The sequence below is a fragment of the Melitaea cinxia genome, chromosome Z, assembly GCF_905220565.1.
Source record: "Melitaea cinxia chromosome Z, ilMelCinx1.1, whole genome shotgun sequence".
NCBI lineage: Eukaryota > Metazoa > Arthropoda > Insecta > Lepidoptera > Nymphalidae > Melitaea > Melitaea cinxia.
In genome coordinates this window covers 3,651,152-3,723,240 of record NC_059424.1, presented here as the reverse complement: position 1 = coordinate 3,723,240, position 72,089 = coordinate 3,651,152, and the positions used below count along the sequence as shown (strand labels likewise).

The following is a 72,089-nucleotide window of genomic DNA, read 5'->3' as shown; positions in this document are numbered from 1 at the left end:
TAAATAAATTTGGATGTATACACCGTACATATACCAAAATAATATTTTTTACAATTTTTTGTCTATCTGTCTGTTTGTTAAAAAAAAAGAAATAGAGATAGAAATTTATTTATTTTAAAACTCTGCGCACTAAACAATAACTTTTTGTTAAATTCCACGCGGATGAAGTCGCGGGCACAGCTAGTTAATTATATTATGCTTTTCTAAAACTATACAAAATTCCACCCGAAATCACTTAACTATTTAATATAAACCTGTTTCTAACATTGTTTATCAGTTAACCCTTGAAAGTGAAAAATAATGAATCCCGCGTTCGAAAACCAATGCAACAAGCATGTATACAACTTTATATTTATTATTATTCTTTGTATTTTGAAAAATTACTAGGTTACGGAATTATTATATGTACAGAATTATTACTCTTTGGTAGAATCAAGAATGTAATTACTGGACTATAATGTATGTATATTCGTTCCTTCTTTAAACTATGTTCCTACCAAATGTCAACAAACGTTTCAGTAGTGTTATAGTTTTCGAATACCTAGTGAAAGCATACGAAATTGTGAGTTACATCTTATTTTCATAGTAATATTTTAGTACTTGACAGTCCGATACCGCAACTGCAGTGGAGCGCGTGCGCGGCGCTAATCGCGTGTCAAACCGTGAAATCGCGTATGATGCGTTCCGCCTTGTTAGCTATACCCCTCCCTCCCCCCACTCCCCTTCTCCTCTTTGCCGTGACGGATAACCTTGCCCAATTTCTAGGCACCGTGAAAACGCTCCATACAATACGATATTCGACACTCGTATCCATTTGACACTCCTACGTTTTGTGAGTGATATTTGAGCGATTTTTTTTCACATTGTAGTGTAAAGTAGCTTGACATGCACGGAAATTGTTTGTCTACTATTGTTGAATTTTATTTTTAAGTTTTATCTTCTATTTCGATTATAAAATCTATATTTGATGATATGCTGTGTTCTACTATGGTGATGATAATTAAGAAACAAATGCCTCAACTCATTGGCAACTATTAGGAAATTATAATGAAATGTTTTTTATTTTCGTACAAAACCAAGTTTACTAAGTTACTAATATGTCCTTCTAAAACAATTTCAGTAAAATCAAAGTAGTAGATGTAGAACAAGCAAGTGTAGATGCAATAATGATCAATCCATGTACTAAATAAAATTTCGTGAAAATCGTCCTCCATCAAATAAAAATGAGTTGGTTTTATTATCCTACCATTTTAAATATACCGCGAGCGCTATATATAAAAAATAACAAAAAAAAAATGGATAATCTAAAAGTACATACTCCAAGTAATAGTCTATAGATAATTATTTATTGTACTTACTCCTTATAAAAATACAATTTATAACTTACGATTAATTTACGTATAGTTAACAATTGAGTTACCAGCTTAAAGACACTAAAAAAAAAAAAAAAAAAAAAAAACTGAAAAGAGTGACGATTGAAATTTTCGCACATTATCAAAATTTATGTTGAAATGTCCCATCATCACATCAATTCACCACTAAATGTTATTCAATTAATTGGAACCAAATACCTATTGCACGACTCATAAATCGGAGCATTAGAGTGTTCGAAGTTATTATGTTTACCTCTTTTCTTTAAATAATTTTGTCATTTTACACTTTACAATTTACGGTAACGGGATAATTTGTGTATCATTGTGTAGATAATTTAATGGAGAAATATAGTCATCAATAAAGTCCAAGAAACCTTTGCGTCAAAAAATTAAATGTTTGTTGTAAAAAAACTGAAGAATTCCAGAAGAAGGTTTCCAATCTCCATATTCAATAGGATTCTATGTTAATACTTTCCTGACATAAAAAAAACTTACTTCGTCAAGTGGCTGTCCCGTTGTTTTGCAATCATCCAAAAAGTTGAATTCTAATATTTATTTAATCGATTCTTTTTCCTATTCAAAAAAAAAAAAAAAAAAAAAATGATATTCAATTTTATAGTTTAATGTGTATTCTGTATAAAAGTCTGTATTTTATAGTAAAGTCGTTACTTTTGCATGTCTTGTAATAAAAATATAGAGGTTGTAGTGTAAGCGCTTCTCGTACTTTTTATTTTATTTATTTATTTGTACAAAAATCCACAGCTACATTTTATGTTTCGTAAACCAATAAAGAGTATCCAAACAAAAACCAATTTCGGATTTTACTATATTTAAATTACACAGTTAAAGTAGACAAAGTTGAGTTGAGGTATAAAACACAGATACAATAAAAAAGAGAAATATATAAAATGTAAAATACCCATGGTCAATAATGTGTAGATTGTGAGTGTGTATGCCTGTGTATTTGTATGTAAGTGGGTGTGGGTATGGATAAATGACTGTGTAGATTATTCATACGTGCTAGCAAGTTGCTCTATTACAGCCCTTTTAAAGGAACTTCTAGAAGTGGAAGAAAGGTCAATCTTAATTTTGTGACAATAATTTTATATATATTGCGACAAAGCCAGTACTGCGGTCACCAACCCGCCTGCCCAGCGTGGTGACTATGGGCAAAACACATGAGTTTACGTTATTTTTGGCGTAAACTTGTGGAGGCCTATGTCCAGCAGTGGACTGTACAGGCTGTAATGATGATGATGATGATGATGACGAATTTTATAATCCTCCTTGGAGGCTTATAAAAGTCAATCAAACCTTTTTATATTATAGACAAAGACCAGTAAAATAGGAAACAGATTAAAAAAATAACTTCAAAAACGATTAAAGATTAAGCCACCTGATAGATAATATTTTGGCATCGATACTGTATTAATTAATTACACTTGTCCCCGCAAAATTGAATTATTATTACGTATACAATATGCTATTGTGTGGGGGATGTATATTGTGATGCACCCCACTTTTCTATCCCGTCCGTATCCCTCGCTGCATACCAAACGCACGTGTTTTATTTGAATTTCTTGGGTAGAGATAGCATAATGAATTGTTTTTGTTGACAATAAATAGGTCTGATTGATGTGTTTGAAAGTATTTTCTTTGAGGTGCGGTCATCGAAACTGTAGTTATTCAGCTGTGAACGATGTTATGAGAATAATATAGATTTTTCTTAATCATTATTATTATTGATGATATTTTTTTTTAATAAATTTAATTTAGATGTAAGTCTTATAGGCATACAGCTAAAAAATACTTGTGACAAAATGTAATGAAACGAGAAACGTAGGCGATAAACATTTTAAAGAAATTCAGTACATTATTAAGGAAATTTATTATATTTTTGCAGTTGTAAAATTGTTATTTTTGTAACTTGAACCATAAGAATGTAAATAGGGTTAGTAACAAAAATTCCATTTTAAAATAAATACAGTACAGCTAATAGTAATTTAATAGAAATATCTTGACAATGTTTATTAAAATACTAGCAGCCCGGACAAACTTCGTTCTGTCAAAAGTTAATATATATTATTTTAAGTATTTAAACCTTCCGTGAGCCTAAAGGAACATAACAAAAAATAAATTAGCAGAATTGGTTGAGCTATTATCGAGTTATGAGCTGCTAAGCTCATAACTCCAAATGGCTCACATTCATTTTTATTTATTTACAGGATTATAAAAATCAAGACTTGTCCTTACAACGTGCTTCCGATTTATGCGAGAAAATCCTTTAAGCTTCCTTAATATTGTGTGACATTTTTCTTGACTACTTATTGAAGTAGAAAAAGTAATAACATAGTATAAAATATTGCTTTTTATATTTAACGTTATATGAATATTAAGAACTAGAAAATGCTGCTGGCTAGTACTCAAGACCAATTTAAATTAACATTGAGCTACTCAAAAATCACCAGCATTCGATTAAAAAAGAATATCGCCTTTTCTAAAATTGTAATTTATTTTATATTATTTTAAATTTTACTTAACATTAGAACATTAAATTCCAATAACTATAAATTTATATAAATTCCAATAGCTATACAATATGTTCCTGAAATTATTTCTATTTAGTTCAATAATTATTATTTATATTATTATTTTATGTTCCTTATCAGCTTCAATACAATTTTTACAATATTAAAAAAATTAAAACTCAAATACAAGGTTGATTCCCTACTTCAAATTTTTAGGGCTTCTTGGGGACAGAATAAAGCAACTTTATTAAAAAGTTTGTAACAAATCGAAGTTCGGAGAAAAAAGTTCTAGCTATTTAAAAACAGCGATTTTCTAAAATTTGATTGGTTTTAAATAGCTTTAATATTATAACTTGTAGTAGTAACTTCAAGCAAGCAGTGCGAATTGAATTTGCGGAATCTTCGAAGCGAAGATACGACGAAGACGACGAATGCCGCCCAGTCAAAACGTATATACGTGTACGTGTATCTCGAACCGTATTTTTATTGTAATGTTTAGGGTTCCGTAACTCAAAAGCAGAAAAAACGGAACCCTTTCAGGATCACTTTGTTGTTCGTCTATCTGTCAAGACTCTTTTTCTCAGGAATGCGTGGAGAATACTAAAACAAATTAAACTTCTAAGCCAACGCAATCAAAAGATACAGCCGTTTATGTTGCAAATTTTCGACACTAGCAACGAAATCAAAACCTAACTATGTAACTACTTCCCGTAAACTCAGAATTTACATACATCATAATTTAAATACATCATATAGTAAAAATATTTTTTATAATTTTGTTATCATATCTATCTATACATATAATAAAATGGTAGGAAAGTGAAAACTGTACATTGAATATTTTTTTAAAAGGATACTTGGGGTGTGATCTACAATCGATAACGAAGCCAAAAATATAGTTTTTCGAATTTTTGTCTGTTTGTCTGTATGTATGTCCGGGATAAACTCAAAAAGTACTGCATGGATCTACTTCAAATTTGGCACGAATATTATTAAGAAGTCGGGTCAACATATAGGCTACATATTATCATGCTATCACCTACCGGGAACGAGCAGTGAACCTCTATTTCCTCAACGTATTCTGTAACAACGTGTTACCTAACGACGCATATTTGAATGTTGTTGTTATTATGTTAATAACCATGCTATATAAGCTAGCTACACACTATAAAAATCACGCAATATAAGTAACTAAGCCGATAAACATAATAATTTGAATACAAGTAGACAAGACAATTTTAAAGCACCGCCATCTATGAGATTATCGCCGAGTTGCACGAAAAGAAATTAAAATTTAAGTAGTGATTAAACTAATTTAATCGCAAGAATTGTATGAAATTCTTGTGATTAAATTAGTTTAATCTCTACTTAAATTTTAATTTTGTTTCGTGCAACTCGGCGTATAGATATGAAACGTAAAGAAGAAACGGGTAAATGAATGTTATTTTAAAAGGTTTATGCGTAGGTATTTTTAGTGCTGTATAGCGTTCACACAGACGACGACAGCAGACGACGCAGATACCAAACATTACATATAAAAATATTTTTATATGTAATGTTTGGTATCTTTGTAAGTTACTATATTTTTGGATTATTCTCTAGTTAGTCGAATATTTCGGGGAAAGCTGTAAAATATTAAAAAGCCTTTATATATTTTCTATTGCTAAACTGTAGAAAAAGGATTAGCAAAAAGAGGCAAATTAGCCAAATATATTAAAAAAATAATAATAACATATTCTTGACGTAAAATAGATGTTCGTAGAATATGTATTTAGTTTTACTACACAGTTTTCTTTTATCTTTGTTTGAGGGGAAGAGAAAAAAACGATGCCGCGGTTTGCTGTTACAATTAACTTGTATTTAATCGTCTGTTCTTAGCCAACAACGTTTTACAAGACCCCGATTAAAAAAAGAACAAATAATCACAGGCTTAAATAGATCGAGATTAATATCTACAAATCTATGTTTCGAATTTTTATGGTAATTGAACTATTATGAGACTTTAGAAGTATGAAGTAGCACATTAATCTAAATAAATTAAAATTAATGTACGTAAGTTCACATCCTCTGAATGACAGCAATAAATAAAATAATTTTTACGTGTGTTATTGCCCGGACAGGGTTATAAAAAACGAAAAAAAAAAATTGATACATTGATAAATTTGGCAGTACAAAGTTCGTCTGCACAATTACTACTATATTATATAGTTACTACTATATACTAATGTTATACTTACTTTTAAGAATTTTTTAGAGTTAGTTAGAAAAGTGATAAACAATATTAAAAAAACATTATAATTTAAGGCAATGTCGAATTCAAAACAAATAGCAACGGAGCCGAATTTTCATTTTTATCTCTGTTTTATACCGTTCTCGAGAAACTAGTAGCACGCCCACCAAAATGATTTTCGGGTGCAAGGGGGGAAAATGGGGGTCGTATTTCACAATTAAATTTTTCTGGCGCGATCTCAGTGTGTACGCCGAGCTACGCCGCACGCTTGGGGTGAGAGCAAGAGGTTCCCAAACTTTCGAAAATTACGTACGGAAATCAAATATAATGCTATTTTTAACGTTTCAATTACATATATAAAAATTATTTGTTACTATTTTTATGCGACTGTAATTATAATTCTAAAATTGGCTTATTACATTATAATTATATAAATTTATTTTATTTACAATATTGTAACTGTGATAGATTAGAGCTTGTCGGGCATGTAACAGTATTAATGTTGATATCGACTTATTTCATGGCAGTATTATTCTTGTTTAGCATTATACAGATTTTTTTAGTTTCTATATATGGTGGCTTGTAATTAGCCTTTTTTGATTTTTATTCTGTATTTTTTATAGTTATAATAAGCTGTAAGCTATCCTAATAAAATAAAATAAATTAACCGTAGATGATTATAAATTGGAAGACAAATTTAGAGAATCCTTTTTCTGACAATAAGTATGCATATATTCTTACTTAGTTATATAGTTATAAAAGCACAAATAAAAATATAAAAGATTGGGGAGAACTGTTCGTCGGTTTAATATCGCAACGGCGACGACACGGCGTCACGTGCGCGCAAAGATACACTAACACAAACGAACACGTTTGTGTGAGTGACCTGAATCCCATGAAGACATCGACATGTTATATCCCTCCTTCATTATAAAATAGACATATATACATGTAATTGTGTATGTGAGTGTTGTAAAAAAATCGTTATGTACCTACAATCATTAATCTAGCTACATTTAAATTAAAACTTTACTTTGTTTTCCTTTATTCGAAAAGTTTGTTGTCAAATACAGTAGTTAGACCTGGCATTTGAATTATTAAAAGTAGGTAGTTCATATTCACAGGCTTCTACCGTGTACGATTTACCGTTTTAGATTTTTTTTTAACTATTTCGAATGCATGGTGTCACACTTTGAAGCTACTGTAATATCGCTAAATTATTTAATTTCTATAATCAACTACTCGTTAGTTAGTATACGGCATAATGTTGTCTTTAAATAGGTGTGATACGATTCAGAGGACTTGTTTCACTATTCACTAATTTCTAAATAATATTTTCGGTCGGAAACTTTTTAATCGAATGTCTTTAACCAAAAAAGGAGAGTTATATTATTTCTAACTTTGAAGACTCAGATCAATGAGCACGGATACGTTTTCACTTTTAATTAAAAAAGTAATGTTTGTTTGTTTAATTTTAGGGGTTTTTTTATACAACCTATTATGTACAAATTTCTTTTGTGCAAGTCTAAAAGTAGGGAATCATGAAACAAAAATACTTTTAAGAAGTTATTAATTGGTTTGAAAAATTAAAAAAATAAAAGCAAGTATGAACTATTATTATATAAAATGGAAAAATACTCAAGGTTATTTTTTATTATAGCGTTGGTATTTAATTTCTTTTTTAATCGATTTCCAAAAAAGGAGGAGGTTCTCAATTCGACTGTATTTTTTTAAATTTTTTTTTAATGTATCTTACATCAGAACTTTTGACCGGGTGGACCGATTTCGACAAATTTTTTTTAATCGAAAGGTGGTGTGTGTCAATTGCTCCCATTTAAATTTATTTGAGATCTAACAACTACTTTTCGAGTTATATCTAATAATGCGTTTTTACTTGACGCTTTTTTCGTCGACCTACGTTGTATTATACCATATAAATTTTTACTAGATGTACCGATTTTGATAATTCTTTTTTTGTTGGAAAGGAGATATCCCTAGTTTGGTACCTTGATAAGGAAACCACAATTTGATGATGGGATCCCCGAGAAATCGAGGGACACTCTCGAAAATCCGCATAACTTTTTACTGACTGTACCGATTTCGATAATTTTTAATTTAATCGAAAGCTGATGTTTATCATGTGGTCACATTTAAATTTTTTTGAGATCTGCTTACTACTTTTTGAGTAATCTGTGATAACGCGTAGTTACTTGACTATTTTTTCGTCGACCTACGTTGTATTACTTGTCGATGTAATTTAAGTCAGTTTTTTTTCGTTTGCCTGCAAGCACAATTATTATGAAATATGAAGCTTGAAGCTTAGATTATCTTTATTATTGAAATCATGGCAATTAAATTTATTAATATAAGTCCGCCCATTGTACTTCACAGTCTGTAATTTTTTTTTAAATGTGTTTATTTTTTAAAATGTAGTTGTGGTGTACAATAAAGTATAAATAAATAAATAAATAAAAATAATATAATTAAGTTTTGTATTATATCTGTATTAATTCCAATCTGCTGTGTGGTTACGGCAATAAGAATATAGGCACCCCCTCTCTTCCCGTGGGTGTCGTAAGAGGGGAGTAAGGAGTAAATAACACAGTTCCCTGCCACCTTGGAACTTAAAAAGCCAACCGATGGCGGGGTAACCATCCAACTGCTGGCTTTAAAATACACAGACCGAAGATGGGCAGCAGCTTCTTTGGTGCGACAACGCCAGCACGGCGGTCACCAATCCACCCGCCCGCCCAGTGTGGTGACTATGGGCAAAACACATGAGTTCACGCTGTTTTTGGCGAGAACTTGTGGAGGCATATGTCCAGCAGTGGACGGCGATAGGCTGAAGTGATGAAGCTCCAATCCTTCTTCTACATGGTTGTTACAGGCTCAATGCTTTGTATCTGTCCGTGGAAGCGCGAAAGTGTTACAGAGATGTACCTACGTAGTTATTAAAAAAATATCTCAATTTAAAAAAAAAGATTAAGATTTTTTTTTTAAAATTAGGATAAACAACATTTTTAAAAATGTTCTATATTATGTAATATATTAAATTTTTTTTCGTATTTTTCAGATTAATTTCCATATAAGTATAAGTTACTAACCTATTATGTTTTAAGGATGTTTTACTACTAAGAATATTATTAAGCATTATCTGGGGGCACGGTAGTGCCCCCGCCAAGACGAGCCAAAAAAAAAAAAAAAAAACGAAAAGCACTACCTATCTTTTCTCGAAGCGCTTCGTCGTTTTTTTGAACCCTCATAACTTGGGTTTGGATTATACCAGATAAACCAAATTATCGGGATAGGATTCAATAGTAAACTAAATAAACACATAAAGTTTCAATTGCATAGCTCTTATACTTTAGATTTTATTGATATCTAAAAAACCCCGATTTCGTCACTCACTGATGATCATCAAAATTCTTAGAGTACTTCCTGAAGTCCCAGAAAGCTAAAATTTGGTATGTAAGCTAGTATTAGTACACAAACAACATAAAAATTCTAAAACTTGGAACCTTTACCCCCCAACCCCTTAAACTAGGGGGTGGAAGTTTGTATGAGACTTCCGCAAATTTTTAAGCTAGAGGTCTGAAAATTGATATAGGGACTCCTTGTTACTCCTTGTTATAAATAATAATAAAAAAATACATAAAAAATAAAAATCGGTTATTAGTTTATGTCGAAAATTTACATTTTGTAATTTTGGTATTTAAGTTTTGGCGGAGGTTACCGTTTGCATATCAGTTCAACATAAAATCAAAAACAGCGTGCTTAAGCAGAATATGGTGAAGATTGGATAATATTTACGGTATAAAATGTGTCGGAGGTAAAATGCAGCTATAATATTGTCATAAGCAACTTACAAAAAGAAGTGAAATCCCACCAAAAACATTTTCATGTAAAATGTTGCCAAGACGAGATCATATGGCTCGCACTATCAAAAAGTTATCAGATATCATGTAGAGCCAAGCTTCTAACCCTACACGCCCTAACTCTACAAGCCCTAACTTCACAAATTCTACACCTTAGTCAAAATATGTGGCTTGGCCGTTTCGTTACTATCGGCTGCCGATGTTGTAGATGACGACTTTCCTGTCTCATTTATATATACATATATATATAATTTCTCTTCTTTTTTTTATTTTTTGTATAACAGAAAAGTAAAAAACAGTGAATAAAAATTTTCACCTTACGCCCACGTGACGGTAGCGAAACGGCCAAGCCACATATTTTGACTAAGGTGTAGAATTTGTGAAGTTAGGGCGTGTAGGGTTAGAAGCTTGGCTCTACAAGATATCTGATAACTTTTTGATAGTGCGAGCCATATGATCTCGTCTTGGCAACATTTTACATGAAAATGTTTTTGGTGGGATTTTTATTACACTTCAAACTTATAAGATTTTGAATTGACTAATATACAAACCGATCAATATCAAATCGATTTTACTCGTATTCGTGTAATTATAACATTGCCCCCCTTTTAACAATAAGTATATTTGTAAAAAGGATCAAATAATTTTAATAGTTTTATCAAATCCGATCAACAGTGTTTTTATCTGAAACATAACTTATACGAATAACCATTTGATTTCTATTAATCTGGTTTTTAAAAACGAAATAAATACTAATTAATATTAACTAAGTTTAAACTTTAAACATAAATATAAATGGTTTAAATTTGCTCGACCTCACGATAAAGGGGTAAAATAATTTATTGCTGTTACAAAAATTGGGGACACTTTTATGTAACAGGTGCCTTCACGCTGTGCGGTTCGTATTAATAAAAAAAGATAATAGAAAATAAAGAAACTTCAGCAAATTAATCGTAAATACGTGTTTGATAATTAATTAGAGTTTTTATGATTTTTAATCGGATACGTATAAAATTTATTTGTAGTAAAATGCGGGTACGACGATGTATAAAACTTTTGTGTTTTGAAGGAAGGTACGAATATTTTTTTTTACACTACTACAATAATATGTAGGTATATAAATTCTATGAAATTAAATTAATAATTAAATAATATTCATTCTTTTTGCAATACGTTAGTATGTTGGTCTTAGAAAGTATTTTTACTCTGAAGATTATAGGCTGTAAGCCGCTCTATCACGATTAATAGCAACAAAGGAGTCAACCTATAGGTACAATTAGGGATGAGAAGTCTGACTAAACAAACGGAAATAATTTCGAAAATTCGTAATATTACAAAAATAAATTCTTTCTAAAAACTGTATTGAAAAGTTTTCTGGTACAATAATGTACATTATCTGTATTAGAATTGTTGGGAATTAAAGATAACAAACGCTATTCGGGTTTTCGGCAAGTGTCGTACGTCCGTACGGTTCGCCCGATGTGCTCGCATTGTACATGAATTTTGACAGGCGATTAATAACCCTAGCGAGCAAGTGCGTCGAACGTGACCGGGAATCTATCATCAATAACACGTATAACTGTCACTAGCATTGTTACCACCCCTGACTTGACCCGTTGAAGTGACGTCGCGGATTTTAACCGGTATAATCCTTTTTAACCGACCTTTTCAAATTAGCAGCATTATTTTGAGTTACTTGATCTCATCAAACATGTAATGTGTAAAATTTTACGATAATTTATGAAGTTAAATTATAGTGCTATAAGAATAGTAGAATGTTTTAATATTATTGCCACACATGCCATTATTGATTGACAAATTGTAAGTACTTATTGTTTGAAAATGTTCTTGATTTGTTTTAAGTATTTTGTCTCTGTTTTAATGTAGATACATATTAAAATATAAAGAAATAACAATAGAGTTTTTAGCTCAAAATATATTATATAATACTCCTTAACGCCGTATAATTTTGGAGACTTAATAAATGCAAGAGCGAAGAAATCTTTTTATTAAAAACTTATTTTGTGTTCAGAGACTGATGGCAATGATGCACAATAATTTAATGAAGATGTTCAAATGTTCAGATTTGACACACACACGCTTATTATACTTTTTTGTTGATTGTCAGTCTGTAGTCAAATTGAAAATTTTTAAAAAAGGTTCTTTATTTTCATTATTTTATGGTTTTCTTTGATTTAAATTTTTAATTTTGCTCGAATTTCGACCTCTGGGCGACCACTACTATATACCTATTAATACGTTAAGATTAAGATGTTTGCCTTCCTTTTTTGAAAAAAACTCACAATTACTTGACACAAATTATATATCATTTTTTAGATAAAGGCTTTGCTTTGCCGGCATCGACAACTAAATAAAATTTATTATTGCTTTTATTTTTGTAAATTAATTAATTTTCAAATCCACTCATGTATAAATAAATAGTTTTTTGGAATTTTGTAAACTAATAATTATTATATTTATTTAGTGCGAATTATCCGCACGGGTATAGCTAGTTTTATTATAGTACAATAAACAAAAGAGAAAATAAAAAGAGAAAAAAATTCTTACCTTTATTAAAAAAAAAAAAAAAACATTTTTAATTCATTTTTATGTGACAATTATGTAAACTACATTAACCTTTTTATTTCTCATGGTCATCAAATGTTTTCATACTGTATACCGGAATCCGAAATGCGGAAATATAAACTCATCATTATACCTAATAAAGCCTATGTAGCTGTTTCAAATCATGCAGCGTTTTCTGTTTCTTACAAAAATGTATGATTATATTGGAATTTTATATTTAACTGCAAAGTTTGTAAGTAAATAATTATGCTTATATCAAATTCAAATCTTGCAAGCTAAATGTAACCGATTGACTGAAATATACAATAAATGTTTACTCCTTATGAGAATGCAATTATAAGTAATCAATTCATGCTTTAGTCTCGCGATAAGCTTTTACATATTGATTAAATTGTAAAAAAATAACAATTTTGTTGATTGTTGCTTTGATTGCTTTTACTGCTACAAAGTTTTATTTTCTTCTTTTAAGTGGACTAAAACATACGTTGTTTTTTTAAATATTTTCGAAGTAAAAATTCTTTGCTCACACTTGATATGAGGTGTAAGATGGCGAATGCGTAATGAAAGCGTTATGAAAAATGTGATCAGGGGAGGCGAACCGAAGTTGAGTGATAGATATAATTTAGTGAAGATAGAGAGTTACGTTTCGTAAGCTTTACTTCAGTCGTGTGTCAATTTTGATAACTAAGTTCAAAAGGATGTATACACATTACAGTACATAAGAGATTAATGATTTTCTTATGTAAAATCTTAAATAATCGTTTTAATTGTTTAGAAACATCGAGTGTCCAGTGACCCGAGAAGCGGTACCGCTGCACTACGGTATTACCGAAACTTCTATTATCGACAACCGACGCCCGTCGCCAACATAGAAGACGCCGTAGATATGATACGACAATGGTAGGTACACAATTACTTTAGAACACTGCACATATATGCAGTTTTGACGTTTTAATCTCAGTGAATAGATATCATTGACAGTTCGATTCCTTTTCAATTGCGTTTTTAATTAATTTATCCAGCCTTCATTAAAGTTATATATAGGGTGTATGATATAAGTGAGGGAGAAATGGTGAAGATGGAAAGTTATACTTCAGTCGTGTGGTCTGAAGCACATTCGTTTTTAATATTAATTTATTTGTTTAATGTTTATGAGGAGGACAATGAAATTACTATAATCCGTACATGTGCGATAAGTAGGCACAGAAGCCGGTGTTGTGATCGGATGTCACGCTGTCTTCTTAATCCGATTAGCCACATCTGTTCGAGATAGCTTTCAAAATTATATTGACGCACAAAATACTAATATATATCTTACTGATAAGTTTTAAATACAACGTTTGCTTAATGCGAAATTAATATATTTTTGCATAGATTTTTTTTTTTGTTAATAAAATTATATGTAGACGTATGTGACGTAGATGTTAAATGTAGACGGATTTGAATATTGTTTATTAGTAGAAGTGTATAAAATGTATAATATAACAAATTAGCTCGCTAGCTTCGTGCGTGTGGAATTTAACAAAAATGTTATTTTTCAGTTCGCAGAGTTTTAAAATAAATACATTTCTAAAATAAAAGTAGCCTAAGTTACGAAGAGTTTTAAGTTAGAAGTGTTTATTATGTTAAAATAATAGATGAATTGACTAGCCCGTTCGCCAATGGTTTGTAGTAGCCCTGCTTTAAATTTATATTTTTACTAGCTGTGCCCGCGACTTCGTCCGCGTGGAATTTAACGATTAAGTTATTGTTCAATTCCCAGTTGTAAAATAAATAAATTTCTAAAATAAAATTATCCTAAGTTACTCCTTATTACATCAGCTATCTGCCTGTGAAAGTCCCGTGAAATCGACCCAGCCGTTTCAGAGATTAGCCAGAATAAACAGACAGACAGACAAACAGACGAAAATTGTAAAAAAATGTTATTTTGGTATATGTACTGTGTATACATACATATGAATTTAGTACAAAGCGGTTATTTTAATATTACAAACAGACACTCCATTTTTTTTTCATTGTATAGATATATTTCTATGTGTATTTAGAAAAAAAAAATATTTAGCTATAACAGTCGGCTGTTATCTAAATGTATAACGCTTACCATAGGAACAGACGACACTGTGTCTGTGTGTGTGTGTTATTATTTATAACAATAAAATAAAAAACACAAATTGAGTTACATAGAAAGCTACATATGGCTAAAAGATTCCACGCCAGTTATACGAGTATACCGCCAATGCATGTAGCCCATTTCCGTACTATAGATTGATGTGGACAATTTTATCAGTTAAATGAAAAGTAAATAGTGAAGTACATTTTGCGAACGAATTTAATAAAAAGGCGTTCGAAAAGGTAAACGCTCATGGTTATGAATGAGTATAAAAAGTTGATGGCGTAAATTTTCATTTAACTACCATGGACTCATTTCATTTAGTTTCAATAAAATTAACGCTTGGAATTAATAAAATGGTAATGAGCCGCTGGCTGGCCGCGACGGGGAAGCCGTAATTTATTATAATCACAAACGTTCCATTGATCGACAGATTCAGCGAGAATTAAAACATTTCATCATTTCGACGGTGGCATGCTCTTGACTTTGTTTAAGTGAGCTTCGTCGCTTTTGTAACTAACGTTGGTTAAAGAGATATAGGTTTGTATTTTAACTTTGTTTTCGACGTTTTGTCTTATGTTATTAAATATATATACCCACCAACCAATATCAATGAATATTTATAAAATTAAAAATTAACTGTCAAACAATCTGTGACTATCGATGTGAATATCGATTAAATATTTGTGTTTTAATCAAGAAGAAGTATTTAGAACCTTGTTAAAGAAATGGTCAAAATTAATAGAATGCTATAAGTATAGAGATATAATGTGAACAATTCTTTTGTAGTTAAAATTCAATGCAATACCATGCAATTTATAATTTCGTAATTGATATTTATTACCAACTTTTTCATTTATATTCGTATTTTCGTTTAGATATAGTAGGTATTTTAATCAAGAACAAGTGTTCTAAGATGCTTAAACTTTAAATATTTTTTACAAGTGAGATACAGATTAATGGAAAAGACAAGCAAGGTTCTTCAGCATCGAAATCACTAAATAATATATTGATGCAATGCAACTAAACGTATTTAAATTATTAAATTTTTTAGATAATGTTTGCGCATTACGAAATGAAGATACCAAAAAATATAGATTCGCTTAAGACGTATTAAGAATAACACAACAGGCCATGTCTATAGTATAAAGAGAGAGACTTTCAGGCAGGCTTCTTGGCAGAGATCTGATGTAATAAGGAGTAGTTTAGACTGCTTTTATTTTAATTTTTTATTTTTTATTTTATAGCTCTGCGAACTGTACAATAACTATTTTGTTACATTCCACACGGACGTGTGCACAGCTAGTTAAAAAAAATCATTACAAAATGTGTAATGATTACCAAGATTTGTTAGATTAACTTAACTTCGATACATATTTTTTTCTTATACATAGAACATCACCTTTATACTAGCGATTCTATGCTTGAAGGCTTGGCTATTATATGCACTTATTATACATATAAACTTTCCTCTGGAATCACTCTATCTACTAAAGAAAATCGCATCAAAATCTGTTGCGTAGTTTTAAAGATCTAATCATTCCGACAGCGGGAAGGGACTTTGTTTTATACTATGTAATGTTAATGATTATTACATGTATATCATGATAATCTGCAGGAACCATCTCTGTAGGTACCATTTATTACAGAAATTTTAGAGTATTTTTATAATGCATGATAACATAACGAGTCAAATACATTGACTTCAAATGGACATCCAAATAAATTCATTCCCACAGTTCGTAACCGTTATAAATAATTCATTCAGTCCTGTGTGACAGTATAAGCTAAGATCGGCAGCACCTAATCCATAGCCATTAGACTATTACCCCTACATTACCGCACGAACTCATATTTTATATCATACAGTAATAATAAACAGTAGGCGGACGGCACAGGCTTTAAAACTTACTCTCAAAAATTCCTCAATATAAACGGTACCATTTTGAGCCCTATGATAAGTATAACAGCTCAATTATAAATAATTTTATTAAAAATGTTCTTTAAGCAAAATCGCACTCTATATCTAAGACCATTTAGAGTTAGTTTTCGACGCTGTGCTTGTTTGGCGGGATCGTTAAAGTGCGACAGTGTTGCCGGGCATAGTAGGGTTGCCATGTTCGAGGATGTATAGGACGGTTGCGAAAATTTCATCTGTATTGTAATATTAAATCTTTTATTAACGTTTCTATCTTCTATATATGTCGGATCAATGGATATCAATTGAATTTTTTTTAATATAAATGTAGAAGTTTTTACTTATTACAAATATATGTGATACTAATAATTTTGACATGTAAAATATAAAATATAATATTATTTTTCTTATCTTAGTAGTAATAACAATATACACACGTGCAATACACACACACACACACACACACACACACACACACACACACACACACACACACTCGCACACACATATTTTTTATATAGTCATGTAACTTGAGTAGAGTTTTTTTAATTATTTGTTGGTGTAACATAAAAAATAACAATTTTATTTTAATATACTATAAGAATTTATTAATCGTTAATGAATTATTATATCCTAGATTTTCCAATAAAATAGTCATTGGATAGCTGCCCTACAGTCGCGTGTTGCCTTTGGCGCGACGCGCGTCCTTAAGCCAGAGCATACGCCGCGCGCCACTAAACGTCGACCGGCGATTGATAATTCGACTGCACCCCGTGTTTGCCCGCTTTATTGCCCTGGGATGTAACCATTGTTGGTTCCAATAAACCTTCAATAAATACTGTCATCCGTTAGTCTGGGAAAAACAATATTTTTCGTTGGCCAGTGTTTGCATGCTGATTGCTAAGCGTATTTACAATTGCAATGTCAATGCGATTGCAAATTATTGCAACGATATTCAATTTTAACATTTTGTACCTCGCTTATTTTGTTAGGTTATGTAGGTTGAGTACAAGTATAAATCACATAGTGAATTCGATAATAATGTTTGATTATAGACTTAAATAGCTAATACACTATTCGATGTTAGTAATTAGGTATGTTATTATAATTTTATTTATCTATTTTATTTTAGAATAGAAATGTTACTAGCTGATTCGTTATGATAAGATATAGGTATTACTTTGACTTTTATCCCTTAACTGAAGCTGTTTAGATTCTAAATATTGAATTTGCATAAACTGTAAGAGAAATAATTTAAGCATTGTTTTGATCATAACTTTATTTTAAACTAATAATAAAAATTAAAAGTCATAAAAAAATCTGTAACACAAAAAAAATGTAAAAAATTATAACCTGTATTCCATTATCTAATAAATCACAAACGTCCAAATAAAAAAAAATCTTGCATTTTCAATAAAAAATTTCAATAGCACCTGTATAAATAAGCGAATGTAATAAAGCAAAAAATAATAATAAGCACAATCAATGTACAGCATTATCACCTCTAAATTGTGTCAATCAAAGATGATAATTGCCTGTATATATTTCACTAGTGAATCCTACGTAGCAAACGTTTCACTCTTTATCTGGCCCTAAAGTAAACACAAAGGTAATTTCGTACGACACAATGATACAAGCTTGATAACGTGAAACTATTACAATTTATCGCCAAATGTACTATTCCCACTGACGTCAGTGTTGTTTACAGCGGGTACCGAATTTAATTTATTACTTACATTTTTTATTACTCATTTAATCTACAGACATATACCTAATTAAAGTTAAAGGTCAACGTCTGTTTGAGCGGTAAGTTATATAAGGCTCTTATAAAAGAAAGAAACAAAAAAAAGGTTTTTTAATATTTGTCCATCTGTGTGTATTTTCGTTTATTACCTGTGTATTACGCAAAATCTATTGCACACAATTGAACGTGGTCTTCATTTACAGTTGTGCTATAGGTATATTGGTTAAAATCTTAAGAAACTTTTAACTGAGGTAGGGCACAGCAGGAATTTCCTGCTCAAAATATGGAGCAGCCCGACTGGGGTAGTACCTTGACCTTACAGAAGATCACAGCTAAATAATACTGTTTTCAAGCAGTATTGTGTTCCTGTTGGTGAGTAAGGTGACCAGAGCTCCTGGGGGGGATTGGGGATTGGGTCGGCAACGCGCTTGCGATGCTTCTGGTGTTGCAGGCGTATATAAGCTACGGTAATCGGTTACCATCAGGTGAGCCGTACGCTTGTTTGTCGACCTAGTGGTTTAAAAAAAAGAAAATTTTCGCAAAATACTATTGCTCTCAATCTTGTTGTGTTCCTGTGGCGAGTAACATGTCTAGAGCTCCTGGGTAGGGTCGGGAGAAGGGTCGGTATAGCGCTTGTGATGCTGTGCTTGTGCGTTGTGCGTAGTGTTGCAGGCGTCTATACGATACGGTAATCGGTTACCTACTATCTGTGGGTGGGGGTATACTTCTTAGCCGTCCAAGTTTTATAAAAAACCCTCCAAATTTACTTTTTTATTAAGTAATATGGGATGCGTTTCCCTTTTTTAAATGTGTTAAAGAAATAAAGCCTTCAATTCGGTACTTAAAAATAATTATCAGGCTGGGAACAAAACGCAACCCCATTATCGTTGATCGAGTTTTAAAAGGCGAACAGCGTACGCATTAGTTTACTGATGCTTGTCATTGGGCAGTCAAAAGCGTTTGAATTTAGATCGCAAAGGGACAAGTGCCAATATAGATATTATCTGTGTTATAGACGCGCGCGTTCTCACGGCCGACGCGTGCGCGCTCTATACCTGTATAGATTAAAAATATGTTCTACAGATGTGCCAGTAGGCAAATCATTACGGAAAAGAAATTTTTTTAAATATATTTTTTAAAAACTTTTAAGATTTTATTCAGATAGCCTATTAATCTATTTTCATTTCATAAATTTGAAAGGTTTTTATTTACTTTTTCAATGACCGTTATACTGACCTACTTATAAGGATCGAAATCCAGAAAACTGGATCCGATAATCTTGCGGTTGCAGTGACCGGATGCGGTAATCACATATTTTCAGATAATAATCGCTCTTTTGAAATATAAAACGTGGTTATTATGTGTACAAGTCATTTGACACTTCGATCAAAGACACGATTGACAGTTTTAGCAATTTAAATTAGCTGCTTTTAGTGCTTGTGACGAAATGTGACATTGCGTGACAAAAGGTGGCGAGGGAAATTCGAATTTCGAATCCGAAATTATGTGGCATCATATTTCAAAATAAAGAGATTGATATTTTAATTTAATAAATAAGAATTTATAACACGTGACGTTACACTAGGTAGGAGGGAGGGGTCTCATAAATGTGACCAGATGCGACAAGTACGGGGGAGGGGGTCAAAATTTCGTGAAATTCGTGTGACGTAATTGATGTCTTACCAATATAACATTATGAAAACTACTCATTGTAGTGCAGAATGTAACAATTATTCCATTTGTGTTTTTTTAAAACTAATATTTGTACTTAATACTATTCAAAAGTAAAGTTTAGACCTATATAGTTTCATTCCGGTAACTATAAATGATATATAAATGATATATAAAAAGGGCTCTTGCCACCATCGACGTTCCTGCTCTTATCGAGCCAACTGGAATTAGTCGCAATGATGGCAAGAGACCTGATGGATTGACGTTGGTTCCCTGGGAAAGGGGACGGGCGCTTTTGTGGGACGCAACCTGCGTTGACACACTTGCTCCGTCTCATGTCAGGGAAACAGCCTTAAAAGTGGGAGCCGCAGCGGAAAAAGCTGAAACGACTAAACGGCACAAATATTCGTCACTAATTCCAAATTACATCTTTGTGCCGTTTGCAGTCGAAACACTTGGACCTTGGAGTAGCAGTGCAAAAAATTTTTTAAATGAAATAACACCTCGCCTTATTGCCTCCACTGGTGACAAGAGGGCTGGTGCATTTTTTGCTCAGAGAATCGGCATAGCGATTCAACGGGGAAATGCTGCCAGCATTCTTGGCACAATTCCACGCGGACATGATTTATACCAAAACTATCTGTAAATATTTAGTTCTTAAGTTGTGAATTGTAAAAATGATATATTAATTTTCAAATATTCGTATGAATATCCGTATCTGAAACTTCACATACATAACATCTCTGATTCAAATCGCGTTGAATCAATTTACTATGTCTAAGACAAAAACTTACGTCATATTATAAAACTGAACTTCATACGTGTCACTCGGGTACCTATCAGAAGATTTTTTTTTTCAGTAGCCGGTCAATTTCGACAGCTCCAATCCCGACGTAGACAAACATTTAGGTTGGCCGTGGGTGCGAGTGCGAAGTAATTTTATACGCCTTTGATACCTGGTATCTTCCAAAGTAACCATGAGTTAAACTTCATATTTGGCCATTGCTTCTATCGGTATTGGGAGCATGCACTGAGAAACTTTCAGCTTTTATGATATGACGAAAATCTGGCCCTCCTGGGCTCTCGGTCTAATAAATGTTGAAGGCGAGTGATTCTCCCCACCAACAATTACATTTGTAGCTCTAATAAAAATCGATTTTATTTTTTCTACAAATTTATATGAGATACGTTTGTTATCTTCATTGTTTTTTCTTTTTTTTAATTAGTCTTAAAAAATAATAAATATATTTTTTACTCTTCATTAACGTCTATGTGTATTGTAAATATGTATAATATTGTCAAATGTCGAAATAAACTTATTAAAAAAATGACACATTTATGGCCAAAAATATTAGCATGATTTAATAAATATCAGTCATTTATTAGGAATAGCCTACGTGACATTATTTATTGACTGTCTGAAAAAAATTCAGTCAGCTGAACTTTACTTACTAAGCAAAAGTACCTTATAAAAGTAAAAGACATTTTACCATATATACAAATGTACATAGTAGTAGTATACAAATGTACATAGTAGTAGTATACAAATGTAGTAGTAGTAGTATACAAATGTATATAGTAACATAATTATATAGTATAAAAAAATATAAAAAAAATATATAAATAAATTAAAAGTAAAATTTAAATCTACTATTAATACCTAGTTATGAATTTTAATCCAAAACGCTCACACACTATCCGTATACTTCAAATTTGTTACAATGAATCTTTGTATGGGAAATTAGACTATAGGCGTGATACGAGCCATGGGACTATTCGCAATATTTAATATAAACAAATACAGTCACTTCGAATTTGTAGTTACATCAGTTAATATCAATATAATGTTATAAACGATGGAAACGGGAATCGGGAATTTCAATATTGATCTCGTGAAATAAATACCTAATACCTGGATGTCGTAAGAGACGACTAAGGAATAACACAGTTCAACTACCACCTTGGAACTTAAAAAGCCGACTGATGGCGGGATAACCATCCAACTGCTGGCTTCGAAATACACAGGCCGAAGGCGGGCAGCAGCGTCTTTGGTACGACAAAACCAGCCCTGCGGTCACCAACCGGCTTGCCCAGCGTGGTGACTATGAACAAAGTACATAAGTTCGCGCCATTTCTGGCGCGAACTTGTAGAGGCCTTTGTCCAGCAGTGGACTGCGATAGAATGAAATAAATACCTAAAATAGTCATTTTACTAGTTGTCTATAATACATAATTTATTTTATACGTTTTGATATTTTATTTGTTTGTTTAAACGCGTTAGTCTCAGAAGCTGCTGGTTCGAATTGAAACATTCTTTTTGGATTGAATAGTCCATTTACCAAGGAAGGCTATGGGCTATATAATATTTAAGTACGTTTTTAATCAAATTGACGTCAGTAAAACCGCGTGGCACGGCTATTTGATATAATTTTTATGATTTTCTTTTCCGTTTTCGAGTTCTTCATCTTACAGAGAATAATCCAAATGATTAGGAATATAATAAAAATTAAGAAACACCGGGAATAATATGTCTTTCTTGTACATATGAAATAGTGTGGTGTGAGTGTGACTAAGGATGCAGATCTATTATTTACTAGCTGAACCGACAAACGTTGTTTTGCCGCTAAAAGGTATTAAAAAGTAGGAGTTGGTAGAAGGGTAAAAATTTGAAGTTGTATGTGTAGGAAAGAAGGTGGTCAGACTGGTGAATTACAATGTAAGTTAACACAAGACAGTTATTAGTTAACGGGAGGGAGACGAACTTCTTAGCATTCAATGGATTCACCGTGCGGGTGCCGGGTCCATCGTATGGCAGAGGGAGAAACTTAGAGCAGTTCCTAGGACTTGCGACTTAGGTCTAAGGAGGCCCCCTTTGAGATGCACATCGACGCTCACCTTCACTGCTCGAATTGTCCGCCCAGCCTAGCCACATTATAGATCGTAATATAATATGTAACAATTAATTCGCTTGCACAAATAAATTATTAAAAGAGTCTAGGTTAAGCTATTAGCAGGATACAACGAGTGCAATATGCCAAGCCAGAGCCAAGACTGCTTTAGCCGCGGTTGCACCGTTCGGCTTATACACGTCAGAATAACTCAAGTAATTGAATGAGTGAGGGTAGATTAGTATAAAACGATGTGCTAGGTGGCGTGTTCGATACATTTGTTGTTTATAAATTCCTCGCTAATTACCTACGACAGCGCGGATGCCGACATATGTATTTTTCAATGCCAATTCATAAAAAAATAAAAAAAAAAAATTATGTCAAAAAAATATTTATGAGTAGGTCATCCTTATCATTAAGGGGTATGAAAAATAGGCGTTGGCCGTTTCTCAGACCTACCCGATATACACAAAATTTCATAGAAATCGGTTCAGCCGTTTCGGAGGAGTATGGTAACTAACATTGTGACACGCGAATTTTGTATATAGAAACTAGCTGACCCCGCAAACGTAGTCTTGCCATATATTGTATTAACCTTCTCAACCCTCCCCCCTTATAACTTAGGGGAATGAAAAATCGATGTTGCCCGATTCTCAGACCTACCCGATATGTACACAAAATTTCATATTTTATTAACCCTCTTAACGCCCCACTCCTCCCTTATAACTTAGGGGTATGAAAAATAGATGTAGTTCGATTCTAAGACCTACCCGATATGCACACAAAATTTCATGAGAATAGGTCAAGGCGTTTCGGAGAAGTTTAACTACAAACACCGCGACACGAGAATTTTATATATTAGATGACACGCTCTCGCTAAAGGATCATGGATAGCGGGAATTAAACCAGTATATCAAACTTACGTTTATTTTATTAATTGTTACAAAATATTTACCAACTCCATTGAAATAGATTCTACTTAATAAGTATAAATAATAATTTTGCGATATTATTTCAAACATAATAATTAAAAATAAGATAAGTCTAAAAAATAACAACACAGAAAATGTCAAAAATTTTAACTGAATTACATTTACAGAATACACAGCTGTGTAATAAGCATACTTGTTTCGTGGAAATCACAGGCTGTAAAACATAACGCTGTACCTTACAGAAGTCTGAAATGTCTAGTATTAAATACATTAATAATAAACACAACAAAATTTCAACTATCACAACAATCTACGCATTACAGTCCAAAGTATTTAGAGTTATTTGTTGAATTTCCGCATAATTATTCAAGCCCAGTAGTCAAAGGCGAGGTTAATTGAACACTGTCCTTTGTACTACATACCGTATATTAGTTCTGTACCGATACATAATTTTAAAATATCTATCCATGTAGTGTCATGTCACAGGCATTGTGTTTCAAAGCGCATACTTTCACATACGCACTTTTAAAGCTTTTCGCGTAGATTAATTGTAAATTTTAACAACTAGACTTTTGATTAGGGCCAGTTTCCCCGCTTGCTGATAAAGCTAGCAGACGTATAAAGATAACAGACCCATAAAAAATTATGACATATTTTATAGCTCGTTGTCAAATTCCTCCCTGTTAGTCAAATATTTCTATTTGCAACCTGTGAATCTAAAAGTTGTTGTTTATAAATTGAGATAAAACCGCCAATATACCCTGTACCTGTACGTAAAACAAATCTTAAGACGTGTAAGAGATTCCAATCCTATTAATTCTATTCAAAATTACACCTACTAATTAATAACCAACAGTAGACCAACGTTATAAAGGTAGTCCACCATACAGTAGAACATACAACAACGTCAAAAATTAAAAAAGTAAAATAAATACACAAAATTAATAGCTATTCTCGTTACGAAAAACCTATTCAACTCGTATTCAAAGGCGAGCGACGTTAACTCCATTCAATGCGATACTTATAAATTAATTTCCAGTCCGTCTTGATATTTGCTGAGCTGTTGTACGAAATGACCGGTTTGATCGACAGTCTCTCGAGCGGTCAGGCGCGCTGGGCGGCCATTCAAAAAGACTCCAGCGGCGCTCTCGACGTCATATCTACCACTACATATTGATCATTCGAGGAGTACTATTATGTAAGTAGAAAATGTTTAGGGTGTATATCGTATGAAGTATTCGTTACATTTAAGGTCGTTTTCTGTAAAATAACTGTATTTGGTTCTGTTTCTACTTGCACGATTTTCATTTTGAAATATTAGGAATACCAAAACAATAATGGCGCTAAGTTTCGTGTAAGTACAAGCATTAATAGTGACGATGAAAACTAAAAATTAATACTTTTGATTATGTTTAATAAAGATGAAAATTCAACATAAACTTCATAATTGTGTCAGAAAATAGCTAGTTAACAAAATTAGAAAAAAAAGGTTCGAACCGGCTGTAACGTAAGTTCAGTATCAAGGTTGGGTAGTATTGATTAGCTACAAATATTTAAATATTTCGATACCGCTAATGAATACTATGTCAACTTAATTTATAGTAGCAACATTTTTAAAGTAGTTTTCAGTAACGTTGCATCTGTCTTATTAAAAAAAAAGTATTACATTTAAACTTTAATTAATTTAGTATTATTGTGAATTGTCAATTTGTGAAGTTGATTTAAGTATGTTATTGTTGATTATATTTACTAAAAATCGATTAATGCAACTTGATATTAGTAGGAAATATATAACTCAAACATCTTATTATATGAAATTCCCAAGACCATGCATAGGCAAAACACGGAATTACGTAGTGTGTTAAAAATAGTCTGACTGTCTACGAAATTTGTATGTTCAGTAAATAAACTATCATAAGCCTTGGTACTTTTTTTAACTGGGAAATAACAATACCATATATATATATATATATTATTCGTTCCTTATCCTAATCCTTATATATATATATATATATATATATATATATATATATATATATATCTAATATTCCTAATTAGGATAAGGAAGAATTCCTAAATACTTAGATGTAGTTAGATACCTTTTTATTACATTTTCTAAACGCTAGTACTAAAATAAGCTGGAATTTTTGTAACGTTACACAAGCCCTCAAAGAGTATAAACATTAAATATATTCACGTTCAAAATCAAAGCAAGCAAAGCGAGAAAATACGTATATTTAAACATTTTCCGGTACAGCAATAAGAACAGTTCAAACGGTTGTTTGAACAGCACCTTAAAGGCGGTGATACACAACGGGGTTTCCATAATACCCTAATAATATACTACCCCACTCCCAAATCTGTTGTAATAAAACTGAGCTCTGGATTTACGGATTAAAAAGTAATGATATTTCTATTTTATTTTATACATGCTGTTCCGCGGTGGTGCGCGCGGAATTTAACAAAAATGTTATTGTTCAGATCGCAGAGCTATAAAATAACAATATTTCTAAAATAAAAGTAACCTTAGCTACTCTGTTTATTACTCTTCCCCATTATTGGCTAGATTTGGCTGATTGGCTACTTTTAATTTAATTTTAGTCATTAATATTTAACAATATATAAAGTACGCTTGGTGTATTTTTAATAGTCGTTTGAACGTTGGAATGAAAAATAAGTCATCGTAGCAGAAGAGCAATATTCTCGACTGTGAGTTTTCTCGACTGTTATAAAATAACCTATCTCCGTCTGGTCTGGCCCCTTACGTCAATAAATGCGGTCTGATCCCCGTACACGCTCAAGTAGACGAATCGAACCATCTGAAGGCATATGGCTGGAAAGGGTCTATACTCGTACATACTCACGTTGCAATCAAACGAAAATTCGAAACTACATAACAATATATTATTATATTTTTTGTAAAGCATAAGTTTTAACAGGACACATAGTCGTCAGTATGTAGGTATACAGTTAATCATAGGCTCGTTTCGGCAAATATTAACTCGCTATTATCGAATAGGCTGTAAAAATAGCTACAGCTCTTTCAGCGTCGATGCAATAATTAATTTATTGAATTGGATGTATTTCCTAACTTTAATTTATTTATAAAATATCTTCAACATTTTTTTTAGGCGATCGTATTTAACTTTGTTGACAGTAATTAAAATATTGTTCTATTTTGTTATTTTTTGTATTAATCTATACCTATAAATAAAATTATAATCATACCTATAATCATAATAATTTATAAACTAAGCACTAATTATTTCAATTTCATAAAAACATCTAATTCAAAAATTAAACTACGTGAATGTCATTAAATTAAAACTAAACTACGGGTTATGGAATTTGGCAAGGAAGAAAGGATAATAATATTTTTTTTTTATAAAAAAAAATCAATATATTTTTTAATTATAATAAAAAAAAACTAAAATTATATAAATATAATAAAGCAAAACAATTAATACGTTTTCACTTTAAAAAAATAAAATCAAAATGAATAGGTGTATTAATTTTTGTTATATAATGAAACATATTGTTAATGTTAATTTCTTGTCTCGACTATGAATTGTTTATATATAGTATTGCGATGTACCCAACATATAAATTTTTGTTTAATTTAAGTGCTTGTAATTTCTCATATAGTTAAATTGTATTCTTTTGAGAAATAAATGACCTTTAACCTTTAAATAAAATCGTTAGGTCAATGATTCATCACGAAATCTCAAAAACTGTTTGACGTATAAAGATGAAATTTGGCAAAAAAAGTATTTTACAGTTAGCAGACGTCTACTAAGAACAAATTTTGTGTCATGACCGAATTAAGGTTTTCTAAATACAAGAAGTTTGTATCAAAGTTCTTCATTTTTCGTAATACAAGCTTGAAATTTGGCCGAGAGATAGTTAATAGTTTTTTTTTTTTTTTTTTTTTTTTTGTTTTAGTTAGATAGAAATTTTGTTGTAGAACCTCAAGAAGCCTTAGGTCTCTCGAAAGATTTTGTAAAAACCCTTAATTTATTTTGTTACAAGCTTGAAATTTTGTTGAAAGATAGTTAATAGTTATTAATCGTCAACGAAGAATGAATTTTGCGACAGGACTGGATTAATACAATAATTAGGGACTACGAGTATCAAAACTCAAACAGTGTTTGTATATATATGTAGTGGCTATATGAGTACTTGAATAGTAAAGTAAAATTCCAATAATCTGTAGCATCGTAAACATGAAATAGATCAAATTTGTACAGGTACAAATATTGCAATTACGTATCAAAACGTATGTTGGTATTTGGTAAAGCATACAAATCGACATCTGATTATTTTCAAATCCAAACAGAACATTGCAAACATTAATCAACCAATGCCAATTTCGGGAGCTCTAAAATATGTACTTAATATGTTATATTCTTGTCTATCATATGTTTTATTGTATATTTAATCTAGGTATACTTCTAAGCTAATAAAAAAAAATCGCCAAAATATACCTATGTACGCTTATAATAGTATAAGGTTCCACTGCAAAATCTTTACGTTTATCACGTAGATAATCAAACTCTAATTTCTACAAATCTTTATGAATAGACAATAAAATTCATAACAGGGTGCCACTCAAAAAGTGCCCGTAAATTATTTTAATTAAAATGATTTTAATTAATTTTCCAAAACGGACGAGATGACCGACAACGTGGTAAAGACGGTGTGTACACTGGGTCGCAGACACTTTTCACTAACGAAATCAACGAAACACTCCAACTTTTCTCCCAAAGCCTTGCATGTGATGTGGCGTAGGCGTCAGATGCCCGCTATTTAAGCAGCTTCGCCAGAAGAGAAAGTTATTAGAAAACCTCCGCTATCAAATACGAGAGATATCACAACTCGTAGAGTAGAATAAGAGGTCAAAAGTTTTCCAAGGACATTGGAGAAAAGCCTTCTTGTGGAGCTCAATAGAATGGATGGCTGAACTGTTTGTTCTCGCCCTCAGATCCGAGATGAGAGCGAGATATTCTATGGTCAGATGTAGTCGTCGAGCACATACACGCTTGAGCTTCTACTGCTGAGCTTGACTCGGGACACCGAAGATCCACGTGCACCATTTTTGCGCCATTTTTCGGAGAACATCCCGGATATCGAAGTCGACAAGAATAGGGCGGCGCTCGAGCAGCTTAAAAACGGGTGGGACCCGGGGGACGACAAAGCTCCTAAGACCACAGGGTGACCTGTCCTAAAATCCTCGACGAAACTCTTTAACGCCTTTATCCGCCGGGATTCCATGCCAGAGGAGTGGTCCAAGAGGGTGGTGGTCTTGTTCTACAAACAAGGCGATAGTTGTCTCTTGAAGAATTACAGACCGATCTCACTTCTACGCCACATCTATAAACTGTTTTCGAGGGTCGTTACGAATCGTCTCGCCACAAGACTTGACGAATTCAAGCCGCCGAAGCAGGCTGGGTTTCGAAATGGCTTCAGCACCGAAGACCACATCCATACTGTTCGGCAGATTATATAAAAGACTGAAGAGTATAATCAGCCGCTATGTATGGCATTTGTGGACAACGAGAAAGCCTTCGACTCTCTTGAGACCTGGGCTGTCCTGAAATCTCTGCAGAGATGTCATATCAACAGGCGATATATCGAGGTACTGAGATATACATAATTATGTATGACTTATTTTCCTTTGGCGCGGGTACGGCAGGGAGATTTTATATCACCGAAACTGTTTACCACTGAGACGTTGGATGTGTTAGGCCAAATGCTAGGTGGCCTAAAAGAGTCCTCCTGACGAGTCCGTCTCGGTATGAACTTGTATAAAACGAAAGTTATGTTTAACAACCAAGTCATCAGTCGACGGTACTCTTCTCGAAATTGTTCAGGATTATGTTTATCAAGGCCATACCATCCAACTAGGCCGCAATAACTTCGAGAAGGAGGCCAATAGGAGGATTCGCGTGTACTGATTTTGATGATTTACGAGCAAACACTTATATTTTATATTAAAAGTATTAATAGTATTATGTACGTATGGCAATATATATATATATATATATATATATATATATATATATATATATATATATATTATATTCTAACTCTAAAAAATATATTTAATAAATTGAACGCTTGCAATCGATACGAATAAAGACAAATCATATCGATAAAACTATTCATATGACCGAATCCCTAAATAGTAACCAAAAATGAGCTATTTATATTTTGGCTTTGTAAACTACCCCCAATAGGCATGCCGCGTGTCGATCACGTGGCTCGATTTAAATAAAATCTTTCCGCCCTTTTTATTTAATCGTTATCCAACTATGTGTTACATATTATGCTGCCATGGTACAAATAAGATCAATAAGTCACCTGTATCTTTCTAGTATTTTATTTTTCCATTCTATTTTAGCTTTTATTAGATAAGAATTCTGTTCGTTTGATCAGGAGTTAAAATAATATACCATGTACCATGTGTATACATAACATACATTTGTTACAAACAATATTAGGTATATATATACTTTAAAGCATAGGACTTTGTTTCTTTAAAAAACAACAGATCTATAGTCGATCCGAATACTGAGGATATTAAACGTCACATTTGGGTTTATAGGGTATACTCCCAAATTTTCAGAGATCTGACGGGTAGTAAAAGACAAATCAATGTGAATTAATTTGTTCAAGATACGATAGGCTGCAAGATTTAATGTCAAACCATTAATGCAATATATCACTAGAACGTAGAAAAAGTTAATAATAATTAGTCAAATAGGAACTAGTTTTTGTTTTGTTTATAGTTCTGTTTTCAAAATACGTTGTGTTCAATGGCGTAAGCTTACTTGGCTAATTTTTACTCTTTATTAACTATAATATGTCAGTACCTGTTTCGCCATTTTCTAGTATCGTTTATCTAACTTATACGCTATTGATAGTATTACCAGGAGAACAAACTTTTGGATTCACTTAGCTAATAATAATACAGTACAAATAAAGTCAAGAATGATATATAAATAAAATGTTTCATGAAGTTTTTTCCTTCAGATAATTTTATACGTCAGATAGCTTTACCCCTTCGTATAAAGTTTTTATTTAAGCGGGCGTGACGTACACTGTAATAATCTCTGATTTTTCGCGTCCCGCTGCGCACTGCGTCCCCCAGGATTAGATGGACGGTGCTCGCACGCGGCGCCCTCTGCCATCACACGGCGATTAAATTTTTCCGTACCAATTGATTTCCATTTGCATCTAATGACTCGCTGGTCTTACGATACGATAAGTTGTTCCAATATAAACCTACTTAAGAGACACTCTTGAAAGTGTGTTTTTATATTAAAACGTGAGTCGTCTTGGATAAAATGTTAGAAGTTTTTTTGTGATGTATTATTTTGTCGTTAATCGCTTGATGTTTGGCATAGGCTTCTTTCTCCATTTAGGAGAAGGATCAGAGCTTAATCCACCACGGTGATCCAATGCAGGTTAAGGGATATATTCATACTATGAGTAACGACTGCTATCAGGTGTACATGATAACAACCAGGACCGATGGTTTACCGTGCTATCCGAGGCACGGTGTGGGACCCACAAAGACTGCACAAACACCCAGACCATGGCAAACATCTGTATGGCCATTACGAATGTTTGTCATGTACGGGCATCGAAGCCGCAACCGCCAGCCTGTGCTGTGACTGTTGCGCTAACGCATCATCTATCTTTTTGTTAATGTTTAAAGTTACTATCGTCACTCATAATATGTGCATTTCTATTTTGCAGCAGCAGCAGAACAGGGTGAGTGGTCACGTCAGGTCACGCAACTTTTTTGTAATAGTTAAATGTCTATTTCAATGGAATGTTCGAATTTAATAATTCAAAAAGCTATATAAAGATATTGAAGCAGTCTTGAATATCAAGTAATTTATTTGGATAAGTAGATATTAATACTAAAATACGAATAAAGCGACTTTTCTATCAGCGGTATTTAAAAAAAATTTTAAAATATTTTATATGCTGTCGAGACATTTTTTTTGTAAATAATGATGTTCTTTAAGGTCGTAGTACATTTTTTTATTCTGCCAACAATTTTCACAGCGCACGCGATGTAAAGATTATTTTAGGTATATTTTAACACCTTTCGTTACATTATTGTACTTTTTGTAAGGATCCCTAATTAAAAAAAAATATAGGTAGCCTTTGTCACCCGCGGAGAGTGTAGCTTCCCAACAGTAGATGAATTTTTCAAATCGGTTCTGTAGTTTCGGAGCTTCAATTCAAAATTCAATGCAAACGAACAAACAAACAATCAAATCTTTCCTCGTTATAATATTAGTATAGATTACTATTAGTATAGATTACTATTAGTATAGATTACTATTAGTATAGATAATCTGTATGAAATTTTATTTTACATTACGATACAAATTTCATATGACTATAAAACGGATACTTGCTTCACCTATAATTAAAAAATTTTTGCTTTTATAGAGATTTCTCGTAGCGAGATGAAGACTGATACCACAGCTAAAGGTGCCTTTTAAATCCTTACTACATACTTACATAGTCATACGTATTGTGCCGTTAAGCTCCGCTCAGAGTAAAGTGGATATTGAAATTAGGTGATGTGCACACTTTCGTCATGTACTCTAGAGAGTAAAATAAACAAAAAAAAAAAAGAAAAGCAAGAAAAAATGTATTAATTATAAAATTGTTACATAAACGAAATGTTTTTGTTATGATGTTTTGTATTTACACTATATTGAACTAATTACGATGATTCAGATTGATAAGTTACTAAAAAAGAAACAATTATTTAACGATACCTATTTTATTACACTGCAGTCAGTTAAATATTGATATCTTTAAATTTCACGAAGTCGTCTCTCCACTAGCCTCTCTACATCAGAACACATCCCTATGTTTACAGCAGGGGTAAGCCGGTCCCTTTTCGCATAAGATTCCTGACATTTCCATGCGGAAATAATCGCTGTACCTTTGTCATAAGTGTGAAAATTCCATGGATCGCCTAAGTATAACAGATCACCCGTGTCGACGGCACGTGTGCTGCATAGCCTTTATTGACGTGAAGCTCTACCCAAAGGCAAATGAAATTCCACCTGTTCTTAAAACAACCATATTTATTCACATTAACATGTTAAAAAAAATTGATGATTGAGAAGTTGGGAGTAGATATGATCAATATTTCTTTGTATTTAAATTTTTTTAATTTGAAAGTAGGTACTGTCTACTATACTGTGCGCTATGTAATGCGATTTATATGGCTGGGTATAACTATAAAGCGGCGAGTTAGCTTGTAGACTTACATACCTAATATGTAGATGACTTTAAATGACTTTCTATAGTTAATTAATATGAATAAAGAGCAAACTGATAAAAAATAATTAATAAAAAAATAATTAATTATTTTTATATTTTTTTAATATAAGAGATTACAGGTACAGCTTTTTAAAACGATTAGTTAAACTTTATTGAAGTTATATTTCTTTTGGCATTTTCTTATTTTTATTTATATTTTTATATTTATTGAAATGAAAATGAAATAACGTATCAATGATGAATTCAGCAATTGAAGAGTGAAATTGTGTGCGATGTGTTCGCTAGTTCGGAAAATATTTTGTTTTTCGTTGTGAGTAATAAAATCACAAAGTGGATGTATTGCGTCACATGGTTATATTCAATCAATTTTAAATTGGAACATTGTTGTGGATTGATTCATCTACTTCTTAGTACATAATTTAAAGGTCTCACAATCAACAACTTCGTGGAAAGAATCTGTGTCTAGTTCCCGGAAGAGGAATATTGTTATTCTTACTGTATGTCAACTGCATTAAATAAAAGTTATTACACGGAACGGGCTATGCTTGGGGTTTCTCTCAAAGATAAGATTAGAAATGAAACTATCCGCGAGAGAACCAAAGTAACCGACATAGCCCACAGAATTAGCAAGTTGAAGTGGCAGTGGGCTGGTCATCTGTGTCGCAGAACCGTCCGAACCGAGTCCGTTGGAAAACCGCGTTCTAGCAAACGCAGTGTAGGACGTCCTCTGCCCCATCGGACCGACGATCTACGTAAGATTGCCGGTGTTGGCTGGATGAGGATTGCCTGCACGAAAAAACCGGGATGTGCGGCACGAATTTTCCATTTCCGGGATGCCCAGCATTTGAGTGCAGTAGGCTGAACTGACTGATACAGTAACGTGTCCCGGCTCCGGCTGAGAAGTTCCCACCGAAACTTTAGTTGACGCACGGCCAGGATCACACTCACGGCACGATCTACCCAATATGAATTAGTTTATACAAAAATATATATAAGTACAATGGACGTTTAGTTAAGACTTGTAAGTAATTCGTCAGGCGGAAGCCAACAATAAAAAAAAAAATGCGTCCCTCGCGATATATTTCTAATTAATCGGAAATGTTCAAAATTTTTCATAATCTAATACAACACACTCTACTAAATAAGTATTTAAAAATAACTAGAATAAGTTATTAGACAAATAGACTTGTTACTTAAATTTCCAAAGTAACAATAAATTATAAATAATAAGATAAATATCTATTAATATATACACACGGTCAAAATTATTATATGTATGTACGTTGAATTAATTTAGCAATCAATACGCTAAATATTTAATATAAATACATCAACATATTTTGTCTTCTTTGAAACTCTAATTTTATATCGAAAGATTGGTAGGTAATGCCGCTCGTTCCAAGCCGAGATAGCCCGGAGGATTCACGTGTAACAGCGACGCCACGCGTATAATTGTTAGAAGAAAAGCACACAAATCCGTCCTGGAACCATTAAGTTCTTTCAGGACCCTTAAGATTGATTTCTTCCTCGAAGAAAAAATATATTTAAGAAACCTGAGACTATTTTCATAGAAGTTATCACGATAATAATTGTTGCAGCAATTTATCTGATTAAGTTCATGCTTTCTGTGTTATTATTTTTCGAACATCGATCATAATAACAATGGATAGATAACAAATAAAAATTTCACTCATTGAAAAGAGTAAAACGTTTCTGATACTAGTTCGTAGCAAACACAGTACCTACATACAACAAAAAACACATCTCCACTGGAATTGTTTGTTCTATTTGTGTTAGCACAACGCATTACTTTTTTACAAACAATGAATAAAAAAAAATTGGTGCAAATAAAAAATATATTCACGCTGTCGATACTTCAACGATTCGGTAAAAAGTATTGATACGATTAGTTCGGAATCCCTCACGGGCTGTCGGCTCATAATGCATAAATTGCGTTTGTATTAAGCGTATTTCCTCCACATAGCCGCGGTAACCCGTCCACGTCATTTTTCATGTTCATCCCAGCATTCAACTTGAAGTGGTCGAGGACACAATGGGCAGAAACGCACGCAGAGTTATTCATTCATCCTGATAAATGAAAACACAATAATAATTCCACGTTAATTTCGGATGTACAATAAAAATGGATACGCCTTTTTACGAGACTTAGTAAAATAATGTTATCACATTAGGAAAAAATTAAAAAATAAAAACAGTCGAAATATGATTATCTTGCAAGCAATAATCGTCCAACAGATCAGTCATAAAAAGTTATAAAAAATATTAATATACCTTTTTTTAAAAATAAGATTCAATAAAGAAATTTCTTAAGTAAAACTGTGCAAGCAAACTTACGCAAGTAAAATGATAATATGCCACATCCAGGCGTAGACCATCGCGTACATTTGTGATGTTTACAGAAGGATGGCGCAAGTACCCGTTCAATGGTAGAATTGGCCCACTCGAAGCACAATAGTTCGTACCCAGCCGAGATACCTCTCGATTAAGCAACCGCATTTTATGTTTTTTAAACAGCATTAGCTTATGTAATAACGAATTATTAAATGTATAATCTTTGTAAATCTTAATCCGGATTACGATGCTTGCTGTAATAATAATTGTGTTTGCTGGCAAACGAAAAAAAAAACCGACTTCAATTATATCGACAAGTAATACAACGTAGGTAAACGAAAAAATAGTCAATTAAATACGCATTATCAAAGATACTCCAGAAGCTGCAATTAGATCTCGATGAAATTTAAATGTGACCACATGATAAACATAGGCTCTCGATTAAATTAAAAATCATCAAAATCGGTACACCCAGTAAAAAGTTATGCAGATTTTCGAGAGTTTCCCTCGATTTCTCTGGGATCCCATCATCAGATCCTGGTTTCCTTATCATGGTACTACATCAGGGATATCTCCTTTCCAAAAAAAAAACATATCAATATCGGTTGATAAATGACGAAGTTATTCCCGAACATACATTAAAAAAATATATACGGTGGAATTGAGTAACGTCCTCCTTTTTTGAAGTCGGTTAATAAAATAGTTTAAATTTACGTAGATACCTTTACCGTATTACGTAAGTAAACACTCTAATTTTTGAAGTCAAACTTCTTTACGCACGCTTGACTTGGGGAGTAAACTGGGGAATGCGTGACGAGAGCGTTATGAAAAGTGTGATCCGGGGAGGCGAACGGAAATTGACTGGGAGATATAAGTTAGATGGAGCTAAAGAAGATTCACTTCAGTCGTGTGGTCTTAATGTAATAATAATAATAATAATTTTATTTCAGACAAAGTCCATACAATCAAACAGCATTATACAAACATAATAAATGAAGAAACAGAGAAATAAAAGAAAACAAAAATAAACAGGAAAATAATAACATAGGATATTTATATCAAAGTACAAACACATATACAATATTCATAACCGATTAAATTAAATTCATGTCAATAATTTAGTAATGCCAATAATAAGTCAACCTCTTAAATTAAATAATTAATTAATTAATTAATACAACAAGAAAATATATATTTTTTTAATACATACAGAAATTATTTGAAACATACAATGCAATGTCAAATACATAAAAGAACAAGAAGTCATTTTTAGCACAGTCGTTTCTTTTTATGTAGAACGAATGTTGTGTTTTGTATCTGCCGTTACCTTATGTCATATAGATATCAGTATCACGTAGGATCATTCATCTCATGATTAATACTTATGACGTTATTTAATTTTTAGGAGTATTAAGCATTGGATATAATCAATTAAGAGCCTGTCACCCCATACATAAGCGCGTTTAGAAGCAACGCAATTTAGTTAAAAACTATTGATAATTAATTTTTATTTTACAAGATATGCTTGTATGTTAACCAAAAGTCATGTCAACAATCCATGTTTATTATGAATACTTATAATATTGTGATACATTTATCGGTATTTAATTGTCGGCCAATTAGGTAAAATTTATGTTGCCAAACTGTATTATTAATAAAAATCCCTTGTTTGTATCTATGTCGCTTCTCATGTGATGTTTCTTTTTAATAGTAACGATTATGCTATTTATTTTTATTTAAAAATATTCTTATTCACCTAATACTATTATTTAAATCGAGACTGGTTTTAAAGTGTCTTTCTTTTATTCCCTTTAAGGGTTGAAGGAATAATAAAACAGATATTCAAAACAGACAGATATTCATTCAGTAGGTACACGAATACCTCTGTGAAGTAGGTAGGTAACACGGGTGTGTACTTTGCCACAATATAAAAAAAATAAAAATAAATCTCGTATAAGTGTAATAGGTAATTTACATATGATACACAGCTATAAGTTATTATATACTTAATATAACAATACAAAGTAACGCAACTTAAACTATAAAAACTGTATTTTCTTGCAAACGAAAAAAAACCGACTTCGATTAGATACAGAAATAGTAACACTAGCATAAACTGTGGTAACACACATAAAAAACATTCGGATTGAGTATCTCCTCCTTTTTTGAAGTCGGTTAATAAAAGCAATTTTAGGTAGGTAGCCCAACTACGTCGTGACCTAAAAAATTAAATAATGAAAGTGAAAAGTAATAAGTGAAATAAAATTGAAACTAACATTTTTTACATCATAATACTTATAAATATTCTTAAAAATATTCCGTTGCTTATTTTAATTGTTTTTATAAAATAACAGATGAAAAGAAATGAAATATTATGTGAAAGTAAGTAATAAATTATTTATTGATTAGAGAATTTATAATCGTTTCCACTTTTTTTATTAAAAATGTCTTTTATATTTCGTGTTAATTCGCTCGTATTGGAACAAAATGGAGTATGTATAATACGAATCATAATAAAGTAGCAAAATTACAGTTTTAGCAAATAAAAATAAAAAATGCGTAATTTACATTTAAATCCCTCCTCGTGCTTTTTAAATTCCTTCTTACTTGGGATGGTACACCTGGCCACTCAAGATTCTCTTCTGGCCTTAACTTTGTTCATAGTTCTACGCCTAAACCCACTGGACCCCACGACTGGACCCCACGACACAGGGAATCCTAGTGTGGGGACCAGAGACATACTGTTCTTTTTGTGACTAAATATAACTGATGTAATATGTGTTAATGTTATGTACTAACGTTTGAAGAAATAAAGATTTATTATTTATTTATTATTAAACGGTCGAGTATGAATAAAGAAGCTCAGTTCGACTGGTCATCTCGTGAAGTTCTCAACGATATTTTACCCAAATGGCGGTGCTTCAATCACAATTTTCGGCTATTCACGTAACTATTAATTCATGAATGGACGAGTTTTCTGAACGTACTCGTACCGCAATCGAAAATCGAGGATTTCAGTTCTTGAAACATCTAAGACCGATTTAGAGAAGATCAAAAATATAACAAATAGAATCATCGAGGATAACTATAAGAATGAATAACGGGTACGCCGATCGAACATTCAAATAACTGGTACCCCACAAAAAATCGATGAGAATCTATTGCAAATTTAAGTTGTTATAGTGAACAAGCATTTTAGTAAGTTATTTTTAATTCTTTTTAATTTATCTCTATCCAGTGGTATAATGCCACCATTTTTGAAGCGTTCTATTGTTTTACCCATTTTTAAGAGCGGGGATAGGCACGATATTTGTAATTACAGGGGTATTTCTAAAAATTTCAATCTTGCCCAAAATATTCCAGAAAATCATCTATAATAGTTTATTTCCTGCTATTCGACACTTTTTATCCACCGAAACTAATTTATGTGAATATTTACATATAATTATTGACTCAATAAATAAAGGCTTACAGGTCGACACCGTGTATACTAAAGCTTTTGATATAATTTCTCATTCATTGTTAATTTATAAAATAGAGCGCATCGGTATTCATGGTGACCTCCTCAGATGGCTGTCAACATATCTTAGGGATTTTTCTCAAGCAGTTGCAGTCAAAAGATTTACATCTTGTTTCGTTCCCATTACGTCTGGTGTGCCTCAGGGCTCGCATCTCGATCGTCTTCTGTTTAACGTCTTTATAAATGACGTTTTGGAATGTTTTCATCACTCTCACTTCAGCCTTATACACCAGCAGCGTCTTCGGTGCGAGAAAGCCAGCCCTGCGGTCACCAACCTGCCTGCCTAGCGTAGTGACTATGGGCAAAACACATGAATTCATGCCACTTTTGGCGCGAACTTTTGGAGGCCTATGTCCAGCAGTGGACTGTATTAGGCTGAAGTGATGAGTTCGTCACTCTAGCGTTTTATTATATGCTGATGATACTAAAAATTTTACCAGAATAAAATTTGTTCAGGATTGCATACATTTACAGAAGCATTTAAATGCTCTCAATGAGTATTATTTGGGCAATAAGTTATTTTTGAATGTTAGTAAATGCTGCATTGTCTCTTTTACTAGGAAGAAAACCACTATTCAATATTACTATAGTATTAATAATTCAATTCGGAACAGAGTGACCGAGGTGAGAGATTTGAGTGTCTTCTTAGACGGCCGGTTGCTTGTTTTTAAATACTTTTATTATTCTATACAGTGCTCTTGTAAGATCACATCTAGAATATGCTTCTGTTACATGGAATCCGCAATATGACAAATATAAGCATATGCTTAAACGTTTTCAAGACAAATTCTGTAAGCTTCTCAAATAAAGTTTAAGACATCTCCACCTGGTACATTAATAACCCTTGAAATTCGACGTGAACACCGTGATATCATTTTTCTGTATAAGATTTTAAATAACCATATTGATTCGCTATATTTGTTAAATGAAATATCCTTCAATTGTCCTAAATATAATCCGCGATCTAACCGAACTTGTCTTTGTCGTTAGGGCCTGTGGACTGTATAATATTAATTATAATATGCTAGATATTTTTTATTTAAAACCTAATTTATAAAACTACCATCAAGCAATTAAAATAAACTGCAACTGTCACAAAGTATTATTATCTACTATAATTTTTATTTCGTATACAATGTTGTAAAAAAAAAACTAAATTTGTATTAATTTATACAATTTTAATGTTTACCCAACTAATATTTGTTACAAGTACCTACCTAATTAGTGAAAACTTAATTAACACCATTAGGAATTCTAAACATTTTTGAATATCATCATCATTTTTGATATAAAAATATATACGAATATAGAAATCATCATATCAAAAATTCGATCTAGCGGGTACATCGTTCCATAGCTTAATTGGCTAGAGCGCCGACACGGTCAGTCGGAGACGCGGGTTCGATCCCCGCTGGAGCGGTCAATTTTTGATATGATATTCAAACATGTTTAGAATTCCTAATGTGTGGGTAACACAAAAAATAAAATCGAACTAAAAGTCAATGTATAAGAAAGAGTTAGACTCTAGTTGTGAAAAATTTAGACACTTTAACCTTGATTTTGTATATCCACTCGCTACAAAAATACCTTAGTAATAAAAAACGTCTATAGAGTAATTTATTTCTTACTCCTATTATATATATATATATATATATATATATATATTTATCATCTAGTCTATGTCAAAAAATAAATTTAAATTACAGTAATTATTCTCTCCTCATTCCTCATTTTTACTTATTGTCAAAGCGAAACTAAATAACAAATTTATTTTAAGCTTTCGTTTATTGATATATTGAAGTCGATAGGTAGGTACCTACTTTATATAAAATTTATATAACGTAAACACGAACTAAGATGCGTAGTCTTAAGGGTCTCCTTGGTTAGTGTTATCTATCGCTACGAATGTGTCTGTAAGTAGACTATATAGGGCTTCAAAATACCCGGGAAAATATAATGGCTTGTATTTTCAATAAATGTAAAATTTGAAAAACAAAAATAGCACAGTTCATGTCAACATCTTCAAATAGAAGTGTATTGGTGGTGGTAGGATAACGAAATTTTTCCAGTAAATGAAAAAATACAATTTGTTGGTGCCGTTTCGGCGAGTGGCAAATGTTATCGCTGTGAGCTGTATAATAGGTAGGTTGGGTTACCGTTGAAGGGGGCGGTGCGGCCGGTCGGAGCCGCACGCCATTGGTGGGATTCGTGGTAGGGAGAGACATCCATGAAATCCACCAGAGGTCGTCACATGCACCCTTCTCCATTATACGATCGGCAGCCCGGCAGGCGCGTTGAGCGCCTCGGTGTGGTGTCCGTGCAAAGTTACATGAAAAAAATGTTAGAGTTTTATACAAATATCAACTCCGGATTGATGCAAGAGAGTATGCAGCCACCGCTCTCCTGTGCCGGCAGGACAGGTCAGTGAGAATATTGTTTGCTTTGCTATTAGCGAATTTATGTTCCCTAAAAATGTGTGCGAATAAAGTTTTTGACGTAAATAAAATTGTTTTAATTTTCGATTCGGTTAAAATCATAAATAAGAATTTATTACTTTAAAGTTGATTCTGTGAATTGTTCGGATGTCAGTCAACGTTTCACTGTAAACTGAGATTGTTTATATAATATTCAAATGGATTTTATTTCGAATTGATAAAACATGAAAGCTTTTGGTAAAATTCCTTAAACAATTATTAAAATTTACATGAATTATTATTGATTATTTGATATTGATTTAAATTATAAATATTTACATGAGATGCGGATAAAATGTAGACAGTCTTTTAAATTAATTAAGAAAAAAGTACCAAATGGACTAAAATGTACAGCTTTTAGGTAATATTTTATAATAATTATTTACTTTCTTGGGGAGGCTTATGTGGGGTTTAATTGGCGTTGATAGTTTGTATGAAACATATACAGCTGGGTCGGTTTAAAGGAAAATAATCGCGCCTGCAACCCTATGTGTTATAACCCTGTGTGTATGTTTATCACTTAAAAGGAGTACAAAAAAATATTTCTTACAATATATAACCTTTACGTAAGTAGAATACTTTTTTATCTACCCCTGTCGTCACGGAGTCACGGAGGAGCGTGCGTTACGCTATTCCGTAGAACCATATTAAAAACTAAATTGCAGGCAATATATTTTAAACATATTTACACTACAACCCGTGGTAGTATTGTTGGTAATTCTCGTGTCACAATGTTATTTACAATACTTCACCGAAACAGCTGGAAATTTTTTGTAGATATCGGGTAGGTCTGAGAATCGGAAACATCTATTTTTCATACTCCTAAGTTATAAGGGGGAGGGATTAAGGGGGTTAATAACATTATTGGCAAAACAACGTTTGCGGGGTCAGCTATTAAACTTATACAATTAATGTTTTTAGTAGGTATGTCATTTTTAGCAATTAAGCATTTTGTTAGCATAGAAATTTGCAGCGAAATACTATTATATCCACTCCACTAAAAAAGTAAATATTTATAATTTCGTAATGTTCCTTATCATTTAATTGCAGGTTATTATTATTTATTTATTTTTGAATTAAGTAATGAAAATTTTATTTCTATAAAAGTGAGATAATTATTATGCGGTATTTTTATTTAGAAATAAAACGTAGGTAGTTGATGGTTAGGATTTAAAAAAAAATTAAGTATGAAAGAAATATAGAAAAATCAAAGATTTTTATTCACTAATGACATTTAATATTCTTTAGTGTGTAGGTCGGAAATCTAATCGTGATATCGATTGATTGGTTCGTGCGATAAGGCTCTCTGTGCTATACTGTGGGTGTTATGAAACGCGCAGAGATGTGAGAAACAGTAATGATAATGTTATATTTAGGTCAATCAACTATTCTTTGGAAAAACATTGTCTCTACACTTAATATAAGTATATGTATGACTTACAAAACTAATCATTTACCAAATTTCATATCATAAACAGTTTTAGAATACACAGCATTGATAGGTATCTATTAAATGGCATTTCATTATCATGATTCAATTATTTTTACTCAGCATTGATAGGTATCTATTAAATGGCATTTCATTATCATGATTCAATTATTTCAATTATTTTAATTATTTTAACGGTAAATTAGTTGACAAGATCTCGTTCCCGTACAAATAATTGCTGTCCTCATTTATTTATTTTTATTTATTTATTTATTATACTATTTAATTATATGCGGAAGACCGGCATGTGTGGCGCGAACTTGGGGAGGCCTATGTCCAGCAGTGGACTGCGATAGGCTGAATGAAGTGTGTATTTATATGTACCTATATACTTTTTTTATTAATTATTTCAACAGTAACAATGCCATTAAACCCTCATTGGGTTTGACTTGGCATATTTACATTCGAAGTTCTAAATTTTAAAACTTACAATAAGAAAAGAAATATCATAAAATATTTGTGTGTGGTACAATCTATGAGTCACAGTTGTTCTCAAGTAGAGGAATACAAACCAAAATATAAACAAACAATAATTATGCAGCGTATAGTTATAATTACGACTCGTCCATCCGCCCTAGATTAATATACATAGAATAAGATAAATAAAATAAGATTCATAGAATAAGCAAAGACGCAAACTCCGCGTCAGCGTCAGTGGGCCCCGCCCTGACATTCGCTGAGCCGAGTCTATAAAAGTTAAGTTAGAGACATTAAAGCCTCCAAATCGGTTACATGTCTTTCATTTTTTTTAATTTAAATTAAGTTAGTTAATAGTTAATTAGTAAAAATAGTTTTCAAAACGCTCCGAAACCAAAAGTGGCGTAGCCGGTGAGGATTCTCTCATAGACTCCGTAGTTTTTGTGTTTTTCCAACGTCGAAATTCGCCTACAAAAATTACGCGAATATTCTACGTGAGCAGAGATGCTTCGAACTAAATAAATATTATTTTGGGTCTCGAGCAGAGAAGACAGAATATGGGAGTAGCGGTCATTTGGTGAGTCAATCTAACACCAATCCTTGTTCCCGTAATCCTCCTGTATTTTTCATATAAGTTATTAAGTAATTGTTATTCTTGAGATCAAACCTTGCTCATTATAACATTGTAAAATTGATATCTCCGCACGAAATTATTCGGTAAGAACATAGAGTAGTAATGAACATAGATACTTCATTAAATTAATTTAAATTTCGAATTGTCTTAAAGAAATTAAATAATATTAAATTGTTATAATATTAGTGTTAATATATTTATTTAATAAAATGAAATTTTGAATTGAATTAAATAAATTAAATTGATAAATTGTTATAATATTATTTATTTATTTATTCCATCTCTAACATCTAACATTACAGGATATTATCCTAATGGGTTAGTGTCATTGTCGTATTAAATACAGGTCATATAAAGATAGATACAATAATTGACATCACATTGAATCCATTGAGTCATTTAACAAACTAAAACTAAATTATTACTAAAAATTCACAATAAATAGTCAAATTACATAATCTATATTAATAAAAAGTATAATAATTTCTTCACTTCAATAAATTTAAAACCTAGTCAATAAAACTAAAATCCAATTAAATACTTGATAAAAATGCAATTAATACAATAAAATAAAAAACTAAATATTCAAATTTAAAACATAGTCAATAAATCATAATTAAAATTAAATCTATACATATAATAAAATGGTAGGAAAGTCGAAACTGTACATTAGATATTTTTTTAAAAGAATACTTGGGGTGTGATCTACAATCGATACCGAAGCCAAAAATATAGTTTTTAGAATTTTTGTCTGTTTGTCTGTATGTATGTCCGGGATAAACTCAAAACGTACCGCATGGATTTACTTCAAATTTGGCACGAATATTATTAAGAAGTCGGGTCAACATATAGGCTACATATTATCATGCTATCACCTACCGGGAACGAGCAGTGACCCTTTATTTCCTCAACACATTCTGTAACAACGTGTAATCTAACGACGCATATTTGAATGTTGTTGTTATTATGTTAATAACCATGCTGTATAAGCTAGCTTCACACTATAAAAATCACGCAATTTATGTAACTAAGCCGATAAACATAATTGAATAAACATAAGTAGACAAGAAAATTTAAAAGCAGAGCAATGTTATTTTTAAAGGTAGAATCGTAGGTATACAGCACCAAAAATTGGTGCGGTATAGCGTTCACGCAGACGACGTCGCGGGCAGCAGCTAAAAGTAAAGTAAAATATAAATGACAAAACAAGTAAACCCGATTTCAATTTACTTCATATGAGACGACTCTAGTTGCGACCCTCGTGAACTCGTTCAGTATGCAAATGAAAAGTCAATCCTGTCGGCCACTATGTTAAGCGTGCGTATAGCTTGCGTGAGCGGGGCGTCACGCAACAAGTTGTTATGATATTTCATTTAATAAAATTAAATTTTGAATTGAATGAAATAAATTAATAATTTTTTATAATATTAGTGTTATGATACATAATTAATAAAATTAAATTTTGAATTGAATTAAAAAAAATAAACATATAATAAATTTAAATTTGAATTATAAGTTTAAATTTTAGTAAATACTTAGATGATTTTACAAAAATTATTTTATAAATTTACAAATAATATTTTAAATTTTTTGTTTAATTTCTAAATTTGATTTTTATGAAAAAAAAGCAGCATTATGTCCAGATCGAAGATGTTAAGGTTCAGCAAGTCAATACAGATAGTCAGACAGATTTGTATTTGGCACTTACGTGATGACTATCGATGAACCCTATGACAGTTATTTCCCAATCTATTTTATTTAATTCAATTTTTTTATCGCTATAAGAAATTGTTGCACTCCGGTAAACCTAGCAATAATCATACGATGGTCGGCCAATACTGTACCCAGCTCTGCCGAACGGAGTTCCTCAGCGCAATTTTGGACAAAAATATGATCAATGCATGTTTCACTTATTCGACCTTTAGTTATCTCAATTATTGTACTTGTATAATCCGAAATAATGCGTCAAAGACATGTTTGACTAGTGACATGTTTGTTTTTTAGGTCTATGTTTACCTCACTTATCAAAATGAAATTTTAGTCGTAATAGTGTTTGCTTAGTATTTGCGGGAGCTCTGATCTTAGGAAATGTTACTTACTGTTATTACTATATCCATTTTTTTTATCACAATCTATAATACTTTCCAAACCCATTTAGATACATGTTTCCAGTTTTTTAATGTTTAATTTTACTACTTAAAAAAATAACAAACTGTGTCCCCAAATTGTTATCAAAACTTCTATCCACTAAATTACGGTCTTTGAAAGTTCTAAAATAAAAACAAAGATGGCCATAGTAATGCTAAACATATCAAAGAAGATGATTAGTAAATATTCTAATATAGTGCAAAGAAAATGTAAAAGAAATACGCCTTGTTTTTTTAACTTACTGTTTTTTAAAATCTTTACAAAATGTACAAAGAATAGTTGATCAACCCATTTACGTACTGAATTTTACTTTGTTGCGTCTTTACAGTACGTACTCTTCGTACTCTTAGGTTATACGAAAAAAGTACTGCAGCCGTAAAAAAAACATACAATTTGTGACAACGCATGTGGTTCAATGGAACTTGTGACAATTGATTATCTTTAATTAATTGCGAATATCAATTTTTGTTTAAGAATTAAGAAACGAAAATATATTCCGTACAATACTTTTTTGTTGAAAAATAATATATTTAAAAATAGTAGATAGATAATATAATCGTGTATGAACAGTCCAATAATTCTTATTCCCTCAATCATTTCTATTCAATTTGTTGTAATTTTGAAGCAGATTCAGGTCTAATAAAACATAATCTGAGTAGGTAAAATGGCCTACATACGTAATAGAATATTCAAAAAAACGGCCAAATGCTAGTCGGACTCGCGCACTGAGGGTTCCGTACAAAAAAAATTATTAAAAATATTTTAATTATATGATGTAGCTGAAAAATTTTGGCTTTTCGCAATTTTTCTTCATCTGTGCTATAAGACGTTGCTTCGTACAAAATTTCAAAATTCTGAGTTCACGGGAAAGTACCCTGTAGGTTTCGATGCCCTTGCGAGTGTCGAAAATTTGCGGCATAAGCGGCTGTATCTTTTGATTGCGTTGGCTTAGAAGTTTGATTTTTTCACAGCTTTGAGGGACAGTAGACCTGAGTATTTGATATTAATTTCATTTTGATACCTCAACGCGTTCCTAAAAAAGGGACTTGACAGACAGACGGACAACAAAGTGATCCTATAAGGGTCCCGTTTTTGCCTTTTGAGGTACGGAATCCTAAAAACGCTAAAAGATAATATATTTTTTATTATTCTTTTGAAATTGATAAACGAAAGTTGCTAAATATTTATTATTCATTTAATTAATTTCGAAACTTATTGATCTATTCATAACGACTCTTGGGCGTACAATAAATACCTAATAATTGAATTTTCGAGTTTGCAAAATTGTGTTCACACAACAGTTATTTTGAATGACTATTATTTATTAAGTACATTTTTCATTTACACAATGGTAAAGAATAAAAGTGAAACCGAAAAGGCCATCAGTAAAAATCTGTAAATTCGATCAATGGTAATGGAACAGCATTGTTTTAGAAAGTGAAAAAGCTTCTCCTCTTCGAAAAAGGTTATTCTTTGTGTTATTTTTATAGAGATGTGCAAATATTTATATGGGGGATGTATTTATTATAGCTTTTTTAAAATTTAGTTGTAACATTAAGAAAAGTATGTATTACACTACATTTAGTTGTAAAAGCCTTTAGGCTTGTCCGCAAGTAACAGTCTCACACACTTTATATAACACTCTTACATATTGCTTTTTTCGAACTTTATGGATAGTATTTTTGACTCAATAAACTATTATTTTTTCTTAATTATTAAATTATGTAATAATAATATTAAAAAAAGTAGTTGTGTACAACAGATATATTTTTTGTCGTAAATATTTCAGAAATTTCAATTACATTCTCGGGCTTCTTTTGTTTCTGCTCACCGTTTCAGTGGAGTTGAAGAGGGAACGATAAATATGAATGCCGCTAGAATTAATTGAAGTAGGTAATGAAAGGTAAACGAAGCTTTGTTTTTTTATCAATTCTTGTGATAGCTTATTTACACGGAACAATCCTTTACTATGCAATGCAAATTATTAATGTTTTTAATATTTTTGTAAAAAGAAAAGTTTTCGATTTTGTTTGTGTTAGACAAACTAAAAAGACTCTACTGATTTACACCAGGAAATTCCTACGTTATACCTGAGTAAAATAACCTTTTTTTTAGCGGTAGAACGCGAAACAGACAACTTATAAAACCTAAAGAAAGCTAGCGACATAGTAAACAGGAAATATATACGTCTTGAAACCGAATTGATATCTAATAATTCTTTCAGTATTAAACTGATTCCTTTGAGAATAATTATTGATGTCCACGCGGGTGAATCCACTGCTTGTCTAGTTTTTGACATGATGAAGCTAAAAATACTTTTTATTTGTTTTGCTATTCAAATTATTTATTTATTTATTTTATTTTATACTTTATTGTACACAACAAATATATTACAAACAAAGGATATAGTTACAGGTACAATTTTTATACAAATAGGTACAGTATTTAAATAAACTAACTCTTATTTTTGTTTCATCATTTCAGTATTTTCTTTCAAACTTCATATTTCACAGTGATTAAAAGCAGAAAACATTATTTGATTAAGGTCTTTTTATAGGTACTTGTGCTAAAACTTATCTGAAGTAATCTGAAATAGGAATTTAATATAGGGAACTGGAAGGTAACAGAAATGCTTATTAATATTTCGCGGAATGTTAGTCTTAGCATTTTCGTAAGGAATCTTGCTATTAATCTATTTGACACGATTTCATTTTATACTTGAATTTAAACTGAATTCAGACTTTGAAATATATTGAAATTTCGAATTTCAACTTTTATATTGGTGACTATAAAAATACCTATCAATAAAGAAGTTAAAATTCATTGTGAAGCAGCTTTAATAAAAAAATACGAACTTACAGTTACCAATCATAATAATTACATTACTTTTATTAAAAGCTGGTTGATAAATATTATTATTTATTTAAAATGTTCTATTTCTATAAAGAGTGTTTATAGTGCTAATTATTTTATTTATCTGTGGAACGCTGTATCGTGAACCTTTATTACTTTTATTTATTTTTCGCGATAATGATTTTGACGTAATTTTTATACATATTACATTACTTATATTAATATGTTTGGAAATATATTGTACTTCGCAAGTTCTGGTCCAACATTTGTTAGATTCATCCACTGATAAATTTTATACAGGTTTTGATAAGAGTGAAATATTCGACCATAATTAATTTAAAATATAAGTTTGGACATTATTAAGGTTCTATTGTCGAAGTCTGAGTGTCGAAGACTATACTTCTATTATAATAAACAAAAAATATATGTAGGTGTGTCAATTATATGGTAGTGTGTGTAATGTTTGCTTTATTTTTGACAGGCCTTTTTTAAACCATTTATTTTTATTAATTCTTACAAAAAAACTGATACCAGCTCTTGAATACTAACTTGAACATTGATTTCAATAAAAAGTCTTACAAATATTTTTCTGTAAGAATAAAGGTTTTTCATGTTTTTCCATTCTTTATATCATTCTAATTAAAAAAATACAATTCAAACTTAAAAACTAATTATTAACTGATAATATTGTGGCATAATCATGATCGCGTCCAATGACGCGAAAAATACTGGTCGTAAAATATTTAACTTTTTTTTTTATATAATTTATTTTTTCTTTATTTCCAATGGTTCATTTATTTAATATTATTTATATTTTGTAAAAAAATACTTACGATATCAAAAGGTCTTACCTAATTTCAATTATATTTTCGATTCAATGAAATCTTACAATTATTTCCTTAAAAAAAAAAAAAACTTTTAGTAACGTCCTCTAATACAATACAACATATTTTTAATTCATTTTCACATTGTATATGCTGTACATTTTTTCTCTCTTTGGAAGACCTCAACGACAAAAAGAATTCCATCAACAGCAAAATAAAGCTCTAAGATTCACGAGAGACTTCAACGCTCTTGAACTAAAAACTAGTGATAATAAAAAGTAAGTTAGTTTCTAGAAAAAGTAATACTTCCTTTTGAGTACCAATACAGGGCAAATAAAATGCTATTTTCAAATGGTTATTGCTAAAGCAAAATACTATAACATTATAAGTGAATTCTCGTTTGATATTTATAAAATATAGCATTCTTCAATTCTTACTATTGGATCATACTCTCCTTACCTATATAAATTTATCTCGATCAAATTTTCAATCATTGAACAAATACGTTTTATTTAGCCGCTGAAATGAAATAGATTTTTATACTGGTAGTCGATGACGTTTATACAGACTTTTTTTTCAAAGAGAAATTGACCTACATAATACGAATTAACTTTCATTTTTTAAAACATTTACGTAGAAATTGACTGTCACTACTATTTTCAAATGATTTCCTATCCTTTTAAGTATACACATACTAATGACATGAATCAAAAATCTAAATTCGTCTATATTACATTGCGAGTTCAATTACAATGAGATCGTACAAGCGTCTACATTTCTCAATTTTTCTAAGATAAAATGTTCTTTGGTCTAGACTCTAGAGACCTATGTGGCAGAGACATTCTTTTAAATTTTCTTATCGTATAAGATGTTGTGATGCGCAAATTATTTGTCTTTAAATTGAAATTATCAGAAGGTTTCTATCATCCAAAATATTTATATAATGTTGTAATGCCGTTACACCTCAACTTTACAAAATTTTAAGTAAATACAGCTTCGACAAGTGATCTTGAAATCGAGTTCTAAGATAATAAAGTTATACATTTCCGAAGTTGCGAAGTTACAGATCCAGTTAATATAGGTAAGCGTGTTTAAAGAGAATGTGCGAAGTTTTGTATCAACTTTATGCTTACATTACCTTTGAGTACTTATACGTCTATACGTTTTATTTGTAAGCCTTAGTTAGATAAACAAGAAAATATAAATATATATTTTTATTTAGTGTTCCGATCTTGTTACTTATTGTTAATGGGACGTGTTTTAAACATTTTTAAGTAAAATATTAGAATAAATTGTGTACACGTAAAATGGTTATTTGGCACAGTCAAAGAAATGAAATTTATAATTATTTGGGGAATCTACTTTTTTATATTTAGTTAATACATGTACAACAATAAACATTATACAGTTAGTAAAATATTATAATTATATACTTAGTATAGTTAAACAAACATTGATTTAGATAAAAAATATGCAACCGATATAAAAGATAAAAAAAAAAGAATTATACAAACTTTTGAAAAGTAGCCTATGAGACATTTTTTTCACCGAGGATATAAAATACTGTGTAATAATATATATCTCATTTTCTCATATTTCTGCATTTTTTTCTTAATCGTGACGCATTTTAGTTTTATCGAGTTTTAAATCACAACAATTCTAAAGAAGTTCCAATAGAAATAAAATAAAAAAGAATAGCATAAAAAATTCAGGGTTCAAAAAAACAAAGGCACACATTTGCTAAAAGTGAGCCCGCAGTCATCGATTAACCGTTAGGTCGGCAGTTTTACGCAGACATTTTGTTCTCGGCTTGATCCCGTGACCCGGGTGACCCGGGACGCTCCTCCTACTGGGGCGTATCCCCTCCCCATGTCTAAGAAGCATGTTGAGACGGCTGATACTTTCACAAAGCCATTTCGACTTACCGTATCTGTACATATCTATATATTTTGTTGATAACGTCGGGCTATCTACATAGGGGCCCGTTCTTGTTGAATTTCATCACAGCCGATTTATTGTAAATCTTACATTGTTAAATTACTTCTACATGAATATTCTTATTTATAGGATGGGTTGATGTTTCTTACATATTTTTTGGTGTTTTTAAATATAAATTTATATGTTGTTTATAAGTATTCTGTGTGGTTACGACTGTAAGAATATAGCCACCCCCTCTCTTCCCGTGGGTGTCGTAAGAGGCGACTAGGGCATAACTCAGTTCCACTGCCACCGTGGAACTTAAAAAGCCGACCGATGGCGGGATAACCATCCAACAGCTGGCTTTGAAATGCACAGGCCGAGGACGGGCAGCAGCGTCTTCGGTGCAACAAAGCCAGCCCTGCGGTCACCAACCCGCCTGCCCAGCGTGGTGACTATGGGCAAAACACGTAAGTTCACGCCATTCTTGGCGCAAGCTTTTGGAGCAGTTCACGCCAATTTTGGAGCGGACTTTTGGACTCTATGTCCAGCAGTGGACTGTATTAGGCTGAACTGGAAATACAAGTTTAATGGCAAAATTATTGTCCAGATTTGGTAAAGTGTCAGTGAATTCAGTATTCATATAATCTATACTTAAATACTAAAATGTAATATGTATACCTACTATAGAGTAATTTTGAAATATTACGTTAAAGAACTCTTTTTAAAGAATTCTTTTTAAGTAAAGATTCAGTACACAAATATCATTTAAAAGCTTGTGTTCTAGTGGTAGATTTACCAGTAGGCTGAGTAAGCTGGAACCTAGGACGGCAAACTTTAGGGTTTCGGGAAATTTTGTCTTAATTAATTAAAAAAGAAGATTTCAGCCAAAATAGATTCTCCCTTAACTCGATTATTTTATAGAATCAAAGAATGGGCGGCCTTAAAAAAGTCCGCTATTCAGATACCCGTGACCATTAACATTTTGACGCCAGGATTCACTTGACTGCTCTTCTACTATAAAAGAAGGTATTGGAGTTTCAGAGGTCACTAGGAGTGGCAAACATTGACACAGCAATAGTCTACTGGCGCTAAATTTATCAATTCGCCACTTTCGGATCTGAATACCTTTTTTTTTACAAGCTATATACATCCACGGGCTTATGAACCCATGTCCTCTTTTATTCTAAATACATGCAATTTTTATTTTTATTTTTATTTCAAGGTAGGTCTGAATACCTTTGGAAAGTCTACATTGACGGTCGCAGTAACAAGTTGAGATTATGTTTTTTTTTTAAACAATTATTTTTTTTTCCATGCGTGGGGGAGGCTGCTTTTTCCAGTCCCACCCGCGAATCTTCATAATATAAATCCCTAAAGCATTTTACGAAGTTTTGAATGAGAGGAAATAATGGACCAAATTTGTACCTGGCTCCCACACCATAACGTCGTAGCATATCGGTAACTACTGGTGCGCGAAACCGATGTCTACTTTATTGATTTTTGCTAATGCGAATTATTCTGAACTTATGTTACTACATTATTAAATATATTATGTAATATAGGTACTTATGTGCATATATTTTTAGATAAAGTTCATGAAAACCAATTTAACACGTCGTTTAAAAAAACGACAATAACTCGTCGTGTTAAAAAACATTTTCTATCTACATATCGTAAATAACATTTATTTGTATGATATTTATATATTATTTTTAGTAAATAATTATTCGTTAATGTATTTTATATGTATACAAATATTTTTTATGCATATTATTATGTAAATAATAAATATGTATGTCTCAATGTATTTATGTATGTGTATGTATATATTTATATATGTGTAATATGTATGTATGTATTGTATATGTGTGTATATTTGTATTATGTATTATATACTCAAATATTTACTTATTTATATGTATTTTTTTAAATAATTATATAAGTCTATAGTATCGTAGTTTTTATCTATTTACTCGTATTATTGATTTTTCCTCCTTAATTTGTGCACACTTCTAACCGCTGCTGCTCTATCGTATCCAGTACCCAAAGGTTATCTGGAAGAAATCGCTATTTAGCGATAAGATCGCCTTTGTGCATTTTGTATTGTATATTTCTTTATATGTGTCTGTATTTCGGTGTACATTAAGAATAAATAAAATAAATAAATGAAACAAATTTTATTTTATAAGAAGACCAACCACATGCTACTAATTGTAGATTTATTACATGCAGAACTGAGTGCAATCATCAAGCGGGAGAAGATCGTAGAAATATGTGAGGGATGCGGTCAGAAGATCCAGGACCGTTATTTGATGCGAGTGGGCGATTTGTCGTGGCACGAGCACTGCCTCAGCTGCTGCGTCTGCGGATGCCCACTAGCCCACACGTGCTACACACGAAACGCTAAGCTCTACTGCAAACCCGACTACGATAGGTAAATTATCAAACTATTTACTAAAATATTTAACAAACATATTTCTGGTAATAAATATGCATCGCGAATAATGCTAGCGTGTCTCTTGCGATGGTTTGCTAAGCGAAGTGCTGTGCGTTAGCCTAATTTATGTGTTATTGTGTGTTTATCTTTGTCCCAGATTATTCGGCATTAAGTGCACGCGTTGTGGTGACAGACTCCTACCCCAGGAGATGGTTATGCGCGCTCAACAGTATGTTTTTCACACCCAATGCTTCGTGTGCGTTATGTGCTGTCAGCCGCTTCAGACAGGTGAACAGTACGTTATCAGGGCTGGCCAAATATTCTGTAGACAAGACTTCGAAAAAGAGATGTATCTGATGCAACATACGGAGGACGATATGATAATTGATGACTCTGAACGTCCACGTGATGGAAGACGTGGTCCAAAACGTCCTCGAACTATTTTAACATCTGCACAACGCAGACAGTTCAAGGCTTCATTTGAAGTTAGTCCCAAGCCTTGTCGAAAAGTTCGAGAGGCTCTAGCAAAAGACACCGGCCTGAGCGTTCGAGTAGTTCAAGTATGGTTTCAAAATCAGAGAGCTAAAATGAAAAAAATTCAACGCAAAGCAAAACAGGAAGGTGACAAAAATGCGGACAAGGATAAAGACAAAGACGAAAAGAGTATTAAGCAAGGATCGCCTTCGAGCGAACATGAGCACGGAAATTATTTGGGTTTGGATACATCGTATTCCGCATCAAGTCAGCCTCTAAATCCGAATCTTCCCTACTCACCAGATGGTACGTTGTTTGATTTTTATTTATTATTAATTAAAATGAGTGTATTAAATTTATTAGTAGTCTGATTATCATATTTCTGCCCTGTGTCAATCAATTCTAATCTAAAATTATAAATAACTAGCTGACCCCGCAAACGTTGTTTTCCCATATATGTTATTAACCCTCCTTAATCCCCCCTACCTTATAACTTAGCTGTATGAAATAGATGTTGGCTGATTCTCAGACCTACCCGAAATGCACACAAAATTTCATGAAAATCGGTCCAATCGTTTCGGAGGAGTATTGTAACTACTATTGTGATATGAGAATTGTATATATAAGATTTTTCAGTGAATTTTTCGTTCAATCACAATAAAATATAGTCTATCTCACTCCTGAATAGTGTAGCTTTCTGTTAGTCAAACAAATTTTCGTGATCAAATTAGTATTTGTGAAGATTACCCCCTACAAACAAACAAAGTTAGAAACTTTACCTCTTTATAATATTAGTATAGATAATATTAATAATGTTTTGTTTAAAAATATAAAAATGCTGGTCATATTATAAATTTCCATTTAAAGACGTTTTAACTTTTTCCAGAATTTCCAGTGCATTCAGGGGACAGTTTCTGCAGTTCAGACATATCACTCGACGGCAGCAATTTTGATCAACTCGATGAAGGCGCGTCCGATACCATGAGTCTACAAAATTTGGAAGTACCGCACCATGCCCATCAACACGGAAACCACCCATCTCATGAACCTCTCAATTTGGGCACGGGGGCTGTTGTTAACCCAATAGACAAACTCTATCTTATGCAGAACTCTTATTTTAGTACGGATCACTGATTCAGTGCCAACCGCGTTGTCAAGCCCAAGGGTGATACACGACAGCGCATTTACCCCAGAGACTTTACAAGATGTACAGCCACGACCACAAGCCACTCCGACACAGTGACAAATACGAGCAGTCCCATTGTAAATTACGGATTTTATTCAACATTATAAATTGATGTTCATGATGTGAGTGTTACTGTATAAATTACTATTTATAAGATGTAAAAAACTGTGAAAAAAACTATATATATAATAAGAGTAATTGTAATTGAATTAAATATTAACAATTTAAATTAACTTCATCGGTAAAATACGCTATAACTACATAGTTGTGTAAAAATTACTTGTATTCAAATAAGTAAATCTTCGTCATGTTAATGATTACCATTCATTGCACTAGTATTAGGATACAATGTATATAGCTGTACCTACATATTGATTACACTTCTTTACCTTTACTTAAATATTAAATTGTCTATAATACCTACTTATTAAGTAAGATAAAAATATTCTGTAGATAATTTAATAAAAATTAATTTATAGCATCAACAAGTATTTAATAAGTATTTTGAAGAGTCTGTTGATTATAACTTATAAAAATTTAGCTATATTTTAAATGTTGTTTGGTTCAACGGTTTTTAATATGTTCACTGATTTGTTCCTTTTTTCGTCAAATTATTTAAGCAACGATGTACTCACACACATGTAAAATCTTACTACATCCAAATAAGCGGTGGAATCGGTTTTTAGAAATTGTTTATAAAGAACTAATTGTATCAAAGAATAATTATTAATCAAGTAATAATAACTAGAAGTAGGTATTCTATTATGTAAAGCTAGCTTATCAAGTTGCGAAACCGATTGATTTCATTCTTTCGAAAATAATAGCGTTCTTACTTTTTCATTTAAAAAAAAATGTAAATTTACTACGAGCAGTCATTAGGAAATAATAATAACAATGTTTTTTTTTCTATGAAAAACAATTTACTAATGATATTAATTAGATTTATACTTGTCAATGTTTTTTTTTTAAAGATTTACATCGAAACAGAATCGTTATAGATGATAGATAGTTGTAGATACCCACTACAGATTTATCACTGTGATTTACTTTTTAACTTTTTCTGTTAAAATATTTTAACAGAAATTAAGTTATCCAAAGATATCTTCTGTAACTGTATGAAAATCAGAATCGTCAGATTTGCTTCTACGATTTTTCTATTTGTTCATGAATTTTGATATCATTAGAACTTAATACCTGTACAGATTAATGTCTTTGTTGCGAACATATAATAATATATTTGTAGTATAGGTATATGAAATTATCACAACTTCGATGTTATTACAATAGACAAGAATACTTTACAAATCACTCATTATTCTAATATTTAAAATGTAACTCCTGAAAACGTCTCTAGTCAAACAATTCGTGATTTTAGATTTAAAAGTGATTGCCAAAAATTTTTTTTAAATAGAATGTCGTTATATAAAAAATATCGTAAAATAAAACATGATTTAGAAATTTGCGTTTGATTTTTCCATTGCTTTTGTAATAGATCATTTGTAACCAACAACAACAAGGTATTTTCCTCGAGTTTTGAATTCTTCATTGATTCATTTACAGAATATTACGGTACTCTAGAGTAAATGGATCTACCTAAGAGCTAAATGGGCTTAAACCCACGCTCTCGTAGGATACAAAGGCCCTAGAGGCCTAAATAATAGACGATAATTTTTTTCTCAAAATCTAGAGCCATGGCCGTGAAAGTGCGGCCCTCAGGGGTAAATAAAAAAAAACAACTATCGCAATTGTCTTTCCGCTTATTTAAATAGTGCACTAAGAGGTGATGTAATCCAAAAATAAAATGATGATTATAACGATACCTACATTAAAATGTTAAAAACTTTAATACTTAAATTTTGTTAAAAGGGTGGTTGTAATAATGAGTCACATCGGATCCGGAAAAAATATTTGTACTAAACATACAAGTATATTAAATATATATCTATCTCGAGCGGGAATCGGAGCCATAAAACGCCTAAAAGGAACCCGCAACACTATAATACAGAGAGGTTTGTTGTATTTGAATATAGTTTAATAAAAAAAAAAAAATGCGTACCTTTTTCAATATACATTTCTCAAGAAAATCTATCTATACGAGTATATAAAAGCGAAAGGTCACTCACTCATCACGAAATCTCAGAAACTATAACACCTACAAACTTGAAATTTGGCGGGTAGGCATATACTATATTTACAAACAATTATTATATACTTAGAGTCAGCTGCTTAATAAACAAGACGGTTTTCGGTATCATCATTTGTGAACGATTTGCGCCAGTTGGTAATGGTAATTAGTTACAAGTGCCATTACAGTCTGATGATGGAGAGATAGAGATAGTCGAGGGAACTTTTCAACGATTTATAGCAATTACCTGCTGTGTGGTCATCTGTGTCGTAGGACCAGGTTTGATGATGGAGCCCATAAACACTCGAGGAAATTTCTCAACAATTTACAGCAGTTACCTTTTGCTGTTTGACAACCACTTTGATATAATGGTGCATGTGCCATGTCGGCGGCGCCTAAACACCGATGGTCGCGGGTGCGATTCCCGCTCGCAGTGGATATTTATGTTTATACAAATATTTATTTTCGGTCTAGTTGTTAATCCTTGTGGTTCTCCCAACCTAGCCTCGGAGAACACGCTAGGCTGTCAGTCCCGGTTGTTATTACGTACGCGTGATAGCGAGATTTACTCATAGTATGTCGACGCGTTAGCGCAGCGGTCACAGCACTGGCTGTTCCGCTGGCGTTAGTGGGTTCAATCCCTGCGCACGACAGACATTTGTATTGGCCATAAGATGTTTGTCATGATCTGGGTGTTTGTGCTTGTGTATTGTGTATGTTTCCTGACCCCCGACACCAGAGAAAAAGCATCTTTGTTACGTCTACCCATTACTAAAACTTGTAAAATAAAATAATTTTTAACAAAAAAAAAAACGACTTTAAACAGGAAACTAAAAAGTGAAGTGAGAGTGAGAGTGAGTACTTAGTGATTTAGTTAATCAGAAATGATTAAATAAATATTGTATAATTTTGAAGTCGGTGCCAAGTAAATACTACAACAACCTGACTACAATAACAAATACAAACAACAAACAGACAACAAACAAGTACAAAAAATATTATTAGATATGTCAAAACAATAACAGAATAATAACAGTATTCAAACTAATAGTCAATGAAACAAATTATGAAACTTGGCACCGAATTCAAAATTATAAAATATTTATTTAATCATTTCTGATTAACTAAATCACTAAGTAAATTTATTTTTCACTTTTTAGTTTCCTGTTTGAAGTCGGTTTTTTTGTGTTAAAAATTATTTTATACAGTTATTTAGACAAAAACAATGCATTTATGGTTACATTGCTTTGGAGTGAAACGATAAGTGGCGCGAGAAAAGCACAGGAACTTTGAAGGGAAAAAGCGGTCTTTTTTTTCAAAATTTTATTTTATTAATTTTATTAATAATTTATTAGAAATTTTATAAATAAGTACAAATTAATCAAGACATGGGGAGAATAAAAGGAAAAAAAGGAGGAAGGTAACGCTGAGGACGACTCGTTGAGCTCCGACTCCGAGTCCATAAAATCTGTTGAGCTAACAGACGCCGAAAGGTATGCCCCGTTTCGGGTAGCCGATTACGTGCGGCACTACCCTAAGAACGGGGGGAATTTTTACTATATTGTATTCTTGGAGAATACAGAGGCTGACAAGCCAATCGGAACAAGAGACATGATGACACTCTCTAATCGCTAATACCTTTTAGCCGCCACGCCTCAAATCCATTCCCGTGCCCTGTACACCAAGTCAAAAAATTAACAAAAATACCTACGGAAAAAATAGTGTTGCCAAGAGTCGTTATCAAGTACCACACAGTGACTTGTTTTTGTTGGTTTTTATGCAATAAATTACTACTTATATAGTCTAGGAAGCTGTGCTGTGTGGCTACGGCACTAAAGAATTTAGCCACCCCCTCTCTTCCCGTGGGTGTCGTAAGAGGCGACTAAGGGATAACAAGGTTCCACAACCACCTTGGAACTTAAGAAGCCGACCGATGGCGGGATAACCATCCAACTGCTGGCTTTGAAATACACAGGCCGAAGACGGGCAGCAGCGTCTTCGGTGCGACAAAGCCAGTACTGCGGTCACCAACCCGCCTGCCCAGCGTGGTGACTATGGGCAAAACACATGAGTTCACGTTATTTTTGGCGTAAACTTGTGGAGGCCTATGTCCAGCAGTGGACTGTATAGGCTGTAATGATAGTCTAGGAAGGTTTATTTTTTCAATATTTTTCTTGTGTTATCTTGCACTCGTTTGTATATACTTACAATAACATAAATAAAAAACAAACATTACAAAAATAATCGTAGTAAAGCACAACACTCTTTTCTATCGCCATGACGTCACTGTCACGAGGGCTTGCTCAAGATCTATATTCCATCATATAAACCACTTAATTTTTAAGATTTTATTTTATTTTATTTAGGACAACAAACAATTGCATAATAAAAGTTTATCAGCGCCGTTATCCACATATAATATTATATACATGGCAGCACAATATTTCTGAAAATGTAAATTACAATCCATTACAATTTAAGAGAAAAGAGAAAATGAATAAAATTAATGAACATGACAGCTAACGAAACGATAAGAACAAGTCCTAACCAATTCTTAAAATTAAAATTACAAAGATTCCTAATATTCTTCCAAGATATCTTTCATTCCTATTCAGAATCATGTTTTCATAACATTTCGAGTTTTTCTAGACACAGTAATGTTTAAAATTAACACTGATATAATAATAATAAACCAAATATAAGCAGAACTTTACCTTATTTCGGTTACGCATAAAACACTTAATAAGTTAATAACAATTTCTTCTTCAGGATTAATGGCTTTCAATAGTTCTAATAACAATTTATAATTTTATGAATAACGACGTTGTGACTGACGTTAGTTTGACGCTCGTAAAAACGCTAATCATAGACTAAAGTATTAGTTTTTGCTAAAGATGTTGTAGAATGAGCGTGTGACTCAGTCGTGTCAACTTGGCTACCAATTTAAAATGACTTACGCCGAGCCGTTAATGATTGTAGAAAGACGTTCGATACGAAACGTTTGAAACTTGGCTAGGCCTTCTGATCTATTACTTGGTATTAAATCGAAAATCCTATCTGATTGGCTTGATCTTTGGCGACAAACCTTGTTAAGAAAAGGCTCTTGGTATGCTCAGAGAAATCAAGATATTGGAAAAAGTCCTTGATTTACTAAATCGCATCAACATAGAAGCAGAAAATATCATACAATATTATGCCGCTTGAGATTTGGACATTGCAGATTTAATGTACATTTGAATCGTATGCGTATCATCTCATCGCCCATTTGCCCACATTGCACCAGAAACTCTACACAGTCTTTAGACCACTTATTTTTTGAATGCTTCGCTTTTAACTTGGAACTCCTTTTATTTATAGCTAACTCGTTATCTACCTCTGCATCCAAAAATGTCCCGTGCAATACACAATATTTATTGACTAATTTAGATAACTATACTAGTATATTTAAATTTATTTGCAATACTGTCAATGATATTTGAAACAGGACCTACTTTATTCATCGGATGTGAAATTTTTATCATGATATTACAGGCTTCGGCGTTACTATTATGGATTTGGTTTCAGCCTCGCCTCACTGCTGAGTACTGCTGTTCGAAAATAACATGTGAAAATAACGTGTGAAAGCTGCGGAATTCTTCTTCTAATCTTAAAACCATGGATATCTCCATAACCATGGAGTTCCGAAGGGTGGCAGTGGTACCGGGGGTAGTACCTAACCTTTTCCCCCAAAATTTGATGGTTCTTAATGTAAAGCTTTACAAAAAATTGAAATGAATTTAGCGACTCCAAATTAAACTACTACAATTCATCTCATATTCACTTATTTTTCCTCAGTAATGAAGTAAGTTTAAACGGGTGCTAATATACGAAGATTTTCAATATGAAACGCGTCACTAATATGGTGCTGTGGTAGCCTAGGATAAATTTTTAATGCACATCATAAATCACAAAAAATATCATCCTTTTCAATGTATGTGGCGCCGCTACCATCGAAAGGATAGGAAGGACCAGGAAAAGCATACACTTTTCCCACACCTATTATTATATTATCATTAAAGTTTTTTAAATTAACTATATTCTTTAGTCACGATGAAGACCTATTAAACAAGTGATCAGGTTTTCTCAGAAGAAAAGTCAGAACAGCATCTGATCGCGTAGGTATAGCGCTCAGTTTTTATTCAATCAGTAGGTACCTAACGTAAGAAAATGTATTTTTTTCTGAATGCAGGGTGTCAAGACTACGTAAATAAAGAAGACTTTAACTGTCAAATTTTGAAAATCCTTGTTATCTAAGTTTACACCACTTCGGTTATTTATATAATAATATAGATAAACGCTATACACTCAACGGCCCCCAATAGGATTTTTTCCTGCATCGATGTTCCGGAAACACACACAACACAAGCACACACGCTCAGACAATGAGAAATATCTAATTGGAAAGTTCCTGGCAGGCTTGACATTTGGCTGGGCGAGCGAACTGAAAAAATTTGATACTAAAACCGTAAGAAAAATATATAACGGAAGTGACGTAATATCAGTCAGACGACTGTATAATATGACGTTTATTAAACTAAAATATTACTACTAAACTTTTTTTAAAATTATTTATGTAATGTTATACTGTCGACAAAAATTAATAAAGCCATAATTATGTTTTTTTTATTTATCTTAATAGTTTGAATTATTATTATTATTTTGTTTGATTTATTTTATTTTACGGTATTTGTTATTTTCTAAAATACTAAATTACCTAAATACTTTTATGTACTTAATTAAAAACCAATCAAAAAAAAAAAAAAGAAGAGCTAGCAAATATATATAATTCAACATTTTTTTTTCAAATTGTGTTCCTTCTATACTATCCGAAGGACCTTCGTTCCTACCTGGTGTCCCATGACACCACATAATTTTTTATTTTTTTATATAACTAGTTCGGCAAACAAGCGTACGGCTCACCTGATGGTAAGCGATTATACCGTAGCTTATAGACGTCTGCAACACATCCCCAGTTCCCCCTAGAAGCTCTGGTCACCTTACTCACCAACAGGAACACAATACTGGTTGAAAACAGTGTTAAATAGCTGTAATCTTCTGTAAGGTCGTGGTACTACCCCAGTCAGGCTGCTCCATATTTTGAGCAGGAAATTTCCTGCTGTGCCCTACCTCAGTTATATGGCTAAAATAATATAAAAGTTTGCCATGAACTAGTTTGTCACGTCGAATCTGCGTTTGCAAGTGCAACAACCAATGTAACTGCTATGCCAAAGCGTCGTTCACGAGCACATCGAAGTTTTATTCAACGTAGTGGATAAAATATGTAGTAGTATGTAGTATATATATACAATATGTTATCCTACCCCATATAGTTATAATTACGACTCGTCCATCCGTCCTAAATTAAGATACATAGAATCTATAGATATAATTAAATGGTAGGAAAGTTAAAACTGTACATTGAATATTTTTTTTAAATAATACTTGGGGTGTGATCTACTATCGATACCGAAGCCAAAAATATAGTTTTTTAGAATTTTTGTCTGTTTGTCTGTATGTATGTCCGGGATAAACTCAAAAAGTACCGCATGGATTTACTTCAAATTTGGCACGAATATTATTAAGAAGTCAGGTCAACATATAGGCTATATATTATCTTGCTATCACCTACCGGGGACGAGCAGTGAACCTTTATTTCCTCAACGCATTCTGTAACAACGTTTAATCTAACGACGCATATTTGAATGTTGTTGTTATTATGTTAATAACCATGCTATATAAGCTAACTTCACACTATAAAAATCACGCAATATAAGTAACTAACGCCGAGTTGCACGAAAAGAAATTAAAATTTAAGTAGTGATTAAACTAATTTAATCGCAAGAATTGTATGAAATTCTTGTGATTAAATTAGTTTAATCTCTACTTAACTTTTAATTTTGTTTCGTGCAACTCGGCGTAAGCCGATAAACATAATTAAATGAATATAAGTAGACAAGACAATTTTAAAGCAGCGCCGTCTATGAGATTTTACTGTAGATATGAAATGTAAGGAAGAAACGGGTAAATGAATGTTATTTTAAAAGGTATAATCGTAGGTATTTTTGGTGCTGTACAGCGTTCACGCAGATGACGTTGCGGGCAGCAGCTAGTAAGATACATAAAATAAGATTCATAGAATAAGCGAGTCGAAAACTCAGCGTCTGGTCGCCCCCTGACATCCGCTGGGCCGAGACTGTAAAAGTTAAGTTGGAGACATTAAAGCTTTCAAATCGGGTACATATCTTTCATTTTTTTTAAATTAAGTTAGTTAATAGTTAATTAGTATAAATTGTTTTAAAAACGCTTCGAAACCACAAGTATATACTGCAGGGTAGGATAAAAAAACATTTAAAAGATGCAACCATAATGTTTGTGCGCAGAATGCGGGTACATGTCCAATACCGAGCGGACAACACGTTCACAGACAGGTTTATAAACATACAATATGTTAACTTATCCATTTGTTATCCTACCCCATATAGTTATAATTACGACTCGTCCATCCGCCCTAGATTAAGATACATGGAATAAGATACATAAAATAAGATTCATAGAATAAGCAAGAGTCGCAAACTCAGCGTCTGGTCGTCCCCTGACATCCGCTGGGCCGAGACTGTAAAATTTAAGTTAGACATTAAAGCTTCCAAATCAGTTACATGTCTTTCATTTTTTTAATTTAAATTAAGTTAATAGTTAATTAGTATGCATTAGTAAAAAGCGAATATTTTATTATTACAAACAGACGCTCCAATTTTATTTATTTGTATAGATATAGATTAATTCAAAAAATAAATATAAGTAACAACTAAATGCAATACAACGCTCAAAATTTATTTAGTTAGTTTAATTATAATTAACTTAGTTTGTTTTCAGATAGACTAAAAATTAAATAAAATTGATACATAATACAGTAGTTACTAATCAAAGTTAATATTTCATAAAAAAAAACTCGAAATTAAGTAATTGTTACTTTTATGTAATGATGTTCGGTGTTCCTGCGTAAAAAGTTATAGATATTTCATCTATAAATCTATAATATATTTTATTAATAGACCATCGTTACTTACTTTATAATGTTATTATAATAATGTTAATATATATATATTGCCTTATACGAACAGTACACCTACCTGTTTCATAATTCGTAAATCTTGTATGTGAGATATAAACAGAAAAATGAAGAAACATTGAAACGCTAAGATTAAAGGCATAGGTTCTCCTATCACAAAAACTCGTTTACTTTTTAATTAATTAAATATTTGAATTATAGGGACAGACAATCATTAATTGCGTATTATTCTTTTGTAATAAAGATGATAAGCACCATGCATTAATCTTAAGTAGCCTTTGTGTAGAGGATCAATCACCTAGAAAGTTAAGAAATTAAAAAAGTGAAAAAAAAAGTCTTATTACATAATTACAATGTTTTATTATGGTTGAACCATTAGGCACTTTCGATCGAGTATAAGTGCAGTTATCTGAGTGCCTAGTGCGAGTTTTGTTTAATCCGTCTTGCAATAACGGGCGTAAATTTTAACTTCATTTTGTATGGAAAATTTGGCATTTCAACCTAGTTCTCGCGTTTGCCGCTAGATGACTGTATCGATTGTATCGTATACTATTCTTTATCGTCTAGGCTGCAGTATTTAAATTTCCATGCAAAATAATCTTCACGTATAAACACGTTTCTCTCATGTTTCTGTGAATAAAACTCGCACTAGGCACTCTGATATCTATAATAAAATTATGCGTATGCAATGCATTATCACTAAATTTTAAATAATAATTATTGCTTTTTTATGATATAACCTAAAAATCATGTTGTTTTTCAGGCGATGGGTCACATATGGCATAATATTCCTCAGACTTAAATATGCGAACACCTTACGATTAGTAAAGCTTTTCATTATTAGCGATAGATAGCTAACTATATGGGTTCGTAAGTGTCTGATATAATACATCCCTGACAAGGTCCAAACTCCATATAAAATCGTAGACAGCTGCTGTATGTATGATATTTTAGTTTTCGTTAATTTGATAACCTGTTTTATACGAGTTCGTGAATTTTGAATAAAGTAAAAATTACGTTAAACGTTTTATTCGATCGATTGAGTTTGTAACGTCCTACTGCTAAGTATAGGGCTCTTTCTCCAAGACGGATCCGAGCTTAATATACCACATTACCACACTGCTCCAGTGTAAGTAGCGGTGACGTAGCGAGCTTAACTCACGCCCGGAGCACAATACCTTTTTTAACCGAGTTCCTAAAACGGAGGAGGTTCTCAATTCGACTGTAGTTTTTTTTTTATGTTACTTGAGAACTTTTGACCGGGTAGACCGATTTTGACATTTTTTTAAATCGATAGGTCGTGCGTGTCATTTGGTCCCATTTAAATTTATTTGAGATCTAACAACTACTTTTCGAGTTATGTCTAATAATGCATTTTTACTTGATAATTTTTCGTCGACCTACGTTGTATTATACCGCATAACTTTTTACTGGGTGTATCGATTTTGATGATTTTTAATTCAATCGAAAGCTGATGTTTATCATGTAGTCACATTTAAATTTCATCGAGATCTGATTACAACTTCTTGAGTAGGTATCTTTGATAACGCGTATTTACTTGACTATTTTTTCGTCTGCCTACGTTGTATTACTTGTCGATGTAATTGAAGTCGGTTTTTTTAGCTTTTTAGGGATATCATTTAATAAAAAAAAACCTCGCCATATACTTTTTAAGTACATACGCTAAAAAAAGAATATGTATAACCTTCTAAAGACTTATAATATTATATCAATTTCACCTTGTCTATATTTTTATTTATTTCTAAATACCTAACACTTCTGTAAATAAAAACTTAATTCGAAACTAAGTAGCAAGTACCACTTTTAAGACGCCTAATTAAGTACCCAAGTTACAAATAGTTGTGCGTTCAGTTTTATTTTAATACAACTTTCTTTCAAATAAGTAGTTTAATTTTAAGATGCAGATAAATAAATTATTTAAAACGTGATATTTGTCATGCTTTTTATTTTTATTTCGCGACATTATCTACGAATGTCATGTTTACGAGAGTTGTTGTTTCATGACCTTACATAGTAAATATCCCGTTTTAAATAATGTTAGCAATGAAAATAACCATGTTAATTTAATATCTTATCATTACATAGTATAAAACAAAGTCGCTTCTCGCTGTCTTCATGCTTATTTCTTTAAAACTACGCAACGGAAGGTTTAGATGCATAATACATGCTAGTCGTGGGTCGTAACGTCTTTTATGTGTAATCGGTTATACGTAGTTTCGTGGATACGCGTAACTAGTTTCGAAACTGCTTATTTTTCGTAACTAGTTATTTTTGTATATAGTATCAGTACGGGACGGCGACGTTATAGGTATTACTTTTGTTTGTATTATGGTTATGAAGTAGTTATATGTTATAACTTGTAACATATACGAATGCCGTTACGTACGTTAATATTGATGGATAGTATAATTAAATTAACTTCCCTTCATATTTTATCCAGGCTTACGACTGGCTGCAAAACATATTATTTAAATTACTTTTTGATTTTTGTATAGACATAATAATCGATGCAGGCGTATTTAGAAGTTCATTTGATTTTATGTACAGTTTTTAATTATTTTTCGAAATACATACATACATACATATAATTAAAAATACAACAAAAAACTCATACTATTTTAGTATATACTTCAACACGAGACAATAACATTAATAATTAATCACTCGTCAACTGTCTTAACTTAATGCTAAATAGTAAATTCGAAAATATTTAAAAAGAAACACGACCGAAATTAAAATTTCTTTAAAAAAACTGTGCGTATTAAAATAAACTTAAGCTCATAGTCAATTGCGTACAAAATCCCATGAACATATTCGAAAACAAAGATGCATCTATAGTACTTATAGCCATCTCTTTTTATCCTACGCGTAAGCGTATCTGCGTATTGTAATGATTAATATTAGTAACCTGTTACGTTATTAGGCAAAACGCTTATGCGCCGGTCGTTGTGTCAAGTTTTTGATAAAACTGCGTACGCAAAAAAACTGCGTACGTAAAATAATCGTTACATTCGTATCGGCGAAACTACGTATATGGTTATTAGCCTCGTAACTAGTTACTGAAACCGATTACGTTAAATAACGCCCACCGCTAATACATGCATAATATAGCAGAGGAACACTAACAGTTTTTGCAACTGTGCATAGCCGGGGCGGGTCGCTAGTTAAATATAATTTAAAAAATAAAAATTAAGGATATGTTCAAATTTGTTTATAATTTGTTAATAATCAGGAAATTCAAAACAATAAAACAATCAATCAAAAAAGTATAGTAAGGGCAATAAATTGATAGAAGTAAAAATAATACCTTATTAAGCATAGCATTATTAATATTAGTCGTCGCCCAGTGGTTGAGAGTCGACTATAATTAGTTTAACTTATAATTTTGAACATTATTAAGGATCTTGTTATCAGATACTTTAAAAGTTTCTGCTTCACATATTAATATATAGATACTTTATACATAGCAATTATTTGAACCAGATTAATTCATAGACAAAGTTTTAATTGTATTTGGATCACTCGCTATGAGTCTTACAAAATATAAGACGATTGATAAAATCAATTCCGTACATAAGTTACCGCTAGTTATGAGTTACACAGGTCGCTAATAGAAATATTGACACATTAAAATGGCGAATGCTTGTTAAAAAATTTTTTTTTGATAACCGTGATAAGTACGTCATACGGGGCGCGTTCCACCTATGGCCCACGACCGCTGAAATTGTCGTTCCACTAACGCAAAAAACGCCGCGGGCGTTGTGAGCGAATTTTATAAGTGGAACGCTTATTTGGACGAATTGGAAGCTCCGCGCTGTCAGGTATCAGCTGTGTGGTCGCAATATGGCGGCATGGTGAAAACACAGTTGTGGGGGTTGTGATTGTGAATATTTTGCATGGGTTGGAGTTATACTTAGGGTATGTTCCGATAAGCACGGCGAGCACTGCACAATGCTATCACTGTAGTAAAATTTGTTCATTTGTTTGTTATAGACTGCCAGTATAGTCGCAGTACCCTAGGGAAATATATGACGTCATAGATCGCCAACATAATCTACTGTGATTTGTGAGCACTAGCGTTTTCGGGGTAAGGTACTCTGTAAAAGCCACACGAGTGCCAACTGCCGAGCATCTTTTAAAAATATCTCCAGTTTAATCAGAAAATTATAATTTTCTGTAATTAGTTTAGATTAATAAATAAAACAATGGAATAATTGAAAAAAATTATCCATATTAGACTGTGTTAACAATGTTCAATTTGAGCTGAAAGTTACGCAGGAAATTTTCATCGTGTAAAAACCGGCAAATATGCCATTGATTATTGCCATTAATTAAAAAAAAAAAAAAAACGAACTTTTACCTTACTTAAATAATCTCTGTACAACAAAGTTAATAGAAGTTGAGTAATGAAAAACATATTCTTTTTAATGAAAGACTGCTTTCTTTTATTACATTATAAATTCAATTTACAATTAATATTAATTAAAATATTTTTAATTTGATAGTATTCCAACAACAGTTTTTTTTTTTGATAAACTAAAAAACTCTTTAATACTCTCATTTGAAATTTGAATGCTGCGTCAAAAAATGAAGCTGACAGTATACGGGATTGCGTTCCGTTAAAAACCAGTATAACTGGCTATAAAGAGAACGGCCTAACAGTATACTAAATTGACATCAGACTGTACAGTGGTCGCAGTGCATTTCGGAACATAACCTTAATGCAATATGGATTCCCGGAAATTGACCGTTGCGTTTTGGCCAAATCGAATGAGAGGTAACAATCACAGTTTCACATTGACAGTTGGTTTTTTAAAATTTCCGCCACGTTTTAATGAAAGCCAACTTTGGCAACCTATATTTTGTGGGCGAAGTGGGTACGATGCGGTCACAAACAGTGACGTCATAGATGATGTTTATCCTTAGTTTTCTTTTTTTAAATAATCATAGATGATGTGGATCATCCGCTCGCGACGAGCGCCTTATGAGGAACGATAGAATGAGCGCCGCGATGATGTTAATAGAAAAAAGATAAACGTCACAAAAATTGTCTTTGACTTAATCTGTTTCAAGCATGTAATTTGAAAATTATGAACAACATTATAAATTTAATATATATTGATGCGTATTTAAATTTCAGACTTACATTTGCTTAAAATCTACCTACTTAGAAATATTTCTTACATAATTTATTTACACTATTCAATTACAGTCACACACTTTTATACACAAATAATACAATAACAGCTAAACACCAAAACATTACAATAAATAAAAACTAAAATAAAGTTTGTGTTTTACATTTACTTTATCGTTATGTTTCGATGAATTTTCAATTCGTACAATTCGGGCTATGGCTTAAGGACAGTCTTGTAGCTTGTCCTATGAAATTTTAGAACGCTAGTTAGGATAGTGTTCATTTCAGTGTTGAGAAGGAAGACTTCATAATATACGAAGATAAAATTGTTTTATAAGATAGATGTATATTACAGTTATCGAGTTACAAGACACATCACAGTTTTTTCATAACAGATATCACAAAGTATTAAACGTAATACCTACAACATGGCTTTATATTAATGTGATGTTAATGATGTGAACATGATAGATGTTGATCACATATTTTAAATTATTATTGTTAAATGATCTTCCATAGATCTTGTATCAAAGTAAGAATTATACACACACCGGCATATTTAGCGGAACATAAAATAAAAGTATGATATCAGTATCATATAAGGTTGCTGGCTGGTTTATACGTCATTTAATTTAAAAAGAAATATTTTCAAATTAAGAAAACAACTGAACATCAGATTTTATGCAATTGTTTTAATCTTATTCAAATACACCTTGAGTTTGATTTAAAATTTCATTGAAATACTGTTTTTTGTTAGTTTTTTTTAATCGCGTATTTTTTTGGAGTTAAGGTCTGAATTGTGCCTGACTTAGCCCCAACGGAGATTGCCAGGGCACTCGAAATGCGAAGAAATGGTCAAACCTACAGAGTGATATCCAAAGATCTTCGTCGACCAGTTTCAACGATCCATCGCAGTATCCAACGGTTCAGGGAGACTGGTACTTGTGTGAGAAGAGCAGGACAAGGCAGAAAAAGACACACTTCGAGTAGAGATGATCGTTTCATTCGGCTTCGTGCTTGTGTTTGACAGTCGTCCAAGCCCGACATGAGTTAGAAGCAGTGCGGGGTGTAACCGTAAGTGAGCGTACGATACGAAGAAGGTTCGAAGAAGCTGGTTTGGGTTCATTTGTGCCCGACAAGGCTCCAAGGCTCGAGGTAAATCATCGTAGAAACAAGTTAACTTTTGCTCAAGAACATCGACTTTGGAACGCGGACCAATGGAGTAAGGTATTGTTTAGTTATGAGTGCAGAATTCTCTTAAATCAAATTGACGGCAGGCAAGGAATATACAGACGCAAAGGAGAACGATACATTCAGACAAATTTTGAAACTACAGTTGCATACTGTGGTGGATCAATAATGGTTTGGGCAGTCATTTGTTTGGGAGCTCGCACAGACTTGGTAGTGATTGATAGGGGGAATCTGACTGCAGACCGTTATATGAGATAAGTTTTAGAAGAAAATGTCGTACCGTTTGCCCCATATATCGGTGGCGATTTTGTTTTTATGCAGGATAATGCTCGGCCGCATACCGCTAGGGTAACTCAAGCTTATCTAAATGATATGAATATTACTGTTATGGAGTGGCCGGCGAGATCAACAGATATGAACCCAATAGAGCACGTTTGGGACTTGCTGAAAAGAAAAATTAAGTCCAGAATTCCAGCTCCTGCCAACGTGGGTGAACTGCGAATCGCCCTAGTTGAGGAATGGCGGAGACTATCCCAGGAGACCATCGATAACATCATTCTCAGTGTGCCTAAACGGGTAGAAACTTTAATAAGAGCACGTGGAGGA

General features: G+C 32.2%; 1 protein-coding gene across 1 annotated transcript; it reads left to right on the top strand.

Annotated features, from left to right (window-relative positions):
- Positions 1-41,383: 41,383 nt before the first annotated feature.
- LOC123668677 (LIM homeobox transcription factor 1-beta) lies at positions 41,384-55,849 on the top strand. The gene is made up of 4 exons (XM_045602384.1): positions 41,384-41,465; positions 54,037-54,238; positions 54,399-55,021; positions 55,602-55,849. Exons 1-4 carry the CDS (start codon positions 41,384-41,386, stop codon positions 55,847-55,849), a joined length of 1,155 nt encoding a protein of 384 aa, XP_045458340.1.
- Positions 55,850-72,089: the final 16,240 nt, after the last annotated feature.

Coding starts and splice junctions, on each gene's coding strand:
- LOC123668677 (XM_045602384.1), top strand. CDS start 41,384: ATGTTAGAGTTTTATACAAATATCAACTCCGGATTGATGCAAGAGAGT. Junction 41,466..54,036: donor CTCCTGTGCCGGCAGGACAG/GTCAGTGAGAAT, acceptor TATTACATGCAG/AACTGAGTGCAATCATCAAG. Junction 55,022..55,601: donor TCTTCCCTACTCACCAGATG/GTACGTTGTTTG, acceptor AACTTTTTCCAG/AATTTCCAGTGCATTCAGGG.